General features: G+C 41.0%; 3 protein-coding genes across 3 annotated transcripts; 2 read left to right on the forward strand and 1 right to left on the reverse strand.

Annotated features, from left to right (window-relative positions):
- Positions 1–42,310: 42,310 nt before the first annotated feature.
- On the forward strand, positions 42,311–43,045 carry LOC123749169 (uncharacterized). Its single transcript, XM_045731280.1, has one exon. It carries the CDS (start codon positions 42,311–42,313, stop codon positions 43,043–43,045), a length of 735 nt encoding a protein of 244 aa, XP_045587236.1.
- Positions 43,046–44,364: 1,319 nt separating this feature from the next.
- On the reverse strand, positions 44,365–45,057 carry LOC123749168 (uncharacterized). Its single transcript, XM_045731279.1, has one exon. It carries the CDS (start codon positions 45,055–45,057, stop codon positions 44,365–44,367), a length of 693 nt encoding a protein of 230 aa, XP_045587235.1.
- Positions 45,058–58,602: 13,545 nt separating this feature from the next.
- LOC138353366 (S-antigen protein-like) lies at positions 58,603–59,430 on the forward strand. Its single transcript, XM_069306366.1, has one exon. It carries the CDS (start codon positions 58,603–58,605, stop codon positions 59,428–59,430), a length of 828 nt encoding a protein of 275 aa, XP_069162467.1.
- Positions 59,431–72,089: the final 12,659 nt, after the last annotated feature.

Genomic DNA, 72,089 nt, shown 5'->3' on the forward strand with positions numbered 1-72,089 from the left:
GAACAAAATATTCAACATGTGCTTCTACATTCTCACAGCAACTTCATAAAACCTGGTACACTGGCTGCATATGTTCTCATCTGTGATGGAGTTGTGGGAGCGCCGTAACCTGGCCATGAAGGATGATGTTCTCTGAGCTAGTTAAAGCATCAAGAACCGTGAATAATATGACGTTATTCAGAACACCAAGTCCACTTAAAACCTTGGCAAAATATGCAAGAATTCTATATTATTTCGTCTTGCGTTTCGTGTTTATATTTTCAGTGTGTTTTGTAGTAATTGATTAATGATTAATCGCTGAGTAAACTGGTAGGTAAGTACTGTTGTTACTACTACTACTACTACTAAAACTATTACTACTACTACTACTACTAATAATAATAATAATAATTAATAATAATAAATATAATTCTCACACTCAGATTTTTAACACAATACTTCTTTTTACGGAGCGTTCCCAAAGTTAAAGCAAAACTTAGCAAGTATATAAATTTACAATTTATTTTATGAACAACACACACACACATATAATATATATATATATATATATATACTGTTGGGGTTCGAGTCTCCTGGTGGGAAAGTGTTCTAAAGTTGTATACTTAACTCTCGTGTTTAGGAGAGTTGTGCCTTAAGCAGAGACACTGTGTCTTCCCATATTAACAGGGACTTGATGAAATTAACGTCTAAATGACCCCTCACTTGCTCTGGTGCTCTTGGGAGGTGTTGATCTTTGGGGTATTTAAATACTCCGAAATTACCATCTCTTTTAAGGGTCTGAGCGGTGGTGCAGAGGGTTAAGGCGTACCTGTTATGCCAGTTGCTGGAAGGCTTCTGTGCTGGCTAGGGTTCGAGTCTCCTGGTGGGAAAGTGTTCTAAAGTTATATATATATATATATATATATATATATATATATATATATATATATATATATATATATATATATATATACATATATATATATATAAACACATGTATGTATTATTGAATATGAAGATTCTTTCTAGAATCAGTGATCCTAGCAGCAATCTTTTCTATTTTTCTTATGTTTTTCTTCAATTGAAAAGAAAACGTGAAAAAGTTTATCTACGAAGATAATTGTAAAGGTTTATTGTGGGCTGGCACAAGGGTTTTGTTGACCCTTGTCAACATTATTGAACACAGAGTACCATTGGTGACATTTGATGAAGATTAAGCCACCCAAGTAGTGGCACGGGCATGAATAGCCCGTAAAGTGACAATTGATTGATTGATTGATGAAGATTAAGTCACCCAAAAGGTGACACGGGCATGAGTAGCCCGTAAGTGGTGGCCCTTTCGAGCCATTACCACTATCAAGAGCTGATACTAGAGATCTGTGGAGGTGCAACTGCACCCTGCGTGACGGGAGGTTGATTTTTCTTTTTCAGGTCCACTTGACTTGTAAGTCTTGCAGTAATTGGGAAATTGTCTATGGTTTAAGATTTAAAATTCAAATTTGGAACAGTTGTTAGCCAGAAGAAAGATGAAAACGTTAACACTTAAATTACTACATAATTTTATAATTTTGCCCCGAGAGGCGAGTTTATTGGGCAGCGCCATTCATCCTGTGAGTGGACACACCGCCATGGCAACATTTACAACACCCTCCAATAGGAAGAAAACCCGCTGGGTTGTTCATCCTGTCACTTGTACCCAGACCTACTTACTTTCAATGAATTTTTTGTTGTTGTATTAATTAGTCAATATGTTTTTCAATATTCTCTGATTCATAACTAAGGATTTCGTGTTGATGTCTCTCTCGGCTTCGAGATTATTGCCGTGAAATGATCAATACGACAGCATGGCAACTCCCAGCAACCATCCCCAGCGACCCATACACTCCGTGTTTAGCTTAGGGTCGACGCCCATCTCTCCCCATAGCCGCCACACGCACATACACTCAAATACGCACATCCATACACACACAGATATACATTCAAGTTCGGGGATTCGCCGCACGGGCGAACATATCACCTCGTCCTCATCTACGATTGTCTTTGTATCTCCTAATCGATTATTTATTATTATTTTCCGTTTAGCGAGAACAAGAATGCGATAGCGGATAACTGGCTCCCCAGATGGAACGCTGTAAACTCTGAACTAAGTCGCCAACGCCCAAACCCCTCAATGGAACACTCACATGGAGTCAGTGTTTCTATGGATCCTCTCACGTGGATGGTGTTTCTGTAACCCGTTGGCGATAGAGAAACACCTTCTTGATCTTTACAACACCTGACTAGAGACGCAATAACAAATCATTAGCCAGTATTAGTCAATAAGCCGTCAATGGCTGTCTTTGCTAGACATGTTTGGTGTGTGTGTGTGTGTGTGTGTGTGTGTGTGTGTGTGTGTGTGTGTGTGTGTGTGTGTGTGTGTGTGTGTGTGTGTGTGTGTGTGTGTGTGTGTGTGTGTGTGTGTGTGTGTGTGTGTGTGTGTGTGTGTGTGTGTGTGTGTGTGTGTGTGTGTATGTGTGTGTGTGTGTGTGTGAACGTAGGGATGGGGATGAGGGTAAGAGAACAGACGATGCGGGTTCACCTCTCCTGATTTACATATGGTGCGTATAATTCGAGGTGCATAATGACACACTGCGGTTGAACCCTTACTACCATATTTCAAGTAGTTAGCGCGCAACTCATTACTTGCACAAGTTTGTGTACCTTCCCGTCTCTTAATTCTCAAGCCAAGCGGCCAGATTCACGAAGCAGTTACGCAAGTACTTATGAACGTGTACATTTTTCCTAAATCTTTGACGGCTTTGGTTACATTTATTAAACAGTTTACAAGCATGAAAACTTCCCAATCGACTGTTTTAATTGTTTTAAACAATCTCCTGGTGCTTCAGAGCTCATTAACTGTTTAATAATTGTAAACAAAGCCGCCAAAGATTGAGAAAAAATGTATTGGTTCGTAAGTGCTTGCGTAAATGCTTAGTGAATATGATCCAAGGTTCCGTCAGCTCTAGTAAGAGTCTCACACGTGAAGAGCTCTATAACTCTACATGTCTTCCAGGGGACTCGATAGTTTAACCTCTAATGCGACAACAGAAAATATATATAAAATAAGTTAGGACACTTGAACTAATAACTAATAACCGAAGCATTATATATTTCACTATTTTGTATTTTTATTTGAAGTGCGTAACTGAAATTTTAGTTAGAACTTGTGAGCGACATTCTCAAGGAACGATGCAGGAAGCAGGATAAATCAGGTACGCGGAAGAGCTTCTCTTCACATTGTTTATTTGCTTATCAAGGTCGACAGCCTGCGTGTGACCACAAGACTCGTTACTTGTATTGCACCCGCAACCTAATCTAAGTTGTATCCAACATCTGAAGCATCCAGCTGGAACTTCTCGTAAGAACGCGTGACTTCCATGATTTTAATAGGTGTGGGAATAGGGTTTAGGGTTGGTTAGTCGGGGTTGTAAGATTATTTAGTTTTCTGAGGGCGTAGGGGGACGAGGCGACTGGTTGTAGTTGGCATGTTCATACATTAAAACATTAATTGTAAATGTGAGATATATATATATATATATATATATATATATATATATATATATATATATATATATATATATATATATGTGTGTGTGTGTGTGTGTGTGTGTGTGTGTGTGTGTGTGTGTGTGTGTGTGTGTGTGTGTGTGTGTGTGTGTGTGTGTGTGTGTGTGTGTGTGTGTGTGTGTGTGTGTGTGTGTGTGTGTGTGTGTGTGTGTGTGTGTGTGTGTGTGTGTGTGTGTGTGTGTGTGTTGTGTGTGTGTGTGTGTGTGTGTGTGCGCGCGCGCTTCAGCCTACAGTTTAGACCTATTGTCTTGTGTATGACCCTCTGTCCTGTGTGACAGTGAATACCAGCATTATCCTTACTTTAATAAGACTTAATTGAAATCCTCAGATTAGGCAAAATTGTAACTAATTTTGTCAATAAAGATGTTAATGATACTAATAATAAGCATGTCTCAGATATTTCTGGACTGGCCATTGTAGTGAGTTTTTGAATGGATGGTGATTTCGGGGCTTGAAAGCTGCTGTTTTGGTAATTGGTGGGTTTGAAGGATTTAAAAATAGGAGGGATTTTGGAAAGAGGACATGACCTTGCAATGGAAACTTGTTAGATATGCATAAAAATCGAGAAGAAAAACGAGCACAAGTTGTTAGACAACAAAATTGTTAGAAATAAAACGAGAATAGATATAATAAAGTCGAGCACAAGTTACCTTGCGCTCGCCTTTACTCATCAGGCGCGCAAGCAAAATCATCTCGTGGATTATCTCCATCGTCAGGAGTAGCGCAGCTTTGCGGTCACCAGGCACGTGCTTTGCGGTACCCGCCCGCCGCTGACACGCTAATACCTGCTTTTGGACGAGGAGAGGAATTATGCTACGCTCTCCTGTGTACCGACCGAGAAACACCTGCCTCCCACCTGCCGCTCCCATTATCATGTGCGTCTGAGAGCCATCATGAGGGCGTCTCGAACGTGTTTTTGTATCGTTAGTCTTGCGTCTTCTAGGCCCAGCGTGGCTTGATTCATCCCGTCTTTCTCGTCCCGTTTGTGTTATCGGTCTGTCTCCTTACCCCCGTCTCTTTTTCCTTGCCAACTTGTCGGTTCTAATTTCGTTGCAGTCTTGTTTAATCTTTCCCTTCATATTCCTCGTCTCACTTTGACTGTTTATCAGTTGTTAGTTAGACAGTCTTTCAGTCAGGATATTTTCTCTCTTCTCTCTTTCATGTTATTTACATATGTATCTATCCACTTGCTTGCTTGTTTGTTTTCTTATTTGCCTCTGCTATCCAGCTTGTCTGATTTCCAGACGATGCTGCTGTCGGTTGTGATAGCTGGGTATTTATTTTGCAAGTTAGTATGCCAGTCATTCTATCTCTGCGTCCGTCGCTTGGTGTCTGCATAACTTATATCATTATGTTGCATTATTATATATTTATGTTAGCGTGGTTCATTTTTTATCTCCCGCGTTTTCGGATAGCGAGAGAGAGAGAGAGAGAGAGAGAGAGAAGGGAGAGAGAGAGAGAGAGAGAGAGACAGACAGACAGACAGAGACAGAGAGAAGGGAAGGGAGAGGAGAGAGAGCAGATGCTTCTACGCAGCTGTTCTGCAAGAACATGCTGCAGTATCAGGCCGTAATAACAAGATTTTCTCCGAGCAGCTGTCTGGTGGATATATGTGATATCTCAGGGGTGGAGTGTTGCAAGGACACGGTTGGGTAAGTTAGTAATGAGCAAAGGCCGGTGTATATCTTACAGTACACAGCTAACAGAGACTATGGGCGGTTTCTATTTTTGTTTTAGAGATATTTCTGACCAGTCCCTAGTCGCTCGGTGAGGCCATTTTGGGTTTTTCATGTCAGTGTTATATATAGATCGTGGATGAATGTTTATGCCTCCTTGAATGTTAGTTTGAGTTAGGTTATGTGTTGTTAAATGTGTGTGGTATTCGAATTTGTTGCAATTGCTTTATGGTTATTTTTCTGTAATACTGATATTTCAACGCATCTTGTCGAACCTGCAAACCTGTCATAGATGTATCCATAGGCAGGATTCGATTAACCTGTCGTATTGACAGATTACCCATCTAAGTCTACACCTTGGAAGCATAATAAGTTCAATAATTGTGCTAAGTTTAACTTGGAACAATATTTCCAGCCCATTACTATATTTTCAATGTATCTGGCATATCATAGAATTATTAGTACAAGTTGATCAAACAATAATCATTATAATGGTTAAATGTGTACGTAGGGCAGTTGTGAGGGGTGAGGGATGAGGAGTGAGGGATGAGGAGTGCGGGATGAGGGACGAGGGGTGAGGGGTGAGGGGTGAGGGAGGTGCGGCACAGGAGATATGAGAGCCAAGTGCACTTGTCCTTGGGGGTACAGTGGTTGTTGACAAATGCAACGCATTTCGATGTGGACATTTTTAAACGCAATATTTTCATGTTTTCTTCATACTCTGGGAATACTGTATATATATATATATATATATATATATATATATATATATATATATATATATATATATATATATATATATATATATATATATATATATATATATATATACACATTAATTTAATAAGGCCTAATTTAAAAACGGTTACCCCTGCAAATGCAAGAACAATAACGGCAAGGGAATGTTCTTATTCTTAAATTGTTGATTTTCATTAGTTCCAATTTTCGTATGTACCAAAAACACACCTCATAAAGGTACAAGACAACAAAATGTTCCACTGGCGTTCAGGCCGATTAAACTGCGAGCAGCCTCAAGTTAAATCAGATTTCGCAAGTTATTTATATAAAAATATTAAAGCTGTGGTTGGAGTGATCAGATATACAGGTGTGTGACTGGAGTGAATATGTTTACAGGTGTGGCTGGAGTGAATATGTATACAGGTGTGGCTGGAGTGAATATGTTTACAGGTGTGATTGGAGTGAATATGTTTACAGGTGTGGCTGGAGTGAATATGTATACAGGTGTGGCTGGAGTGAATATGTTTACAGGTGTGGCTGGAGTGAATATGTTTACAGGTGTGGCTGGAGTGAACAGATGCACAGCCGTAAAAAAAACTATAGCTCACCGAGTGATTAGATTTATATTGAAAAATCCTGCAACATATACCTGGAAGGTAAGACTTATATAGACAAATTGTAACATATTAAACATCAGAAGTTTTCTTGTTAATTTTCGTAAGGTGCAACATGGCTAATGATAGTATTTGTGGTGGAAGTTGGTAACAGTGGTAAGGATTTAAATATATTTCATGGTTAGTAAATAGTATATTTGTAAAGTCCTATGAATAATAATAATAATAATAATATTAATACAAAATACTCAAGTTATCCGTTCCCAATTCACGTATATTTCGAAAGAACGTTCTTCCCCCCCCCCCCCCTCTCTCTCTCTCTCTCTCTCTCTCTCTCTCTCTCTCTCTCTCTCTCTCTCTCTCTCTCTCTCTCTCTCTCTCTCTCTCTCTCTCTCTCTCTCTCTCTCTCTCTCTCTCTCTCTCTCTCTCTCTCTCTCTCTCTCTCTCTCTCTCTCTCTCTCTCCCTCTCTCTCTCTCTCTCACTCTCTCCTTCTGTATCTATGCATTTATCTAACCGTCATTTATTTCCTGGGCTCTTTCTCTTGCTCATAATGATAAAGTAAACAAAAAATTAAGTACCTCGAATCGAAATTAATCGCAATCCAAATAATGTTAGTAATAAAACAAGTGACGGGATGCGAGGCGGACGAGGAGAAAAACATCACATCAAGTGTTCTTCCCGGTGTTATCTTCCCAGAGTAGCTGGTCGCTATCTTAATCACCATCTGTGGAGAGGCGGGACGGAGGGAGAGAGAAGGGGTGGGGGAGAGTAAATGGATAGGGCTAGCAAGGGACAGGGGGACTGGGGCAATCAAGGAGAAAGAGGGTGAAAGGAAGGAAGGGTGTCTCCCTGTCTAACCAGAATCCAAGTGGATAACGCATCAATATATCAGGGCTCACTATAGGGGTCACAAATATACCACTAGTACTTAATTCCCTGTCTCACTTTGACCCTAATTTTGTCCTCTCCGGTGGTTTCTGTGCCCATGTTTATCCCTTATCACCCTTCTTCCTCTTCCTCCTCCCAGCCAGAAAGACCAAGCAATTTGAATAAGTAAAGGGAATTAGACTTAACAACTTTGGAGAAGAGATGAAAAGAGGGAATATAATCGGAGGGATTATAATCAATTATAATCAATTAGAGGGGATATAATCAATTATAGATGGATTTAACCATTTGGGCAAAGACAGCCACATTAAAGGGAAGCTAGATACAGAAATGAGTCAAAGAAATGTGAGGAAACACTCTGGCCACTTACAGATGGTCAAGAAACCACCTGGAAGTGGCCATTTCTTCTTCTAATTTAGAAGAATTTCGAAATTAGAAGAAGAAAGGTAGAAGAAAGATAAAAGACCACAGAAAGAAGAAGTTGGGAATGCCATCTCTATCCCCACCCTTCACCATCGCAGCCCTCATCACCACAAACTTCATCACTACAGCATTCATCACCTCAGTCATTACAATTACAGCCTTCATCACCAAATGTTAACCCCTCACTCCCTTTCACCATCACAATCTCATAAGCCACCAATTATGACATCCACTCCCTACTCATCACCATTTTCACAATCAGAGAGCAAATAATATCACTCATAATCTTCACAATCAGAGAGCAATCAATATCACTCATGATGTTCACAATCAGGAAGCACCCAATATCACTCATAATCTTCACAATCAAGGATCAACCAATATCACTCATAATCTTCACAATCAGGAAGCACCCAATATCACTCATGATCTTCACAATCAGGAAGTACCCAATATCACTCATAATCTTCACAATCAGAGAGCAACCAATATCAGTCATAATCTTCACAATCAGAGAGCAACCAATATCACTTATAATCCTGACAATCAAGGATTAACCAATATCACTCATAATCTTCACAATCAAGGATCAACCAATATCACTCATAATCTTCACAATCAAGGATCAACCAATATCACTCATAATCTTCACAATCAGAGAGCAACCAATATCACTTATAATCCTGACAATCAAGGATTAACCAATATCACTCATAATCTTCACAATCAAGGATCAACCAATATCACTCATAATCTTCACAATCAGGAAGCACCCAATATCACTCATAATCTTCACAATCAGAGAGCAACCAATATCACTCATAATCTTCACAATCAGAGAGCAACCAATATCACTTCTAATCCTGACAATCAAGGATTAACCAATATCACTCATAATCTTCACAATCAAGGATCAACCAATATCACTCATAATCTTCACAATCAACTATCAACCAATATCACTCATAATCTTCACAATCAAGGAGCAACCAATATCACTTATAATCCTGACAATCAAGGATTAACCAATATCACTCATAATCTTCACAATCAAGGATCAACCAATATCACTCATAATCTTCACAATCAGGAAGCAACCAATAACCATAATCTTCACAATCCTTCGCCCCTAACTTAACCTCGTCAGCACCATTGTCACACTCCCTCAACGTCAGCACCATCAACAAGGCCATCCTCGCCACAGGCGGCCGGAGTAGCACCACCAGCACCGCCTTCAGAGCACTACCCATTTGCCTGCTTCAATCCGATATGATTCCTCACCTCATTAACTTGGGGAAAACTTTTGGTCATAAAATCCGCCGCCTCCATTTCCTCGGCCATATAACCGTTCCTCTTGAACCCCCCCATCTCCCTCCCTCCCACTCCTTCCTTCCTGGCTCTTCTCTTCCAGTTCTCTCCTTCATGCACCCCTCTTCCTTCAACCCTTTTCGTCTCTGGAATTCACTATTTTAGTTGAAAGCCTCCACAACACTGATTTATTACTTTCAAACGCTAGATCACATCAAGGCTTCTATGGTTTTGTGTTCCATTTGTATTTCATCAGTTTGGTATGGTCGCTTCGACTTCTTCTCTCGTTGATCTCGCTTCTTAAATGTAATTTTCTTTGTCATGAAAGTCGTGCTTGCTTGAGTATTTCAGTCTTTCCTTTTCCCCTTCTTCTGTAATGTCGTTTGAGCTCTCTAGGTTGGTCCTTCTTTAGATCTTCCGCAAAGGAATATGTTTAATGCAATTGAAATAGGTAAAGAGAATCGCCATATGGAATAGGTAAAGGGAATCGCCAATTGGAATAGGTAAAGAGAATCGCCAATTGGAATAGGTAAAGGGAATCGCCAATTGGAATAGGTAAAGGGAATCGCCAATTGGAATAGGTAAAGGGAATCGCTAATTGGAATAGGTAAAGGGAATCGCCAATTGGAATAGGTAAAGGGAATCGCCAATTGGAATAGGTAAAGGGAATCGCCAATTGGAATAGGTAAAGGGAATCGCCAATTGGAATAGGTAAAGGGAATCGCCAACTGGAATAGGTAAAGGGAATCGCCAACTGGAATAGGTTAAGGGTATCGTAAAGTATTTTGCGTGCTTCAGCAGTCAATTGTTCTATCCCTTCTCTGCAAGTCGTGTTATATAATACAGCTTCCCTTTCCCATTTATTAATCCTTTCTGATATATTACGTGTATTATTGTTGGTTTGTAGTTCTATGAGTTTCTGACCTGCGTATGCAGTATCTGAGATTTTAATATCCCTGATTGTTTTTCCATTATGTGTTAAAATCAAATTGAGACTATTTCCGTTCCTATTTGGCTCTGATTGGTACTAGTTGAGCGCAAATTTGCCACAGAATCTGGGTAGATAATGTCTCTGAACAAGATTATATTTGGCCCCTGAGTTTTCTAGACCAAATACTTGGCCCAGAAAAATAAAAAAAATCTACTTTGAAGTAACAAAGTATAAGTTACTGATATGAGTAACATTTGTGCATCAAGCGTAAATGGAAAGCTCGACGTCAAGCCATTCATGCTTGACGCACAAATGTTACTCATGCGGCTCCAGCATGATGAAGTGATTTGATGAAATATCTGTGCCCAAAATGGTCACGAGCGCTGTCGGGTAGTGAAGATAAAAGTCAGACGACTTTCCAGTACGTTTGTACAGTCTGTTGGCAGAGTAGTTTTAGTACTGGACACGCCAAGGGGCATGGAGGCCCTGGCTGACCGGGTTCGAATCTCTTAGGGGTCTAGAGTTCCTGTAGAGAGAGAGAGAGAGAGAGAGAGAGAGAGAGAGAGAGAGAGAGAGAGAGAGAGAGAGAGAGAGGGAGAGAGAGAGAGAGAGAGAGAGAGAGAGAGAGAGAGAGAGAGAGAGAGAGAGAGAGAGAGAGAGAGAGAGAGAGAGAGAGAGAGAGAGAGAGAGAGAGAGAGAGAGAGAGAGAGAGAGAGAGAGAGAGAGAGAGAGAGAGAGAGAGAGAGAGAGAGAGAGAGAGTGTGAGTGTGTGTGTGTGTGTGTGTGTAAATAAGTGTTTACAGCAATATCAACATTAATATTATATATTTATATTTGTATTAATATTTGTTTACAGCAGTCACCGCCTCCCCGTGTGTGTGTTTGGGAACAAGGTGGCTGATGAAACCGTCGTGGCGTCGCTAAACACATACATAACTCCAACACATTGAACAAAGACAGTAGGTAGCCAGGACACTCATGCCACACCCCTTGGACAAAGACAATAACAATGATTCTGGCCAAAGGGGTAATGCCCTGCTCAACAAAGACATGCAATTGACGCTGGACACTATTGTAATATTGCTAAACAAATACAAAAACATTGCATAAGAGGAACAAAAACACACTGTCCTCACACACACAAAAAGAAGATAAATAAAATGTAGATGGCGCCCCACACGTATAATTGTCCTCTGAACTCTTCGTTTTGCAGGTTAAGAATCTTCCAATATAGCAGACTGACTCTCCAAAGTTGAGAATGATTCACTAATTCTGCAGACTGACCTTCCAAGGTCAAATTACATGAAGTTGGAGTCATGTAAAATTGCAAAGACAACTCACCTCATATGTATAGATCCACATAATCTACCTAAAGCTGCAGCCAAATTCCATGGCAGTCAGTGTATGGGTTATCACATTTTAAGGCTGCACATTTCTGATCTCATTTTCATCTTTTCATACTAAAGTTATTCTTCGTAACAACCACTTCTCGTTTCACTTCTCTGTCCCCTTGTTCGTGATATTTGAGTGTGATATTTTCTTCCATAAAAGCTGAACTTTCTAGTCAAATCTAGGTGTGCCATGAACTCCAAAACAAAGTGTCTAAAGGTTTACTGAAGAAGAAATTATTACAATTTGATAACTTGTAGCTTTGACAGCACTGAATAACATACGTCCACTTGAAGCTTTCTTGTTCATTACTCACGCAATCACTCACCCACCCACCCACACACACACACACACACACACACTGTATAGAGCCCAATAGGCTCAGGAACCTGTACACCTGTTGATTGACGGTTGAGAGGCGGGACCAAAAAGCCAGAGCTCAACCCCCGTAAGCACAATTAGGTGAGTACAAATAGGTGAGTACACACACACACACACACACACACACACACACACACACACACACACAAGGGGAGGAGCGGCAGCAGGTGAATATCACGATGACAAGGCTACGATGCACTGGTGAGACAATAAGAGCGGAGAACAAAGAGCAGAACAGCAGGTGGAAGGGAAGTGTCAACATTGCTGGATGTTCACCACACATCCCTCCCTCTCTCCCCCTCCCACACACCACCACCCCTCCCACACTCCACCATCCCTCCCTCTCACACACACCTCCCACGATCACTCCCTCCCTCCGTCCCTCTTTCATCACTTAAAAAACATAACTACCTTCTGTATGACGTTGATGTTTTAGATTCAGCTACTCGGAATCAAAAGCTCCAAGTAGCACGGGCTATGGTGAGCCCGTAGTGAACTTATCTGGCACTGGAGGACATTTAACACTTATTTTCCTCCAGAAGTTATGTGAAAACCTAGTAACTTTCTTTGAACACTACAACCACTCTTTGCTTCAAACATTCTCAGTTCCACAACGACTATTCCTCCGTTACTCATCATTCCCTTCCTCTGTCCTATCTCAAATCCTTATCCTCATTCCTTCCAAATGCTAGGATGATGTTCGTCCTTCGCTGTCGAAGAGGACCACGAATTCAATATATGGGTTAAAGTCATTGACTTGCGCGTGACATTGATTAAAGTGAAGGAGAGTTGCGCAAATCGTCAGCCTCATCGCAAATCCTTCTCGCCCCGGTCAATTTGGGTCCAGCAGCGAGACAAGTCGAGAGGGCAGGAGATATAAATTACGATGCAGTGGGATGGCCAGCAGTGTCTCACTGTCTCCTAGTTGCGCTCCACAAAAGCTTTGCTATGTCCGCCTTCCTGCCCGTTGAGCCATTCCGGTGGTTTTCTCCGAGCAGTCAGCCGGGTCCAGTCTTTTCATGCGTAGGTAGACAAGCCGAAAATCATCCCGAGGGCCTCAAACCTTCGGCTTCCCTCAAATGTTATATAGTCGTAATGGCTAAGCGTTCTCTTCTGATAATTTCGACGCTACTCCCAGGGGGAGCTGGAGGAGTTTGGAGTCTCCCACAGTGATGGAAGCTTCTCTGAGAGAGAGTTGGAGGAGATTGGCTTCTCCCACAGTGATGGAAGCTTCTCTGAGAGAGAGTTGGAGGAGATTGGCTTCTCCCACAGTGATGGAAGCTTCTCTGAGAGAGAGTTGGAGGAGATTGGCTTCTCCCACAGTGATGGAAGCTTCTCTGAGGGAGAGCTGGAGGAGACTGGCGTCTCCTACAGCGATGGAAGTTACTCTGGGGAAGGGCTGGGAGAAGCTGATATTGACGATGCGTTCCTTGGTCAAGAAAGAGTTTGGACCCCAAACAAAGCAACTTAACAATCTGCACAAAAGAAAGATTTAGGAGCTGAGCATTTTCTCTCTCGTTCCCTTTCCCAACGCTTCTCTAATATTTACAACTGCTTCATTTTGCAGCTCTGAACATTTTCCGGCAATTTTTTTTCAGTAGGAAACTGAAAGACGTAGGTTACTATGTTTATATATATATATATATATATATATATATATATATATATATATATATATATATATATATATATATATATATATAAATATATATATATATATATATATATATATATATATATATATATAAATATATATATATATATATATATATATATATATATGTGTGTGTGTGTGTGTGTGTGTGTGTGTGTGTGTGTGTGTGTGTGTGTGTGTGTGTGTGTGTGTGTGTGTGTGTGTGTGTGTGTGTGTGTGTGTGTGTGTGTGTGTGTGTGTGTAATAATGTCAGACTACGAAGCATTGATTACAAATATTGAATAATAATAATAATAATAATAATAATAATAATAATAATAATAAGAATTAAGTACAAAATCCCATAATAAAAGACATAGTCCCAGACATGACTGGAAGATCTAGACGTGAAACAAGATATCTTTATTCAACAAGTTCGGTCAGTGTCCGCCGCCGAGTCCTTGCCAGAAGAAAAACAAAATGTGGAAGGAAACATTTGTCCAAGTAATAAGTGTCCGGTCATTTTTTTCATTGCCGGTGACGCTCCTTGAATGATTAAGTTTTGGCAGCTCCTCGGATGATTAAGAATCAGCTGTGTACTAAGGTTTTTTTTTTTCTCAAATAGTAATTTGTATAATCCAAAAATATTGTTATGAGTTGTGTCTCGAAATCTTCAATACATTGTTTACTATATGTTTTACCAATTTGAACCCCTTCCCCCCCTCTTAAGAACTCAACCTCAGCACTCTAAACCTTTTGTGGGGAACCACAACGACATCTCGTTGACGGTCTTGGAAAAGGTAGTCTACCCTGCATCTATTCTCCTGTCGTATTTTGGTGAATTTGTCATTTATCTTGGAAGTATGTCTGACATAATCCTTAAATCCTGTTGCCATTCCGTTACGAAGATTGTCTTCTCCAAGAGCTCATGGTTTTCTTCAAGGTTACATTATCTAATATTATCTAGTCTTAATAACTGGGACTATATTTTTCCTTCTGCATATATCTCGAGTATTTTATTCACTATCAAAGTATGATAAAATATATATATAATTGCTGTATTTTCCCTTGAATTGATGTAAATGTATGCAAATTGATGTAAATATGATCTTCATATTGTATATTATTTAATAAGGTAAAAAAACTATGAAAGTCTATCTGTTATCATATCAAAAGGCTTTCAGCTGCCATTGTGATGTTTGGTGCGGCCCACCTGCTTCTATTGCGTCTACTTCCTCCAGGTGATTCTCAAATTCCTCTATCATTTGTTGCAATAACAATAATAATTCGTTTTACATCCTACACACACACACAGATATATATATATATATATATATATATATATATATATATATATATATATATATATATATATATATATATATATATAATATATATATATATATTATATATATAATATTATATATCTATATATATATATATATATATATATATATATATATATATATATGTATATGTGTGTGTGTGTGTGTGTGGTTGTACAAGAATGTAAGAACTCTTGTATAAATAAATAAATAAATAAATATATAATAACTACTACTTTTGGCATGTATTGAGATCTGCCAAAGGTTAAACTACTGACCCTCCCAAATATGCAACCGAATAACAGTTGCTTAACTCTCCGGGTACCTATTTACTGCCGGGGTGAACAGATGCTTCAGGCGTAAGGAAATGTTCTCAACCATTTCTATCCCACCCGGGGATCGAACCCCGGGATCTTTAATTGTGACTCGAAAACGTTGCCACTGTACTACCGAGATCATGATGGTGGCGATTGCAACTTTAATGGTACATATTGTTAATGTTGCATTAATAGTTGTATATGTTGCTGATATAAATTGTTGCAGAGATTATTGATGCAGGGTTTTGGTAGGCATAATGCCCAGGACGCTGTTGGGATGCTGTTGACACTCAGTTAGAGACCTTAGTTACTGGCCCAGTAACTAAGAGTAACTTACCGTTACTCTCAAGGGCCACTGTTCAAGTGCTAGTATTTAGGATTATATACAGAAGTATACAGACGAGGAGTCACAATAACGTTGCAGAAATATGTTGACCAAGCCACACAGTAGGAAGTGAAGGGACGACGACGTTTCGGTCCGTCCTGGACCATTCTCAAGTCGATTGTGACCATTCTCAATCGCCTTGAGAATGGTCCAGGACGGACCGAAACGTCGTCGTCCCTTCACTTTCCAGTGTGTGGCTTGGTCAACATCTACAGAGGTATACCTCTCTTCTCGGTGTTTATACACAGAGAATACTGTAGTATACTTGCTGATTATTTAATACGCATGTGTTCCCCCCACCCCTCCCCCCAATCAAAATATACCTCCAGCCGCTGTTGGACGTCAGTGATTAAACAAAACATTTAGGTAAACCAGTGCATGAGTTTCCATTGCTCTAGGCACTCCACGCCTCCCTGTTCAACGTGTGACCACTCGCTGCCTTACACCCTACCTATGCCCTACACATACTTTACACATGCCCTACACATACCTTACACATGCCCTATACATACCTTACTCATGCCATATACATACCTTACACATACCTTACACATGCTCTACACATACTTTACATATTCCTTACACCCAACGTAGTGGGTGTAGCCAATTAATATAGCAAACCACTAATGTCTTCTCTTCAGTAACTCCCAAGGAGTTACTAATGTTGAATGGCTGCTTATTTGAGCTTCCATAACGAGTTCTTTTTTGTTAAACATTGATTACACTCGTGTGATTGAACATTTGCAAGACCAGACACTTTTTGAGCTTACTTTACGAAGGGGTTGACCTTGTATTTACCTTGTAAATACTTTTTATTGAGGTCAGTAGCACAGGTAATTACATAGGAAATGGCCAGGGGTAATCTATCGCGGTTTCACCAGTCATGCGAATTAGTGTGGGCAAAGCAGACAATGCGGGCTATAGGGGGAGTAGCGTGGGATCATGCAGGGTCGGGCAAGCTGCAGGGCAGCACATGCAATGGCAGCTGCATGACCATACTGGGTTTGTTTGTGTGGCCGGATAGCAGCTGTTCCTCGCGACGGGCAGCTGCAAGATGGCGGTTTTCGCTGGTGGTGTTTTGTCATTCAGGTTTGGGTGTTTGTCCTCTGTGGTGGATATTAGTCCTCTGTGTATTGTTAGTTAATGTTAAACGTTTTTATTGTACGACTTTATGTCCTATTATCACACGTGTGTGTGTGTGTGTGTGTGTGTGTGTGTGTGTGTGTGTGTGTGTGTGTGTGTGTGTGTGTGTGTGTGTGTGTGTGTGTGTGTGTGTGTGTGTGTGTGTGTGTGTGTGTGTGTGTGTGTGTGTGTGTGTGTGTGTGTGTGTGTGTGTGTATGTGTGTGTGTGTGTGTGTGTGTGTGTGTGTGTGTGTGTGTGTGTGTGTGTGTGTGTGTTTTGTACTCACCTATTTGTGCCTGTGATCGAACATTGACTCTGGGATCCCACCTTTCGAGCGATCGGTTGTTTACAGCAATGAATCCGGTTCTATTTCCCTATCATATCTAGTTTTAAAATTATGAATAGAGTTTGCTTCTATAACCTGCTCCATAAGTCCATTCCATTTTTTCACTACTCTCACGCTAAAAGAACACTTCCTAACATATCTGTGATTCATCTGAGTTTCCAGCTTCCACCCATGTCCCCCTCGTTCTGTTACTATTCCGTGTGAACATTTCATCTATTTCCACTTTGTCAATTCCCCTGAGTATTTTATACGTTCTTATCATATCCCCCATCTACCTTCTTTTTTCTAGTGTCGTAAGGTTCAGTTCCTTCAGGCGCTCTTCGTATCCCATCCCTCGTAACTCTGGGACGAGCCTCATCGCAATCTTCTTAACCTTTTCCAGTTTCTTTATGTGTTTCTTCTGGTTGGGACTCCATGATGGCGCCGCATACTCCAAGACTGGTCTCAGGTAGGCAGTGTAAAGCGCCCTAAAATCCTTCTCACTTAGGTTTCTGAATGATGATTTAACTTTTGCTAGGGTAGAGTACACTGCTGCCGTTATCAAATTTATATGTGCCTCAGGTGTTAGATTAGGTGTTACATCCACTCCTAAGTCTCATTCTCGAATCGTCACAGAAAGGTAGTTTCCCTTCATTGTTTACTGTCCCTTTGGTCTCCTGTCCCATTTCATCTCCTAATCCCATTTCCATAACTTTACATTTGCTCGTGTTGAACTCCAGTAGCCATTTCTCTGACCATCTCTGCAACCTGTTCAAGTCCTCTTGGAGGATCCTAAAATCCTCATCTGTCACAACTCTTCACAATAATTTTGCGTCAACCGCGATCATCGACATACAGAACTCTACTCCAGTGAACATGAAATTTACGTATATTAGAAATAGAACTGGGCCCAGGCCCGATCCTTGAGGTACTCCATTCGTTACTGTTCGCCAGTCTGACTTCTCACCCCTTACCGTTACTCTATGGTTCCTTCCTGTTAGTTAGTTCCTTACCCATGCTAGGGCCTTTCCGCTTACTCCCGCCTGCCTCTCAAGTTTCAATTGCAGTCTCCTGTCCGGTACTGTATCAAAGACTTTTTTGGCAGTCCGTAAACATGCAGTCTGCCCATCCTTCGCTGTCCTGCATTATTCTTGTTACTTTATCATAAAATTCCAGAAGGTTTGTTAGGCAAGATTTCCCTTCCCTGATCCCATGTTGGTGTTTATTTACAAACCCAATGTTCTCTAGATGTGCAACAGGTCTTAACCTGATTATTCTTTCAAGTATTTTGCAGGAGATGCGTGTCAGTGATACGGGTCTGTAGTTAAGTGCCTCCTCCCTATCTCCTTTCTTGAAAATTGGTACAACATTTACCCTCTTCCAGCAACTGGGCAACTCTCCAGTCATAAGTGACTCATTAAAGATCCTTTCCAGAGGCACGCTGAGGACCTGTGCTGCCTCTTTTAATATCTACGGTAATACTTTGTCTGGCCCAACTGCTTTAGTTGCATCCAGTGTTGTCAGCTGTTTCATTACCTCCTCTGCTTTCACCTATATATCTGATAGCCTTTCATCTAGGGTCATCTCTTCTAAGAATGGGAGCTGCTCAGGCTCGGTTGTGAAGACTCCATGGAAACTGACATTCAGTGTCAGTTTCGTCCATGTAGACTATTCACAAACACAAACTCAATGCTCACGAACCTCAATACAAAATATATTACAAAGATTCCATAGAAGTAATACTTTTATTAGTACAATGCTGCCTGCTGGAAACCGTTTGGGTGAGGTGGTCGACGCAATACCATCCCTAGTTGGCTCAATTCGGGAGTTGGAATATATTTCGCCCGACTCACGAGGCCATTTTGATTGGAAAATAGGTGCCTTTGAAGTCAAGCAGTGATACGAAAATGATAATTACAGTGATATTTTGGGCTGCAATGCAATTAGGGCGAGCATGTGCTGTAAAATCAGATTAGGCGATACACGAGGACAGAGCGGGGAATACTCACTGTGAGAATGTTATTCCACGTTCCCCACAGCCAGACTGACCAGAGAGAGAGAGAGAGAGAGAGAGAGAGAGAGAGAGAGAGAGAGAGAGAGAGAGAGAGAGAGAGAGAGAGAGAGAGAGAGAGAGAGAGAGAGAGAGGGAGAGGGAGAGGGAGGGAGGGCGGGAGAGAGAGAAAGACAAACGACCTTGAATAAACAGAGTATATCACTATTCTATCGTCAGTGCGAAGGCTGATCATAGTTTTCTACAGATTTTTAATAATAATGAAAACATTATTACAAATGAATTAATAAATCACAATTGTTGTTATCAGTATCATTACTTTGTGTTAATATTATGGCTAAATATATTATTATTGTTGTTATTGTCACTAACGCTAATCAGTATAAACTGATTATCTGAATTACAATCTCCATTATCAATAGGCGTCTCTTCACTAGGAAGGGCTTCCTTCAGCGTGCTCTTGAAGATGTGGAATACTTCTGGGTTGAAGACTATTTACTCCCGGAGGAGTAATTCCGCTTCTCGGTGTATATCAACGCTGAGTTGCTGGTTGGTCAGTAAGTTATAGCGACGACCTTAATAACCCTCCCGTGGTTGATAGGTATTAATGACGACAATAAACTAAACACATTGTGTGGAGTTCCTTAACTTTCGTGCACGCCCGGTCGCCCGACAGGGGTTGAGGGGGGCAATAGTCTGGTGGATCACGATCTGCCTGTCTACTGGTCCCCAGCCGTGCGCCTGGGCCTTAAGGGAACTTGGTGAGAGCAGAGGTGGTGAAGGGTTGGATAGGTGGTGAAGGGTTGGATAGGTGGTGAAGGGTAGGGAAGGTGGTGAAGGGTTGGGAAGGTGGTGAAGGGTTGGGAAGGTGGTGAAGGGTAGGGAAGGTGGTGAAGGGTAGGGAAGGTGGTGAAGGGTAGGGAAGGCGGTGAAGGGTAGGGAAGGTGGTGAAGGGTAGGAAAGGTGGTGAAGGGTAGAAAAGGCGGTGAAGGGTAGGAAAGGCGATGAAGGGTAGGAAATGTGGTGAAGGATAAGGAATCGACTTGATAATGGTCCAGGACGGATCGAAACGTCGTCGTCTCTTCATTTTCTAGTGTGTGGTCTGGTCAACAATAGTATGGAAGGTATAGTGAAGGGCAGTGAAAGTGGTGAAGGAGAGGGTTAAAACAACTTGATTTATGCAACAGATCGTAAGTTGTAATCCAAAATATATTATGTCGCCTCCCAACAGTGATGTTGATGAGGTGAACGAGAACATCAACATGGGATAATTTGAAACTTGTTGTTCTGCCTGAAATCTCGCACACCTCATGTGAACACCTCGGCAGGTGGAACACAGACTCACCCACCTCGACAGGGTAAATTGAAACGAAAAAAAAACAGAAAATCTGATCACAAAATTGAATAAAAACTGTGTAGAAACAAAGTGGTGATAATTACAAGGTGAGGGCAAAGATACAAAATATGGAATCAGAATGAAACGAGAAAAAAGATGAAGTTGAGAACTAAACTTAACGAAAAGGTTGTAAGATATAAGGATAAAAGATGATATATATATATATATATATATATATATATATATATATATATATATATATATATATATATATATATGTGTGTGTGTGTGTGTGTGTGTGTGTGTGTACTCACCTAATTGTACTCACCTAATTGTGCTTGCGGGGGTTGAGCTCTGGCTCTTTGGTCCCGCCTCTCAACCGTCAATCAACTGGTGTACAGATTCCTGAGCCTATTGGGCTCTATCATATCTACATTTGAAACTGTGAATGGAGTCAGCCTCCACCACATCACTTCCTAATGCATTCCATTTGCTAACTACTCTGACACTGAAAAAGTTCTTTCTAACGTCTCTGTGGCTCATTTGGGTACTCAGCTTCCACCTGTGTCCCCTTGTTCGCGTCCCACCAGTGTTGAAAAGTTCGGCCTTGTTTACCCGGTCGATTCCCCTGAGGATTTTGTAGGTTGTGATCATGTCCCCCCTTACTCTTCTGTCTTCCAGTGTCGTGAGGTGCATTTCCCGCAGCCTTTCCTCATAACTCATGCCTCTTAGTTCTGGGACTAGTCTAGTAGCATACCTTTGGACTTTTTCCAGCTTCGTCTTGTGCTTGACAAGGTACGTGTGTGTGTGTGTGTGTGTGTGTGTGTGTGTGTGTGTGTGTGTGTGTGTGTGTGTGTGTGTGTGTGTGTGTGTGTGTGTGTGTGTGTGTGTGTGTGTGTGTGTGTGCGTGTGTGTGTGTGTGTGTGTGTGTGTGTGTGTGTGTGTGTGTGTGTGTGTGTGTGTGTGTGTGTGTGTGTGTGTGTGTGTGTGTGTGTGTGTGTGTGTGTGTGTAAAAACAAACATACGAAACCAAAGCCGGAGAAAACGAGATGAAAAAAATGGAAAAATATAACAGGGAAAGGAGAAGGTGAACTTGAGAGGAGGCGCTGGGTAGATATTCTGGCTGCTCCGTGAGACCGAGTAAGCCATTAAACTTAATTGTTGATGGAATCTGCACTCAGTTTTGCATATTCTCGTGACTCGTCATCCTTTCTCCCCCATTCTCCCTTCTTTCTTCCTCATTCATTCATTCGCTCGCCTTTCTTCCCCATCCCTTCCCATTCCTGAGCAAAACGTTTCTGCCTCTTAGAACCTGAGGCACGAAAGGAGAGTATCCCTCACGTCCTCACTATACAGTTTACTTGGGTGGTATACTATGAAGTTTACCGGCAGGTAGCATATGCCAAGGGATAAGCTACAGGAACTAAAATGACAACCACTCGAGGAGAAGCGCTAGAGGAGTTATGATCACGACATAAAATACACAAAGATGTAACCACAATATTGGACAAAGTATTGCACTGGTCCGGATAAATATAATTGGAACAAGACGCCGCTGTAGGTGGAAACTGAAAGTAAAGACGAGTCTTAGGAACATTCTCAATCAACGGGCAATAAAATTGCACGTTGACGTTGCTATTGTGTCTTAACCGAATATGCGGCCGGTTAAGACGCAATTGCACAAGGTACTTGAACATGAAAAGGAGGACGCACGAGCAATTCAACCCAATCAGTAACAATAATAAACACACACACACACACACACACACACACACACACACACACACACACACACACACACACACACACACACACACACACACACACACACACATGTGTGGGAGAGACATGATCACCACGTACAAAATCCTCTGGAGAATTGACAGGGGTAGACAAGAATGGATTATTTCACACGGGTGGTACACGCACAAAGAGACACAGGTGGAAACTGAGTACCCAAATGAACCACAGAGACATTAGAAAGAACTTTTTCAGTGTCAGAATAGTTAGTAAATGGAATGCACTAGGAAGTGATGTGGTGGAGGCTGACTCCATACACAGTTTCAAATGTAGATATGATATACATAGAGCTCGAGAAGCTCAGGAATGTGCACATCAATAGCTGGATTGACGGTTGAGAGGCGGGACCAAAGAGCCGAAGCTCAACCGCCGCAAGCACAACTAGGTGAGTACAACTAGCTGAGTCCACATACACACCCACACACAGTGTGGTTGAGAGGCGGGACCAAAGAGCTAAAGCTCAACCCCGCAAGCACAACTAGGTGAGTACAACTAGGTGAGTACACACACGCAGGGGCCTCGCAGGTGAGTGGACAGCGCTCGGGGTGGGGGAGGGTAGATTCTTTCACGCTGATGCACCTGTTCACCTAGCAGTAAACAGGTACCTGGGAGTTAGACAGCTGCTACGGGCTGCTTCTTGGGGATGTGTGTGTGTGCGTGTGTGTATGTGCGCGCGCGTTTTAAAAATATATGTAGTAGATAAACAGAGAGGAAAAATAGGATGGTTAGAAAAGTGGGGTCTAAGAGCTAATAGCTCGATTCTGCAGACACAAATAGTAAATACATATTTCCTTTATCCCCCCCCATACATACCCACACCCACTAACTCCACCTACACACACACACACACACACACACACACACACACACACACACACACACACACACACACACACACACACAGACTCAGACACACACACACACGCACACCATCAACATCTCACCTACGAACACACGCAAACCTCCTCACAAAATATCCTCGCACTCGCACCAGGCCACACAACGCCTATCAAGTTTCCTCAGTGAGAGTCACCCTCATAGCAACAATCGCAGACCTGACACGAATACCAGGGTTCTCACACCGAGAATGCTCCTCTGTGCATACAGCGGCAACTTCTTCTATAAGCTTCCAAACTGTTCACATTGAAAGCCTCTCATTCCAGATATGTATCCAAGGTGTGTGGTATTACCTTACAGGAAGCTGACGGAAATAGAGTGAAAATATCGTCTTTAATTATCAGTGAGAGAGAGAGAGAGTGTGAGAGAGAGAGAGAGAGAGAGAGAGAGAGAGAGAGAGAGAGAGAGAGAGAGAGAGAGGGAGAGAGAGAGAGAGAGAGAGAGAGAGAGAGAGGGAGAGAGAGAGAGAGAGAGAGAGAGGGAGAGAGAGAGAGAGAGAGAGAGAGAGAGAGAGAGAGAGAGAGAGAGAGAGAGAGAGAGGGAGAGAGAGAGAGAGAGAGAGAGAGAGAGAGAGAGAGAGAGAGAGAGAGAGAGAGAGAGAGAGAGAGAGAGAGAGAGAGAGGAGAGAGAGAGAGAGAGAGAGAGAGAGAGAGAGAGAGAGAGAGAGAGAGAGAGAGAGAGAGAGAGAGAGAGAGAGAGAGAGAGAGAGAGAGAGAGAGAGAGAGAGAGAGAGAGAGAGGGAGAGAGAGAGAGAGAGAGAGAGAGAGAGAGAGAGAGAGAGGGAGAGAGAGAGAGAGAGAGAGAGAGAGAGAGAGAGAGAGAGAGAGAGAGAGAGAGAGAGAGAGAGAGAGAGAGAGAGAGAGAGAGAGAGAGAGAGAGAGAGAGAGAGAGAGTAGGAGCGAGCAAAACATTTTCATTGTGTGGGCTTGTGACAGATGAAAGCGCTCTGGAACTTGTCAAACAACACGCAATCTAAAATCTTTATATGTTGGCCTTTGATACAAGCATCCCTGAAATATTTTTAGGCTTTCAGTCTACTTTTTATAAAAAATAGTTGGTCAATATTTTTATCGAAGCAAAATAAAAAGAGAGGAGAGACAGACAGACGCAGGAACAGGGAAAAAAACCGCTGAGACCCTCCACCCAATACTCTCGTTATAAACAATATACACAAGTAATAAAACAAAAACGAAGGTGCGATGCATGATGGTTTATTCCTCACGGCAGAAGTAAAACAGAGAGGAATTAGGACCCTTTTATGTAAAGGAAAATTAGGTAAACTCTTGGAAGACATAGAAGGAAGGATTGACAAGAATACGGTTAATAATGGTAATAATCAACAGGGTGCTTATTGCACGAGATAATGAGTTCTGCTTGGATAAGGTTAATTAGGTAGATTCTGGTTTAGATATGTGACTGCAAAAAAGAGCAACAATAACGTAACATATCACATCACATAACCATACAAAGTCACTATTCTTATCATTTCACTATTACGTGTAAACATTCTGTCCTCCCACTTAACTTACTGCATATTTTACGCTAACAACTTAATAAAAATACAGTGGTTTGGTGAAATTAAAAGTACCACAATGTTGACGTGTTCACTGACTAACGAACATTGACCCCCCCCTCCCCGATAGGGAAGGAGGGTTGCGTGAAAATTGCACTGCATTAACTGTGAGGACAGAGTGGACAACCCTCAGTACTACTATCACAAGGGCGAGAGTGCTATATTTAGCATCGTCATCTTGCAAGACACATATTTATGTCATTTGCTTGGAAATGTCGCTTTCATACGAGTAGTAATTCGGTGGTTACATGAACTAATGTTTTGTAAAGTTGGGGTGGGTGAGGATGAGTCGAATATATATATAAATAAATATATAAATAAATATATATATATATATATATATATATATATATATATATATATATATATATATATATATATATACTATATATATATAACTATATATATATAACTATATTATATAATATATATAATATATAATATATATATAATATATAATATATATAATATATATAATATATATATATAATATATATAATATATATATATAATATTAATATATATATAAATATTATATAATAAATATATAAATAAATATTTATATATATAAATATATATATATATATTTATATAATATATATATATATATAAATATAAATATATATGTCGGACTATATATATATAAATATATATATATATATATATATATATATATACATATATATATATATATATATATATATATATATATATATATATATATATATATATATATATATATATATATATATATATATATATATATATGTCGGACTATATATATATAAATATATATATATATATATATATATATATATATATATATATATATATATATATATATATATATATATATATATATATATATATATATATATATATATATATATATATATATATATATATTCAACAGGGAGAAATTATAAGTTTTATCTGAATGTTCCTTATTTGCTTCTCCGAGGCTATGGGTCTGTGGGGACCCACAGTGCTTGTGAGGACTCAAGAGCATGTAGGAGTCCGACAATACTCCCCCGGGTGCTGCATATTCTCTTCTTCTAGGATGAAGGACCTTACAAAGACAACCAGAGATGGTACCCCCTTTATATATGTTATACAAACATTTAAAAATATAATTATTTCACCAAATGAGCATTTCATCTAGTTATATTCTTCTAAAAAAATGATGAAGGTTTCGGTGAGTCTGGGCATCATTTTCACTGAGATTACAACGGTTCACTAGGAACATGTCAGGTTTTGTTTTCATGCTCATCTATATATAGTGAGATTTGTAAAATACAATTATCTGTTTTAGCCCGCCATGGTCTAGGCGGTAGTAGGTGTCTGAGGTGTTCAGGGATTTGATTGTTGCCTCCAGGAGTCGGCTAATTTATTGTACACCCCATGCTCCGCCTGTGAGCGGTAGCGTAAAAAAGGATTACAGAGGTCGCAAAAGGTCTTTACCAGACCTCAACGGAGGTCAGGGAGGAGGGGTTTCAACCCGCTTCACATCTTTAATATTTCCACAATAAAACTCTCTTTTCGCTGCCCGGTTACCAAAGAACCAACCTGCCACACTTGACGGTCACCTTCTCTAGATATCCTTTACAACCGAGTTCACCAAATCTCTCAAAGGAGGTTAACTTTTCCAAGTTATTATTAATTTTTTTATGTCGGTAGCTCATAACCCAAGCCAAGTAGGGCCCTCTAAATTACTTTCCTCCTCATGTAACTAATTATCCGAGACATTTATGATCGTTTCTGTTAGAGCTTCAGCTCTCATTTACGATAGCATCTCCGCCCATCTGAGGTACACCTGTATTGTCCCCTTAATTATGGCTCATATACCTGGGTTGCGTCCGAACACGGCGCTGAGTGCTGGCAGCTCATATACCTGTGATGTGTCTGAACACAGCGAAACGTGTTGTCTTGTTTTTTGAAGTTAAAAGATGCTTTTATCATCTCCTGTTAATCGTCTGGTCTTTTTTGTATGTATCTGCTTGAGATATGCTTAAATATGCTCAGGAGATATGCCCTTAACTATACTCATGAGATATACCTTGAATATACTCATGAAATATGCCTTAAATATGCTATTGATTTATAGCAAATTCTCAGGAGAACACAAATATTCTGTTCAAAGCACAAATAGACGAATGAAAACCACAATGGGAACAATTTAATAATGAAAGTCACAATATAATAATTAAAATACAAATCTTATATGAGAATGCCAATAAAATAATGAGAACAACAATCTACTAACGAGAACAACAATATAATAGTGAGAAGAACAATTCAGTAACAAGAACAAGAATCTAATTATATGAACAAGAATCTGACCCGTTAGAACACGTGTTATGACAACACTTCAGCACGTGTTATGACAACACATCAGTACGTGATGTGTCATAACACTTCAGCACGTGACATGACAACACTTCAGCACGTGTTATGACAACACATCAGTACGTGATGTGTCATAACACTTCAGCACGTGACATGACAACACTTCAGCTCGTGTTATGACAACACATCAGCACGTGTTATGACAACACTTCAGCACGTGTTGTCATAACACGTGCTGAAGTGTTATCATAACACGTGCTGAAGTGTTGTCATAACACGTGTTCTAACGGGTCAGATTCTTGTTCATATAATTAGATTCTTGTTCTTGTTACTGAATTGTTCTTCTCACTATTATATTGTTGTTCTCGTTAGTAGATTGTTGTTCTCATTATTTTATTGGCATTCTCATATAAGATTTGTATTTTAATTATTATATTGTGACTTTCATTATTAAATTGTTCTCATTGTGGTTTTCATTCGTCTATTTGTGCTTTGAACAGAATATTTGTGTTCTCGTGAGAATTTGCTATAAATCAATAGCATATTATTTGCTATAAATCAATAGCAGCACGTGTGTAGTAGGCTCTGTTGACTGAGAATTAGTACCTTTTAGACTTTAACAATTAGTACCTGTTCTCCCTCGTCTCTCTACTGTTATTCTGGTTTCTGTTATTACCTTTGTTCTTATTTAACTGCTACTGTTGTCATAACTGAGCCTTGTACCGTTATTGTTACTGCTGCAGTTTTCATTGCCACTAACGCTGTCATTAGTAAGTCTACTATTGTTATCACCTCTACTATTCGTTGTTGTAACTAAGCTTACTAATGTTATTATTATTGCTAACGTTGCCATTACTAAGCCCACTTCGGTTACAATTATTATTACTCTTGTCAATACAACTACTGAATAGCATTACCAATATATATCACCACACTTTACCATATTTTATTAGTGTAAAAATGCTAAATATTTTAACATTTCGGTCCAGAAATAAGGAAAGCTTGATATACGCTTCTGTTCTACTGTACAGTTCAGCCAGAGCTTGCCCAACCACTTGGGCTGGACGGTAGAGAGACGGTCTCGCTTCATGCAGGTCGGCGTTCAATCCCCGACCGTCCAGATGGTTGGGCACCATTCCTCCTCCCCGTCACATCCCAAATCTTTATCCTGATCCCTTCCTAGTGCTATATAGTCGTAATGGCTTGGATTTTCTCCTGATAGTTCCCTTCCCTTCAGTCAGAGCTTTAACGACATGTGTAAGCTGTTGTGAATATAGTCTCTATCTCCTCGACAGCACCGCTCCTGTGCCAGGTAAGTTCACTACGGGATCACCATAGCCCATGCTACTTGCCACGCTCCTATGCCAGGTAAGTTACGGGCTCACCATAGCCCGTGCTACTTGGAACTTGTTCCTAGTAGCTGAATCTATAACAACAACACTAGTCTCTGTGAACAAATCCACAAGGGCCATGACGAGGATTCGAACCTGCGTCCGGGAGCATCCCAGACACAGCCTTAATCGACTGAGCTACGACAGGGTAAAACACATTAGTGTGATCTCTGTGTGTGACTAGTCTCTGTGTATCTGTGAGTGTTGCAGGAGATGCATACAACAGTGGAGATAGACCTTCTCCCCCACACCCCCCTCTTGAGACTGGGGCCAGGGGGACGAGACGATGAATATGTATGAACGTTTCCATCCTGGCCAAACAGTCCGGATGATGTGTGTTTTCAGGGTAGTGAACCTTATAGTGCCAGTGAGTGCAGTGATTGTTTACGAAGGGGAACTGTGAAAGTATGTGGCGCATATTCTTAATTATCCAGCTTGGGGGAATTGAGGGTATTTGTGTGTTCTGATATGTACTCAGATGTACTCACTTGTATGTACTCATCAAGATGGGATTTGTAAGACTGTGAGACTGATTTTGCTTTCTGTCTAGCAGCTTTTGTTTAATTACAAATTCAGCCTCATGACTTATATATCAAGGCTAAAAACAAAAAAAAAATATTGATGAGAAATGCTACAGAAAACCTGGTTATTCCAATAAAATTGACTCATCAGCACCACCACCACCACCACCAGCACCACTACCATCACCACCTCTACCACCACCACCACCAGCACCACTACCATCACCACCTCTACCACCAGCTCCAGCACCACCACCCACGCCAAGACCACTACCATCATAGCCTGAATCCTCCCAACCACGACCATCACCCCCAGCAACTCAGTACACCATAACATCAGACATTAACATAACATCTGTCAAAGAACAAAAGATGAACACATAACTCCCTAAATAACACCGTCACATACATACCAGAGTGGCTGTAGATGGCTCGGAATGAAATGAGAAAAACTAAATATTCTTAAATATCTCTGAATTCGGTGTATTAAAAAAAATCCCTGATTGGCAGTAATTTGCGAAATGAACTGCCTTTTATACGAAAAGGTATACTAGTTAAAATGGAAATGAATCCATTACAGTGGTACTGAACGGGGCTGTGGAGTTTATGGAGAGGGGAAGGTATGGTCGAAACTCCAGTGTGAGTGAGTGAGAGAGTGAGGCCTGTGGGCAGGTGGTGACAGGGGCGGACCCATCTCTCTCTCTCTCTCTGCTCATTGTTGCCATACTACATCACAACACAACTTTAAGCTCGGTTTTGTTGCAGCGAATCAATTTCATGAAACTGAAATTAATTTCGCCCGCGATGTCAGTGCAGTCATGTATGCATGTTTGGGAGTACTGTGTTTGTATATAAACACTCATTTATATATATATATATATATATATATATATATATATATATATATATATAAATCAACAAAGCACTAGTACTCTGACCACTACGCCAGTGATGGTGTGCAGTGGTAATACATAGCCCTCATTACCAAGGCTCGACCCTAACCTGGGACTCTCTAATGAATTCATAAGTGATTCACTAATTTGTTTCCCCCGGGATCCCAGACAAACACTAGAGTGTCGAGTCTTGGGTTTATTAGGCCAGCCCTGAGTGTTGTCAGTCGTCTACGAGAGATGAAAAACATATAATTGTTGGTTCGGGAGAGATTCGTAGAGACGTTGAAGCGGCCGTGATAGAAGTAGAGGTGTTGGCTGCTACTCCGACTGTCAGAAATTGGGGAAATTATTTGTTTCCTTTCCGGCGTAGGAGAAGATATCGAACTTGAAACGGCTTCTTGTGATATCTTACTGTCGAAGCATAATATTTGCTTGCATGTTCTGAAGTTTTGAAGAAGGCTTGCAAGCGTCCTAATATCTGCTGATAAGTAGAAACAATGTTACCTCATAAAGCTTTGCTGCGCCTTTCTCATAAACCTTTGTTGCGTTTTATACAGTAATCTATTTTTACATTTTTTAAGTCGGAAGTTGTAGTGCTTGATTTATATCAATAAGTTAAGGATAATTGTTATTTTCGCTAAAACTATCATGAGATAATTGTAGCGGGGCCTAAAAGCAGCTTGACCACAAACTTAATAGTTTTGCTTGATGTTCAAGGTAGAATATCACGCCTTTAACATTTGTTTTGCTCTTATGATGGGATCTCTGAGATCACAGACGCGTGTTTCTTGCGTGCATTTGAGTGATGTAATTTTATTTTTCCACTGGTGATAGGAGACAATATTCCCTTATTTCTTCACCTATCAGTGATACGTCACCTTACCTCCCACACAACTTCACCTCTTTCATATGTGTATTTAAGAAAGTTATATAAAATGTAGCCTCTAATTGACAGATAATGTAATTCAAGAACTCAATGCAGTTCAATGTTTTTTTTCATATTCATGCTATACATCTTACAGGACACATCAAGTACTTAATTGTGCATTTCGCCTCCCTCTTTCTCACACAAAAAAGGGCAGTTAAAAGGGCACAATTAGTTTTTTGTCTGAATATCATCGTGGCAGTCTAATTTACAGAGCATCATAAGATGTTCGACACCTCTTTAGGTAATCTTCAGACCAGGGCTGTTCAAAGAGTCTATTCGTGTAATTATATGTGTTGAGGATTTGTGCTCCATCGTTCAGTTTATATGGCTGGAAATTGGTATTAGAAGCACATTTTGGTAGGTCAGGCTGGAGCGTCAGTGGGTCATTCTCTACCTTCAATAAAGGTCAAGTTGAGCTGTCAAGATTAAATACCTTCTTCGTCAAGCTTTCCTTTGATTTTCATAAAACCTATCATTTTTTAACGAAATTTAATTATTTTGGTCAATCTCCTCTTTGTGTCTCTACATGAAAAAAACTGCTTCTGGCTCAGATCCATCTTTCTATTGACATCCTTTGGGATCTTTTCTCTTCCTCGTCTTCGACTTAAACTTTCTCAACTGATCCTCACAACGACTTCCATCCCGCTTCGAAATGGACTCTCAAAATATTTCGTGGCCTGCTTCACATACTTCCTCTTTTTGACTACCTTTTGGCCAACTTCTGGCAGATTACGTATTTCAAGTCAATCCTCACGTCCCTCAAATCCTCTCCAAAGATGTTAATTTTTTTGTTATATCCCTTCTACGGATGTCTTAAATAACGTCAACATGTATATACAATTCACAAAGGTTTAGCCAAGGCTAAAAGAGAGAAAAAAATACGCCTAAACAAAACAAAAAATCCAGCATTCTCATGTAACATTTTATCAACTTTTAATATATAATTTTCTCTCGCAAACAGCCCCTTCCATCACCACACTCCGGCAGCTCCAACACTTCGCCGATACCTGCCCAACGCCTCTTCACATTTCTAACACTAATATTAACACTGAAATTGGCATGCATTTGTGCGATGGTATCGGTGTCCAGGGCGGCAGGAGGCGCCCGTCCATCTCCTCCTGCTCGCTATACCAACTTAATGACGAACAGCGTCACCAAGTTGAAGCTCGTTAGAAAGGGAGGGAGAGGAAGGGAGAAGACAGACCTCGTGGTACCTTCTCCTGTTAATGGGAGGTCTCAGGTACATCGTCAACAATGTACCTTTCAGTGGGGATATTTAGATGGTCATTCTCTCTCCCTCTCTCTCTCTCTCTCTCTCTCTCTCTCTCTCTCTCTCTCTCTCTCTCTCTCTCTCTCTCTCTCTCTCTCTCTCTCTCTCTCTCTCTCTCTCTCTCTCTCTCTCTCTCTCTCTCTCTCTCTCTCTCGCTCTCCACTTCATTATTATATATTATTATATTTAGATACGTTTTTAACATTAAATATTATTCACCCGGAGGGATTTTCTATTTATTTTTGCAAGACATTTAGAACGATTAAAGCAATTTCTTCTTTAATCTGAGCATCTCTTATTAGAATTTATAATACAATTATTATCAGATTTATATCCTTGTTTATATTATTTATGTTATTAATATTATTATTATTATTATTTATATTTTTATGGTTGATATCACTACTACTGTGCTCGTTATTACCCTCGATATTACCGCCTTTTTCACACTTCACAGTGACTCCAAAGTCTCCACCATGATCATAGAGTCTCCTCCGTCATCCTATAGCCTGTACCGTCATCCCAGAGTCTACACTGTTATCCCTGATACTCTACGCACATCCCATATACTATTTCGTCATCCCAGAGCCTCTTAACGTCATCCCAGAGCCTCCACCGTCATCTCAGCGCCTCCACCTTTATCCCTGATTCTCCACCGTCATCCATGGCCTCCATCGTCACATCAGAGCCTTCACTATTATGTCAGAGCCTACGCAGTCATCCCAGAGACTACACTATCATTTCAAACCTACCATCGCCTTCCTAGAGCCTTTAATGTCATCTCAGAGCTTTGGTCTTTATCTAACAACTTTCTTCCATCCTCCCAGACCATTAACAACTCAATGCCCCCTCCATCATCCCAAGACCTTCACCATCATCCCAGGATCTCCACTGTCATCCCAGACGTAGACAGTCCTGCCTATTCGTAAGTACATTATCCCTTCCCCTCTATTCCTTGAAGGAGATGTCTATGTGCGTAAGAAGCTTATGTCAAGCACGAGGGGAAATGGGAGAGGAACGTCTGAGAAGGACGTGGCGAAGCTTACAACGTGGCCAGAGGGATGTACTTTGTGAACCAGGTAGTGTGAGGCTGAACTCATAGACTCAGGGAGCGACCCACCATACTAAGGTGATGGAAAGACATGCGTATTTGGACGAGGCAGTGTCCCCTTGAGGAGGGACCACAGCCCCGTTCCTGTGGTAGGTAAGTCCACTACGGGTTCACCATAGCCCGTGCTACTTGGAACTTTTTGTTCCCAGGAGCTGAATCTTAAACAACAACAACACAAGAGGCAGACTAGGGAGTATGGCGGATAATGATATGGGACGGGACGGGGGAAGGTCACACTTTATTTAGTCACACTATCACCCTTTCCAACCCAACACATACACACATACACTCAAATAGGACCTGACAGCTGAGTAGACAGCGCTCGGGATTCGTCGTTCTAGGGTCCGGGGATCGATCCCCGATCCCCGATTGAGGCGGAAATAATTGGGCAGAGTTTCTTTCACCCGGATGCTCCTGTTCACCTAGCAGTAAATAGGCACCTGGCAGTTAGACAGCTGCTACGGGCTGCTTCCTGGGTGTGTCAGTTTGGGGGGTGGGGAGGGGTAAATCTGTTGATTGACAGTTGAAAGAGCCAGAGCTCAACCCCCGCAAGCACACCTAGGTGAACACAGACACACACACGCAGACACACTGCCTCACCCAGCTTCCATACTCACACACTAAGCACGTGTTCTCAAATGAGAAAAGGCCTCAAAACATTAACAGCACAGCAATATATGTTAAAAAGTAATCTAGATGTAACCACACAGTTACATTGGGTCCTGAACACTTCAGTCGACGCTAACTCCAGCATTACAGGGGTAATTACCTTGTTAACTACATCATAACAATATAATTAACCAAAATAACCATCATATATTTGTTTTAATATCAAGGCTTTGTTGCCTAAGTTTGTAATTATCGCAACAAGAAGTAAACCAAAATAAAGATTGCCCAATAAAAGAATAGAATAAAGAATACTCAGTTCTGTCCCTTTTTAAATGCAAATAATCCTAGTTCTCGTACACCCCTCAAAGTCAGTTCTTTTCACAGCTGGGGAAAATAATATGAAAACTCTTCTCTCCTCACTTCTAATTTCATGCAAGCAAATAAAAGCAGCCCCCAATTTTTTTTTCTCTCTCTTCTTCTTGTAATTTCACGGGTGCAGCACCCGGCCAAGATGAACTGGTCTCTCATGGAAGGAAAACACCTCTCAGAACTGTTTAAGAAAAGTCGGGGGATTTGTTTTTCTTCAAATTCTGGCATTTCAGATCTCATGTGTTTTTTTTTCCTTCTAACATTCGGTGTTTTTCTGTGTCTGGCGCGGTGAATATATGCATGTATATCGGTCTGCGTGAGTGTTTATCTGTTTATGTTTGGTATATCTGTATCTGGATGTTTGTATTGTTTGTCTGCATGCTTTGTCAAGCTCTCCAAGACAGAAGTGAGGCTCTCTATATTTCATGTGTATGTGTATATACATTCTCGTCATGAATACGTCTCTCGTATACAGGTCTCTCGTCTCTCGTATACATGTCATACATGATAACATAATATGACAACTGGGACCAAATCTAATGATATTAGAATCATAGACACGTAAATGACTATTGAGTTCGGGGAATTGTTAGTAGAATTTAAAATTAAGCACTGTAATTTGTTTCAATTGATTGAATAATTTAAGAAATGGGCAGCTGTATGTGCATTAAGTGGGATATTTAGTCAGAGACACACCCTGAAAATATTTGGATTGTGCAAATTGAATCCAATTAAAGTCGAATAATAGGGATTTGATAGAGGCAACCAAACATACACCAGGAGAAATATAAGACTAAAAGAACAGCTGCAAAACGACTTATATTAACCAATGCAAGGGCACTACAATTGATGCCCAACATCAACCCCTAATATATTTCCATGAACTGCACTTGGAACAATCCCCCTCCTGTATTATTACCTGGAAACCTTTTCCATTAATCTTCAAGGCTATGTATTAACCAGGACTTTACACATTCTTTTCCCATTTTCAACCCATTCGGTTAATATCCATTATGTTATATTTACAAAGTCTGTAAACAGAAGAACTGAAGTCAAGATAACAAGTAGCGAGGAAGTTAAGTAAAAAATAAAATGAAATCAAACAAACCCCAAGGCACTAAGTAATTTCTAGGATATGAAAAGATTGAAGGAGGAGCTTGATAATCAAATACAATTATATTTTAGGTCATCATAACTGTGCAATAAACTATAAGTCTGTAAAAACGCAATTTTATTCCCAATTGTGAGACAATTACTGGAAGCGATAATCACCAGTGCCATTAATACCCACTTATAAAATAGATTACCTGAATTTACCTGAGGGCCACCATTCTCCTTTAACCTTGACAGGGACAGGGAGCCGGAGGCTTTTCGAAAATCCACCCATTGTTCCTGAGGATTAATGGAAGATTCTCAATTCTCTTTCTCTCTCTCTCTCAAAGACAAAAAAAAGGGGGATACGGTAGAAAGAACCAGGACAAAAAAAAGGTGTATAATGTTCAGCTGGTGGACGGAATGTAACATTAAATCATTATCTAATAGCTATATTTAGCAGGCGGGTTCGAAAAAAAGCGAACATAAAACCCGCTTTGTGTGTACGATCTATTGGACAGCAGCTCGATATTAAAAAAATCTTTTCCCATATCCTACATTTAATAATGAATAATTTATACATGTCATAATAGCATTTTGGGGTTAGAAGAAGAGAATTTGGAATGAGTTTTACAGAGACTGATGAATAGGATAAGGTTTAGTTGTACTGAAGATAATTGATAAGAACAAATCTACAACGGGCCGTGATAAGGTTTCGAGCCTACGCACGGGATTTTTCCAGCTGCGCCATAGTCAACTGTGCCACGACATGGCAAGGCGCAGCTGGGAACATCCCGTACGTAGGTTCGAACCCTCATCACGGTCCTTGTGTATTTCTTCATATGATATATCACGCTATTGTGATTTCTGTGTGTGTAATTGATAAGGCTTGGGAGGTGGTAATGGGAGTTGTGATCGTGGGTGATGATTGTGGTAATTGTGATGGTAATAGTGATAGTTGTAGGTATTGGTGGTTGATGGTAGTTGCGATAGTAGTGATGGTTGTAGTGATTGTATTGGAAGCAGTGGTGCTTGCGACACTGGAGATGATGGTGATGATGATGAAGGTGGTGTTATAAATAGGGATGGTGACGGTAGTAGCGGACATTGTAAACGGATAGTGATGTACTCAATTTAAACTTTCCCTGGTTGAGTTATCCTGATGCAAGTAAGAAGTGTATTGCAGTTTAATAAGACAATTAATGAGATCTGTTGAGCGTGTGACCTTGAACATTCAAAGTGATATTTTATAATGAAATACAAAGTAACTCCCGTCATTCATTATTCATCATTGACATCTTAACGTGAAAAATCAAAGACGCGAATCACGTATTTTAATAAAAAAACATCCCATAGTATTCTCTCGCAGGCTAATATACAATAATAATAATAATTGCTTAATTGTATAAAAACCTATAATTGGTATTATAAATATATTGTAATACGGTGAAAACTTTGAGTTGCCTTGTCTCTGGAATTACTTTTGATAACGTTTACTATAATTCAATAACTCGTAACTTTAAAAAATTATATTTCTTTTCATCAATTTGTACTGTTATTAGCAGTTATAAATGCTAATGTTGGTGTAGTCATGAATGTTGCAAATGCTGTGTTTACAATTGTTATTATTGTTTAGGGGGCGCTTATTGGTCCCCTTTTGTTATGTTATTACGTGATGATTGTTTACGTTGAAGAAGGATTTTAATTTTGTTCTCATACTTTTTATATTGAAAAAGAGAGATAGGCATAACTAGAGAGAGAGAGAGAGAGAGAGAGAGAGAGAGAGAGAGAGAGAGAGAGAGAGAGAGAGAGAGAGAGAGAGAGAGAGAGAGAGAGAGAGAGAGAGAGAGAGAGAGAGAGAGAGAGAGAGAGAGGGACAGGCGCTAGGCGTACCTGACCTCCAGTAATCAAGGGTGCTCGGAGGGGCTTCAAATTACAGAGGAAAAATTATTCATCGCTGCTCAATTATAGTCTTAATCGCTAATTTCGAGGGATAAAAATGTGAATTGTTACATGGCACGACGGAGGAGGAGGAGGAGGAAGAGGAGGAGGAGGAGGAGGAGGAGGAGGAGGAGGAGGAGGAGGAGGAGGAGGAGGAGGAGGAGGAGGAGGAAGACGACGAGGAGGAAGACGACGAGGAGGAGGAGGATAAGGCGAAGGAAGAGGGACAGGGCATTTAACTGAAATAAGGAAGAATGAGAACTAAAGTAATGGGGATTAATCATTTCTTTCGATTGGTATCTACATTTGAGTCAGCTAGTGGGTAGATTAGACCTAAATAGACTGTCAAATAGATTTGATGGGTTGATTCTTACGTCATCGAATTGATGTTGAGCGCAGTCTCAGGAGGAGTGGGGGGAGGGGGGGAAGTCTCTTAGGTACATCATGGTAGGGAGGAGATGGGGACAGGAGTTTCTTATGAGGTATATCACGGTTGACAAATGAGGGAGAGTACAGCCTCCGCTCCTGTGCCAGGTAAGTCCACTACGGGCTCACTAAAGCCCGTGCTACTTGGAACTATTGTTCTGAGTAGCTGACTCTAAAACTACTATAGGGAGGGAGAGAGATATCAGTCATACAATAGCTCAGCGATGTACAGAATAACACACAGCTCAGCAATATACAGGACACATCAACTCAGCGAGAACTATTCTCCTTAATATACGCTGGTGTTCAATTTCTCATTTGCTTTCATGGTGAGTATAGAGCACCTGGAAGCTGTGAGAGAGGATGTGGTACTACTGTCTGCATATATACATATATTTGTCATATATACCTATATTGTCTGCATATATGCATATATTTTTCATGTACACCTATATGGTTTGCATATGCACATTTATATCTCATATATATATATACCTAGATTGTTTGCATATATATATGCATATCTTCTCTGCAAATATGCATATCAATTCATATGGGCGAGAGCCAGGAGGTTTGACGACTATGTGTTGATAGAACAGAAACACAGCCCAGAGGCAGAGCTCTCTGGCGAAATTGCTCCGTCAGAATCTGTTAAATATTCATGAGAAATGCTCGATTAATCTTGCACTTGTGCCTCATACTGCCATGAGGATCCAGGGTTCCCCCAACCCTCACAGCCAGACCTCGCAGCTCCAAGTAATCATCAGCCTCCTGCTCAGATTATTTCAACCTCATTCTCAGGACATCTCAGCAATATTTTTTGTTAGTTGGTCATCTCAACCACCAATTCTCTGGATATCTTAGCTACATTCTCAGGTCATATGAGCGTCATCTCAACCCTCATTCTCTGGACATGTTTAGACATATTATTAGGCAATCTCATCTTTATTCTCATATACTTCCAGCCACGTTCTCTAGTCGCAGCAGTCAACATCTCTGGTCATCTCAGGAGATTTTAACACGTTTTCACTCATGAAGATATATATATATATATATATATATATATATATATATATATATATATATATATATATATATATATATATATATATATATATATATATATATATATATATATATATATATATATATATATATATAGTTTTCAGTTGCATATGTCCTGGGGACCATTCAGGCTTGTTCGCATATACATATATATATATACACACCTTCGCATTTCTAATACCTTATCCACTACACCACACTGTTCAGTCTCCAAGAATCTTTTCGCTTCAGAACATCTCTAAGCCCAAACCATTCATTTAAAACTCCTACGCTTAAAAAATAAATCCGAACATCATGACTCATTTAAATTTCTAATTTATATTGATAATCCATCTATTCCACTATTACTAATTTTTTAAATTTTTGTATGAAGGTCGCTGTGTGTCATATTACACTGACATCCAAATGAAGAATAACTAACAAATTTTACTCTTTTTATATATAAGTTGAATGCTCAGAAAACTTGTTATCTTCGGCGTGCATTACCGTACGTATTGTATTTCCCCCAAAAATGACCTCGGCATGTATTTGGATCCACAAAATTTGCTTTGTAGAAAAAAAATTCACGGTGCTTGCTTTTTTGTTTGTTTTGGCAGTGGCTAATGCAGTATGAGAAACTTTTTACCAAAAGTCTCCCTTCACTCTTTTCGTTGGAATGCCAAGAGACGTTATGTGTAATATTCGGTAATGCTCATATGAATACGAATATTATCTCGACCTCAGCAACTCCCCAACGCAGCCCATTAGTGGTAACTAGTGAGAATAAGGTTTGTATTAATACAGTTCTTACGGAGACCAGAGCGCCTAATGGGAAGAGGAATTTCTGTCTCTGATAATGGGTAGTTTGTTGTATTCATTGATATTGCGTTCCCGTTTGTGTATGTTTCAATGTTTTAGTCATAATGGTTTATTGAAAATTTACTTTTTTCTTTCATATGGTTCATTGTGGAGAAATAATGAATTATGTAATTACTGTTATAATATTTGAGAAAATCCGTTGGAGCAGGTGAGTGTTCGAACTTGTGCGGTGGATGTTCCCTTGCACACTCCCTAGTCATTGATGCAATTACGTTAATGTGATTACTCTTTGTGTATTATAATAAATAGATATTAGAAATAATAATACAGACTGTATTATAATACTCTCTGTATTATTATTTCATCTTCACTAGCCTTCACCACTATCCATCACCATCATCACCATTCCTCTCCTTCACTACCTCTCACCGAATCACCTTCTGTGGTTGATTGTTCAATAAATCCCTGAACTATATGTTTAACACTTCTCTAACTCCGTCCATGGAGGACAGAAGAAAATATATATATTCTGATTAGCATTGTAAATGTATGGCCACGTCTGTGGTAGAAAATAATAATAATAATATTAAAAAAATACCTCTCACCTCTCACCAGCCCGTCCTCCAAAAGTTTCCCAACGTCAAGAAAATGATCAATTTAAAGTGTCCTTTAAATTCACCTTTAAATTTGATCAATTTAAAGTGTCCTTTAAATTGAATCCTTATCACATGCATAAGCTGAATAGATCGTTCTGTACATAGATTGGTTATATTATTAATTTATTAAACAAGAGACAGGTGTTGCAGCTTAATACACTAAGAAATCATCTTCACCAAGATTCATCAAACATATTCGTTTTTACATAATTCAATGTTAGTTTATCTTATGTAGTTTATTGATAATGACAGTATGTAATAAAATGGTTACGGTGATACAGTGAAAATGATGAAGAATAGGGAAAGTGGTGAAAAGTGGGGAAGATGGTAATGGATAGGAGTGTTGGTGAAGGGTGCGGAAAATGGTGAAAAAATAGGGAAAGTAACAAGTTGTGAAACTGGTGATGGGAAGGTGGTAAAGGGTTAGGGGCGCTGGTAAAGGATAGTGAAGGTTGTGGGAGTGGATATTCATCGTTAAATCTTTTTTTGGTTCAAGTGGAACAGTAACTTGCTCGCATTGTATATCAAGCAAGATGGTTTTATGGAATTTATTAATGTGATTTAATGCTTTTATTTCATAACCTAGAAGTTCAGTGTATAATCATCATTTGCATGGTTAAGGCTAATGAATTTAAAAAAAAAAATACACGACGAAAAAGAGTTTAATTTGTCGTGTAACATTGCAACAATCATATTTAATAATAATCCATTCACAGAAGAATTCTATAATGTCTTTTCATTAAACATGGAAACCACTTCAGTTATTCAAATGCAGGCTCTTCACTTTCTTCAATTATGAATAGTAAAATTTAACTGGATACTTGAATAATTGTGCAAATTATTATTGCAAATAAAATTAGTTAGAAATTTAAACCTTTAATTCTCAATGAGCAATGTCCTGACTCTTCAACACAGTATTATATTACAGGTCCTGCTACCCACCCGCTGCTAGGTCCTGCCTTGCCATGCACCTTTAAGTGATTGCGGATAACACTATTTAAGTAATCTGTGCCTTTATCGTTAACAGTGAGTTACTTTATTATTACCTGTCTTATTAAGGGGGGTAAACACCACCATGGTGCTTTTATTAGTGTAATTGTTGTTGACATGAATGCAATTATGCACCTTTGTGTCATGTGGTTGTAAATTATTGTAAGGTCTCCATTAAAGTTGTGAGAGTATGGGCGGTGATTTTCACAACAAAGCGGAATGAAACATGTTCTAAAGACACAGTTACATAGTTATATTATCTAACTGTAGAACTTATATCCAGCTATCTCAACCAGTTCAACACTTTCTCCAGCAGACCCAACCACTTGGGCTAGACGGTAGAGCGACGGTCTCGCTTCATGCAGGTCGGCGTTCAGTTCCCGACCGTCCAAGTGGTTGGACACCATTCCTTTCCCCTCGTCCCATCCCAAATCTTTATCCTGACCCCTTCCAAGTGTAATATAGTCGTAATGGTTTGACCCTTTCCCTTGATAATTACCTCACTCTTTCTCCAGCAGTGCTACAGGAAGACAAGTGGATAATTAAGGGGAAGAAGTATACTCAGAGAAAGCAACTTCGATCACAGTAATTCATCTCACAAGCAAAGTAAGTCGCAAGAAGCAAGCTTATTCCTACTCAACCGCTCTCGTGGTTCATTTAATATTTACTACCAACCTCTGCTTCCCACCCGGGATCCTGAGAGTTGTTTTCTCATGTTTTCTTCCCACCTCGCTCTTCTCTGCTTGTGCTCGTCTCAGGCTTTACTTGAATTATCATAGATTTTTGTTTACTTGTAATTCACTTACGTGATTCCAATGTTCTTTCCGGTTTTGACCAAGGCGTTTGTTATGGGTGGAAAAGTGGGCTGGAAAGACACCCAGAATGCGAAACATTGAAAGATCGGGTTTGGATGTAAGAGTTTAGCATTCTATATATATTTTGATGACCAAACTACACATCATAAAATGGAGAAGCGACGACGTTTCGGCCCATCCTGGACCATTATCAAGTCGTATGGGAGTTTTTCAATTACACTGGATTACAGAATTATATATTTTGTAATCCTGTGTCCGCTTGATGGGATGTAGTGTAACACCACAGGTGGTGTTACAGAGGAAAGTTCAGTACACAACATCCCCATGTACAGCCAGCAACCAAGAGGACTTGATTTGATTTGAAATAAGTTTGTTTTGATTCTAAATTTTCTCTTACACCTATCATACAGAACAAGTTCATACAACGGCAATGGAGATTACGGCCATGTTCTCCGTCACCCTAATGATGATGACGAGTGATAGTGAAGCAGAAAGAACAAATGGAAATGAAAGTTGCCGAACCGCAACATACAGTGAGACTTGCCACGAGCAAATATATAATTCAAGTTCAGCGGTGATGATGAAGGTGGAGGGTAAGGCAACACCTGTAGGAGAGTCACTGGCAGCTCATCAACACCTGCAGGAGAGTCACTGGCAGCCCAGCAACACCTGCAGGAGAGTCACTGGCAGCCCAGCAACACCTGCAGGAGAGTCACTGGCAGCCCAGCAACACCTGCAGGAGAGTCACTGGCAGCTCATCAACACCTGCAGGAGAGTCACTGGCAGCTCATCAACACCTGCAGAAGAGTCACTGGCAGCCCAGCAACACCTGCAGGAGAGTCACTGGCAGCCCAGCAACACCTGCAGGAGAGTCACTGGCAGCCCAGCAACACCTGCAGCCCAGCAACACCTGCAGGAGAGTCATTGGCAGCCCAGCTACACCTGCAGCCCAGCAACACCTGCAGGAGAGTCACTGGCAGCCCAGCAACACCTGCAGCCCAGCAACACCTGCAGGAGAGTCACTGGCAGCCCAGCAACACCTGCAGAAGAGTCACTGGCAGCCCAGCAACACCTGCAGCCCAGCAACACCTGCAGGAGAGTCACTGGCAGCTCATTAACACCTGCAGAAGCAAAAACTCTGCTGCTGAAATATTTCGATCGTTAGTTCCGCTGGTTTGGACCCACCTAGCCGTCCCTCCTAGCCCTCCCGCCTAGCCGTTCCACCTAGCCGTTCCTTCTGGCCCTCCCTCCCAGCCCTCCCTGATAGCCGTCCCTCCTAGCCGTCACTCCCAGGTAATGACCACCTCAACCTATACATCACCACCACTATCATTACCACCACCACCATCTCCACTAAAACGATTGCCACCACCTCAAATGTCACCCCCACCACTACCACTGGCAACACCACCACTGCCACTACCACCACCACCACCATCACTACCACCAACGCAACCGTTACCACCAACACTAGACCAACCTGCGTCCACCACAATTGCTACCGAAAACACTGCCTTAACCACTATCCCGACCACCACGGCTACCACAACAAGCCTAACCACCCTATCCTTGTTGTGATATATATATATATATATATATATATATATATATATATATATATATATATATATATATATATATATATATATATATATATATATATGTCGTACCTAGTAGCCAGAACGCACTTCTCAGCCTATTATGCAAGGCCCGATTTGCCTAATAAGCCAAGTTTTCCTGAATTAATATATTTTCTCTAATTTTTTTCTTATGAAAATATAACGCTACCCATTTCATTATGTTTGAGGTCAATTTTTTTTTATTGGAGTTAAAATTAACGTAGATATATGAACGAACCTAGCCAACCCTACCTAACCTAACCTAACCTATCTTTATAGGTTAGGTTAGGTTAGGTAGCCTAAAAAGCTAGGTTAGGTTAGGTTAGGTAGGTTAGGTAGTCGAAAAACAATTATTTCATGAAAACTTGGCTTAATAGGCAAATCGGGCCTTGCATAGTAGGCTGAGAAGTGCGTTCTGGCTACTAGGTACGACATATATATATATATATATATATATATATATATATATATATATATATATATATATATATATATATATATATATATATATATATATGTATATGTATATATATATATATATATATATATATATATATATATATATATATATATATATATATATATATAACATATATATATATATATGTATATATATATATATATATATATATATATATATATATATGTTTACTTAGCAATTATACACTATTTACATCCAGACATTCTTGATGATGACATATTAACCGCCACTAATATTCTCGGTCCGTGTTCTAATGCAGGAATATTTGTTATGAATACATGAATATCTGAATTGCATATTCCGGTGCTTTGCTGCTACGTCCTGAAGATCCTGCAACGTGTTTGTAAAGTCTTATAATTATATTCATCTTTAAAACTGTTTTTTCTATCGTGTCTTGCTTCCAGCTTGACGTCTCTCTGCTCCACTCTCCCATCTTCTCATTTCCCATTGGGGGCCGGCTGGGGATGTGGGGACCTTGGGGCCGGCTGCATGAGGATGTGGGGACCTTGGGGCCGGCTGCATGAGGATGTGGGGACCTTGGAGGCCGGCTGGGGATGTGGGGACCTTGGGGCCGGCTGCATGAGGATGTGGGGACCTTGGAGGCCGGCTGGGAATGTGGGGACCTTGGAGGCCGGCTGGGGATGTGGGGACCTTGGAGGCCGGCTGGGGATGTGGGGACCTTGGGGCCGGCTGCATGAGGATGTGGGGACCTTGGAGGCCGGCTGGGGATGTGGGGACCTTGGGGCCGGCTGCATGAGGATGTGGGGACCTTGGAGGCCGGCTGGGGATGTGGGGACCTTGGGGGCCGGCTGCATGAGGATGTGGGGACCTTGGAGGCCGGCTTGGGATGTGGGGACTTTGGGGGCCGGCTTGGGATGTGGGGACCTTGGGAGCCGGCTGGAGATGTGGGGACTTTGGGGCCGGCTGCATGAGGATGTGGGGACCTTGGAGGCCGGCTGGGGATGTGGGGACCTTGGGAGCCGGCTGGGGATGTGGGGACCTTGGGGCCGGCTGCATGAGGATGTGGGGACCTTGGAGGCCGGCTGGGGATGTGGGGAACTTGGAGGCCGGCTGCATGAGGATGTGAAGACCTTGGAGACCGGCTGAGGACGTGGAGACCTTGACAGGAACCCGGTGCAGTTATCCTCAGTTACCTCCAACACATGATTTAGTTAAACATGTAATAACTTTGATTATAAACGAAGTATGATACAAAAATATCTTTCATTCGCCTTCAAACTTTTACACCTTGGTTTCTCTCCATCACTCCTAACATCATCTACATATTCTTTTCCCTAAGTCCCTCTTCCCTTCCTCCTCCCCCCTCCCTCCCCCCTTTTCCACTTCCCTCCCTTTAAGGTGTCTTAAGTTTAACAAGTTTTTGCCTTGTCTTTCTTGCTGTACTGCCCAAGTTTTTTTTTTTTGGTTATCAAGAGCGTTCTTCATGGTCAATACTCCTCCGGTTGTCTGGTGTTCTGTATAAAGAATGATTTCACGTTCAGTTATTGCCGGTTGCACTTGCAAGAGAATATAATAAGGATGACACGAGCATCAGTTGGATGGAGTGCATGTGGTTGAGTGAGTGTGATTGGGTGCGTGGGTTGTCGTGTGTGTGTGTATGGCTGAGTGCGTTCATCTTAGTCCCTGGTGTTATTACCTGTCTTCAAGGTCGGGACTTGGGCTAGACTGACTGACTGACCAGCTAGTTCACCTTCGTTTCCCCACGTCATATTCTCTCAACATTCTCCGTTTTCCCACACCCTTTCTTCGCCTCCTCCATTCCACCGTTTCTCTACCCCCCCCCCTCTCTCTCTCTCCTTCTGTCTCTACTGACTTTTATATTTTCTTCTTCCCTCCCTTTCCATATTCTCTCTCTCTCTCTCTCTCTCTCTCTCTCTCTCTCTCTCTCTCTCTCTCTCTCTCTCTCTCTCTCTCTCTCTCTCTCTCTCTCTCTCTCTCTCTCTCTCTCTCTCTCTCTACCTGCTGATCTTCCTTCCGATCATGTCCCTCTCACCTTCCTTACCTGGGTAATTTGTGTCCTGCGCAGGCGCAAGTATCTTGTTTATCCGCTAATATGACAACGATGACAGTGGAAGTGTTGTTTGAATCATAATACTGCCCAAGTCACGCCAGCACAAGTTTTTACAAATAATAATGGTAAGGGCGGGCGAGCTGTACACTGTCTTTTGGATTGACGTCGACCACTTGGCTGCTGCACCTTAGTCGAGACTGGTCGGTCATTCACCAGCTGTGTAGGGCTGACCTTGGTCGCCAGCTGCGGTAAACTGAGCTTGGTCTCCAGCTGGGTGAAGCTGAGCTTGGTCATTATTTGAGTGAAGGTGACCTGGGGTTACTAGCTGGGTGAAAGTGAGCTTGCTCGACAGTCGGGTGAAAGCTAACCTTATTCACCAGCTGGGTAAAGATGACCTTGGTCACCAGTTGGGTGAGGCTGGTCTTGAGCGACAGCTAATGAAGGTTGATGAAAACATGTTCAATTCGATTTCCAGGAGAGAAGAGAAACGTTTGTGCAGGAGAATCAACAACTAGCGAGAAGACGATGAACGCAGCTCCTCCGCAGTTATCAAAGTGAAGAAACCAAAGTAGGAACCACATATAAGTGTCAAACTATATAATAAAGAAATACAAAACAAATTAAGTAAAATAAATGTGAGTAATTGTCGGACAACCTCACAGTTAAGGAGCACAATAAAGTACTTATCACGACTAAAAAAAAAGACCTGCTGAATAACAAGAAGCTTTAAGAATAATGTAGGTGGAATACGGTTGTACACATCCAATTAAAAATAATATTTTATGGTGAATACTTCTTTGTATAATTCACCATAATATTTTATGGTGAATTATATATATATATATATATATATATATATATATATATATATATATATATATATATATATATATATATATATATATATATATATATATATATATATATATATATATGGACTTCCTATATGATTAATTTGCACTATGCATCGATTATAATCAGCCCATCGCACCTGTCCTTCACAAAGTGAAGTGATGCATGCATGTGTGTGTACGTATCGGACATTCCTCCTCCCTTGTTCCTTGCGTGTTACATGTTAATAATTAATGCAGCAGAACCGAGACAGAAGAACACGAGACGGAGATGCACAAGCGAATGTAGCGATTCAGCCAACACACACACATGGTCAATTGAATACAATTATTCGCTATAAATGTTTGTGTGAAGATCTGATTGTCTGATTGTAATGGTTGTGGAGTGATGGTGGGGGGGGGGGTGGTTGTAGTGGGGTTGGTAGGGGAGGTTGTTGTGGTTGTTGTGTAGGAGATGGTGTTCATGGAGATGATTTCTTCTCGGGGGGGGGGGGGGGGGGAGGTGAGGTGGGGTTGATAATAGTCCTTACCTTGCACAGTGCCTCTATATTAATGACTGCGGGGGAAGATGGTTCTACCTCCTTACACTACTGTTTATTGCACATGCTCAATATTATGTTAATTATGCTGACATTATAATGCTTTGTAGCATTTGGCCCTTGAAGCAGTGGATTGAGGTGGCTTCCACTGCTTAAAGTACTGATCAATTTCTCTTCCTGAACACATTTGCAGGGTATGAGTATTTTCATATATTCTTCGACTGTCTTACGTTTCCATCTTCCTCCTTTGTCCTTTTTGTCCAACTTTATTAAAAATAAAAAAGCTGTCTTTGTGCACCTTACTTATTCACCCTCAGGATTTTGTATGTCATGATCATACCCCCTTCTTGTTTCTCCCTATCATCTAGGGAGGAGAGATCTACTTCTCTTTACTTATCCGGGTACCTAACCCCTCTCTTAATTCTGGCAATAGTCTTTCAATAGTTTTTTTTGCAAACAAAAAAAAAAAGAAAAATTCAGTTTTAAAAGATTCCTTTTGTGCTTTTCAAACTGTGGATTGTATACTGGGTGTTGTGTAATGCAACATTAGTGGGGTATAGTGAAGATAGTGAAGGTAATACGAGAGTTAGGAGTTTAGCACTACTTTAAGGTCAGATTCGAGAAAAAAATCATACCAGAATAGTTACACTACAACGTAACCGGTGCAAGAAGACTACAGTAGCCGGGGTAAATACAGAGGTAGACCTGACTGTAGTCACTGCAGACAGGTCAGTAAGAGAGGTGAGGGGCTGCGGGCGGGCTGCAGCTGGCTCCTTCCTGGGTCCCTTCCTGTTTGTGCTGCGGGTGGGTGACCTTCCCCTTGACCTTACTCATTACGTTTCGTCACGCTGCTGTTGCTGCTGTTGCCAATAGTGTTGCTGTTGTTGCTGGTCTTGCTGTTGATGCTGGTCTTGCTGTTGATGCTAGTCTTGCTGTTGTTGCTAGTCTTGCCGTTGCAATAATATTGCTGTTGTTGCTAGTCGTCCTGTTGTTGCTAGTCTTGCTGTTGTTACAAGTCTTCCTGTTGTTGCTAGTCTTGCTGTTGTTGCTAGTCTTGCCGTTGCTATAATATTGCTGTTGTTGCTAGCGTAGGTGGTGCTGCTAGTGTTACTTTAGTGGAAATGACGTTTCTTTCTTTTCTGGTCAGAAAAGACGCCACTCTGATTGCATGCAGGATTTATTTTCATACAAGTTATTGCGAATGATTCTCCGCAAGCTATGCATTGCAAATTCCTGCATAAGCAGAGAACTCAGTACAAAGATTATACTGATACTGTGGGAATAAATCCACACTGAAGAACACGAATATTTTGCTTACATTTTTAAGTAATATTCGAGTTTATCTTTAAATGTGCATGTATATACTCCCTTTTCGGAGCTGTTAGGAAGTAAGATTGGCGCCGAGACGGCGTCAAGAACAGTTAAGGTGTTGTGTGGGCGGGTTGGGCGTGGTGGGTGTGGCTGGAGGGTGGGCGTGACCTGTGGGAGAGAGCTGCGTGGAAGAGTGTGGTGTAGTAGGAGAGGGCTGAGTGATGGGAGAGTGCAGCCGTGGATGACAAAGTGACCTGCTCCTCCACCAATCTGTACAGCATGAGGCAACAGGTTGAACACGAGTACATTTCAATAACATCCCTCCTCCCCTTCCCCACCTCCTCTCCCTTCCCCACCTCCTCCCACTCCTCCCCACCCTATCCCTCCTTCCTCCCCACCCCAGCACCTAAAACAAAAAAGGTTCAACCCACGAAAAAAAGGCAAACAAACATTCACTCGAGCTATTTCCGCCAGGAAAGAGGACATAAAACAAACTATCAAATAATTTATGGACAATAGGTCGCACGTCCAGCATATACACTTCTCATCAACAAAAAACGGGAGACAGAAACGCATCAGTCATTTGGACAAAATATCATCCTATTTACTTACCATTTTATGGTTCCGCTGCAAGAATGTGACAGGAAGTTGCTTCTTAAACAAAAAAAAAAAGCAAAAAAAGGCGAGTCGGGGGTTTTTGTGTAGGCATATAAAATTCAGACTCTACTGTTGAAGCCAAAATCTTCATCGTAGGGTACAAATGGAGGTAAACAGGAGAATGAGTGAGTACAGAATTTATGATCCTCGTCTCTCGTAAAGCCCAAGCAGCTCTGCAGGGTGGTAAAAGTCCGCCGGTTTTTGTCTCTTATTGAAAGCGTTTTAACAGACGGAAACATCACCCCCACGCTCATTGTCTCTTTGTCTCCAGTTCCCTTTCTCTCTGTTTCCACTGTGTCTTGTATTCTCTTTATTAATATATGTCTATAGCTGCAGGCTCTGGCAACTCTCCATGAGGCATGTTTCGAACATCTTTATACTTCCTGAGACATTTTGCATTTGATCATATGAGTCAACATTCCTGAGTGTAAGTCGTGAGGCAACTCATCTTCTGAGAGTTCTTAATCCTACCCCTCTCCCCCCCTTCCCCTCCCCCACGAGTACAAGTAGTTGGACGTCTTAGCCACGGTGACTCATAAACCTCTATGAGTGCAAGTCACGTAGCAACTTATCCTCTGTGAGTTCCTAACTCACAGGTTATGAGACTACTCAAGATAGTGAGTTGTCCAACTAAAATCTGTGTACACTGTACGATTGTAATCCAACTAAATATCAGAAGTCTTAATTTATTCAAACGTTAATTCAGACATAAGACGAACAATAACAATATTTTTAATCCAATAATGTTTTAAATATTTTTGTTTAGTTTAGTATGATAAAGACCGGATACCCATCCTGTGGGCTGACGTAGATATATGACGTCATATGATACTTTGAAAGTTTTAGTATTAGTAGCATCAATTATAAGTCATGCAATGATCTATAGATATTGAGCTAGTGTGGTAATTTAAGCATCGGAAATTTCTTCAAGACATCTAATATATGACACATACCAGAGGATCTAATCTTCTAGATTACCTTGCCAAGAAAGAATCTAAGCAGACTTTTTCATATTAAAATTAAAATTATAATTTTTATTCAGTTAAAAGTACATACATAGAAGATGAGTTACAAACACAAAGTTGGATTTATAGATAGAGCTAATATATACAATACTTAAAGCCACTAATACCCATAACGTTTCGGTAAGCTTTTCTCCTAAGCTTTTCCACAATAAGCTGATCGAAATAACAATAAAAAGAATAACATCTTTTTCTAAGTAAAATAGTAGTAATAAATAAGCTCTTCTCTTCCCAAGTGATACCCAAATTATACTACACGCTACTCACCAGAGCCCCAATCGCAGCCAAGACAATGATTCTCACGTAACATCTGTTGAAACACCTGAGGCAGAGAGGAGAGGGACTTAATCCCATCCCAGGGAGCAAGAGAGTGAGATCAATCACAAAACCCGTGGAAGAGGGGAAATGGGAACCTTCATATCTCAAGGACGACCATCATTACCGAAAGGAATGGGGGAGGAGGGTCCCTTCAAATCCCGAAGGAGAATCCTTCGCAACCCATTAAAAAGCTTCTTCATAAGCCTGAGCCTTCCGGTCTTGGACGAGGGCCCTGTAGTGTAGACGGTTACCGACACATTAATGCTGGTTACTTCTGGCCAACAAGTGTTCATTCAAACACACGTAAATTAAACTCAACATCAAATAATACAAATAAGGTCAGTAGAACTTCTGGTTGCAATTCTTTTTACCATGTCGTAGCACAGTCGATTAAGGTAGCGTCTGGGATCCTCTCGGACGTAGGTTCGAACCCTCGACACGGCCCTTGTGGATTTGTTTATATGATGCATCACGCTATTGTGATTTCTGTGTGTAATGAAGTAAGGGGGAAGAGGTAGAACGGCTTGTTGACAGAGCTCAGGTGCATGGGGGAAGTGTAAAATCCTGGTTTGTGTCTCGGAGAGGCTGCAGGATCCAAGTAAGGTCAGTAGAACTTCTGGTTGCAATCTTTTTACTCTGTCGTAGCTCAGTCGATTAAAGCAGCGTCTGGGATCCTCTCGGACGTGGTTCGAACCCTAGTCACGGCCCTTGTGAATTTGTACAAATGAATTGTTAAGCGAATTCAAATTTGCATGATTCTATTAAATTTTTTTAAGATATATTTGCAACGAGGGAGGGAATTATCAGGAGAAAGCGCCAAGCCATTACAACTATATAGCACTTGGAAGGGGTCAGGATAAGGATTTGGGATGGGACGGGGGGAAGGAATGGTGACGAACTACTTGGACGGCCGGGGATTGAACACAGACCTGCATGATATTTGCAGCGAGTCTTTTTTTTTTTAACTGGCCATAACGCCGAGGTAGTTAAGGTTTAGTTTTTTTAGTGTAAAACATATAAATAAACCACTTTTGTTTCTGGTGTCTTTCTTCCCTGGCAAGTAGAACACAAAGACTTTCTTAAGAGGTAACGCTTTGCAGGCCTCGCCAACCAGCTCTTTTCATATGCAAATCACTTTGTGTTTTCTTTTGGTACGCAACTGTGAAATTTACTTTAAGCCCTTAAGTACATGACGACCCAAGCCCTCCAGGAAGGAGACCCTGACCCCTTTGAACACTAGGCGGCTTATCATCTACGCCGAGAGCATTTGGTTTTTTAAGTACGTCGTAAGTCATAATTTTGCCAGTGATGATATAACACTTTGGCATGTCTTCCGGGCAGTGAGGAGAACACCATGGCTTGTCCTCCTGCTAGTGATGATAACAGCACTGCTTGTCCTCCTGCTAGTGATGATAACAGCACTGCTTGTGCTCCTGCTAGTGATAAGAACATGGCTTGTCCTCCTGCTAGTGATGATAACAGCATTGCTTGTCCTCCTGCTAGTGAAGATAACAACATGGCTTGTCCTCCTGCTAGTGAGAGTAGCACGATGACTTATCCTTCTGCGTGTAATAACACCATGGCTTGTCTTTCTGTCAGCGATGATAACACTATGGATTATAATCCTGCCTGCATTCCAGTTCATCTGACAGCAGCAGGAATCCCCCTGTCCTCCTGCGTACATTTTGAAGCCCAGTTCTCCCGACAGGAGCATGTAGTCCTCTTCTGACAAGCATAAATGGGTTAGTGCCCCATACTACAAAGGGCTCCAAGGGGGGTTTGGAGCACATCGTGAAGAGGTTGGCAGGAAGCATAGCATTAAGGGACATTGCATGGGGTATATATATATCGTTAAGGGCATCGCAATTGGCATATCGTGAAGAGAGCGACCTTGGGCAGCCCCAAGCAGGTATGAGGGAAGGCACTGAGCAGACAGTGAAGAAGTGGCATACAGTTTAAAATGTGGGAAGCGATGTGAGGTAGATTCTTCACGGGGTGGAGTGGGGGGGAGTGCGAGGGAGATGGGGAGTATCACAAAGGACCAGAAGGGTACGAGGGTACAGAGGAGGCAATGTGATTGCCTTAACATTGTTCCGGTAAACAGGGTAACTCCTAATCAAGAAAAGTCTGCTGGGAAAACAGCAGATTAAGAAACGTCTGCTGTGATAAAAGCAAATTATGCCAAGTCTGCGGTGATAACACCAATTTAAGCCAAGTCTGCTCTGATAACACCAAATTAGGCAAAGTCTGTTTGGATGACTCCAAATTAGGCGAAGTCTGTTGTTTTAGGCAAAGACTATACTGGAATAACCCCTAATCCGACATTACCTACTAAGATAGTACCTAATTAACCGACCGTAACTAATTCCCTGATTACAAGAAAAGGTCGGTGTCATTAGAGAGAGTGAAGAAAAAAGGCAATACAACCACACTACAACTGGGAGGTAAGGCCCCATGCTGGCGAAGCAGCGCCTGGCATACCAAACACACACGACCAGCACGCGGTCGCTGCGCCAGCCTCACGACACTACTGGAGAGAACACTACTTATTGCTTGACCTGTTTCTTTAGTACTAATTGTCGAGAAAAGAGATTGGAAGGCCTTAAAGTTGAACTTAGAAAGAGTTTAACGAGATTGAAAACGGCAAGGTTGAATTTAGGAAGAGTTTAACGAGAGATAGCAAAACACGTTAAGTTTAAATTACATAGAGTTTAACGAGAGAGTAAGATATAAATCGTTAATGTTGAGCTTTGGAAGAATTTAACAAGACAAAAAACGTTCAACCTGAGAAGTATTTAACTAGACAAGGAAGAAAAACAAAAGCATAGAACGATGCCATTTTCAACCTTAAATTCGCCATCGGAGGAGAGTCTAGAGGGAGAATTAATGACCAGAGGAATATTTCTGCGCCTGGCCCCATGTTTTTCTCCCGGCTGATATGGTTGGTTGGGCACGGGTATGGCCTGCCGCCGGCTCTGGGTACCCTGATGACCCTGAGAGGGGGGCAAGGTGGCCGCCAGGTGGCTGATGATGGTGGTGGTAGTGGTAGTGGTGGTGGTGGTGGTGGTAGTGGTGGTGGTGGTGGTGGTGGTGGACGAGGGGGAGGTAGATTTGGTGGCGGTGTTTACCTATCAGTACTTCCTTAACAGTGACCTCGGAGAAGTGTTTAGCCTTTTTTTAAGGCAGGTAATACCGCATCCTTTTCATCTTAATTGCTTGGCGTTTCTCCTGATGTTCGAATCCTTCACCTTATCTAGCCTTAAAGTTGTGGAAAGAGATGACGTACACTTCCATCAGTACATTCCATTTGATGGTTACGCCTTAAGGAGGACTCACCAAGGGGAAGGTATAGTGTGAGGTGGGTACAGTGAGTGATGGTGATGACAGCCGTCGGGAATGTATATTAGCCCTGCCTTCCCCAGCCACCTGTCAGCATGTGCTATATGCTGTTTAACTATCATGTTTTTCTAAATTTATTGTTTGTTATGTTATCTTCTAGATTGTAGGCGATTTTCTACAATCTGCACCCAATGGGAATCTTACGCCGAAGAAGAATATCCAGATATGTTGACCAGACCACACACTAGAAATTGAAGGGACGACGACATTTCGGCCCGTCCTGGACCATTCTCAAGTCGATTGTGTGTGTTCTAGTGTGTGGTATGGTCAACATACTTCAGCCACGTTATTGTGACTCATCGCCTGAATATCCAGATATAATTCAGGGAATGGAATTATCCAGGCGATGAGTCACAATAGCGTGGCTAAAGTATGTTGACCAGATCACACACTAGAAGGTGAAGGGACGACGACGTTTCGGTCCGGCTTGGACCATTCTCAAGTCGATTGAGAATGGTCCAGGACGGACCGAAACGTCGTCGTCCCTTCACCTTCTAGTGTGTAATGGAATTATCCTTAGGGTAGACCCCCTTGAACCAGGACATCCTATTGCTAAGAACCATTAATAACTTATGGTTAATAATATTAACTTTTTTGGATGAAGATCCAAAATTAATGAAGTGAATTAGAAGCTGCATGAAGACTTAGATAATTAAGACATGATCTGAGAAACAGTTAATGGACTCCAACCGAGTTTATGATCATGAAGATGCAGACACGGGTAACGAAGCCATAAGAACAATATTTACAAAAGTAGACAAAACTTATTGGGATCGATGAGTAAAATAAGGATCTAGGAGTATGCAAAACAAGCAAATCTATCTTTGTAGTCCCACGTAAATAGAATCAGTCAGTAAATGAAACATATGGCTGGGTACAAGTGTCAGATAAGCAAGTTTTCTTCTTCCTCCTATTGATTTCTACGAGGGATTCAATTCCTGAACCGATTATATGCCTCTGTAACCCTCTCCACCTCCGCCCACGGGATGGGTATGGGGTGCATAATAAAGAAATGATTTTTTTGTATTAATACATGACGTACATCTGCATCAGTGCAGCTGCCCTAGACTATATGAAGTGGAGTACAGTGTGTCAAAAAAGCTAACTAGGTGATGCTAAAAAATTGGTTTGTTTTGTACTTGAAAAGTCTAGGGAAATTTTCCAACCGCTGGTCGTCTGATTCTATTTTCCACATCTACTACAAATATTTATTTCTCACTCTCACATCACCAAGATGCAACCAATAGCAGCTGTTTATTCCTGGGGTACTAATTTACTGCTAGGTGAACAGGTCTATCAGGTGAAAGAGAAGCTGCCCATTTGTTTCTGCTTCGGCAAGGAATCGAACCCGGAGCCTTAGGACTAACACCCCCGAGCAGTGTCCACTCGACCACGAAGCCTTTGTGTGTGTTTGTGTACTTACCTAGTTGTGCTTGCGGGGGTTGAGCTCTGGCTCTTTGGTCAGGTGTGAGTGTCTGTGTGTGTGGTGTGTGTGTGTGTGTGTGTGTGTGTGTGTGTGTGTGTGTGTGTGTGTGTGTGTGTGTGTGTGTGTGTGTGTGTGTGTGTGTGTGTGTGTGTGTTTGTGTGTGTGTGTGTGTGTGTGTGTGTGTGTGTGTGTGTGTGTGTGTGTGTGTGTGTGTGTACTCACCTATTTGTGATTGCGGGGGTTGAGCTTTGGCTCTTTGGTCCCGCCTCTCAACTGTCAATCAACTAAACACTAAACACAAACAACCAAACAACACACAACTGTGTGTGTGTGTGTGTGTGTGTGTGTGTGTGTGTGTGTGTGTGTGTGTGTGTGTGTGTGTGTGTGTGTGTGTGTGTGTGTGTGTGTGTGTGTGTATGTGTGTGTGTGAGTGTGTACTCACCTACCTGCGCCTACAGTGTAGAGCATTACCTCATTCATACCTTCATATTCTTTTAGTTCGGTGCAATTAAACGCCCAAGAGTCCAGTGAACTTCAAGGATCCAGTGAGCGACAGCAGCAGCTAATTAAGAGAAAAATAATGTAACCTCACATGAAGGGATCTCCGTATGGCCCCACACACAAGCAGAAGAGTATTGAACCTTCGCTATCAAAGGGAAAACAAAAGGTTTAAAGAAAGGTAAAGAACAACTCAGCAAAGAGTAATGACCAGGCGCTTTGACAACGCAGATGGGAGCTCATATCACCACGATCAATACATAATTAATACGGCATGTAAACATATCATCAATTCATCGCCCCCGCGCCCTGACTAAGCGTTTGAAGGTAATTTGCTCACCCGTTCGCTGAAAGAAAAGTTCCGAAAGCTCCCACGCAACGTATTGCCATGCAGGATTTGCAACTGGCTCTGCAAGATTACTTAAATAACCAACGACGGGTGAGGCTATACAACTGGTTCTGGAAGATTACTGCAATAAAATACTCTAGTTAAGAGTATGCAAATGGCCATGCAATAGTGTTCATCCCAGTACGACTGTGGCCGGGTTTTCAAGTGCTCTGCAACATTGCTTCAATAACACACAACGGCTCAGATTATGCCACTTGTTCTGCAAGACTACTCCAGGATCCTACGGCGGTCAACGTTCCGAATCAATCCCCAGGTCAAGGGTTGTGTACAATTATCTTAAAGACGTTGTATTCAACACATCTTGCTTCCGACCATCGTTGGCATTCAACATGGATATGGAAGAATGTAAACAAAAAATCATCATTAAGTTCAAGATATCTTAAAAACAACTCGAAAACTTAAGAGGATAAATAAGTAATCACATCGAAGTCGCCGACGTCGTCAACTTATTGTCCCATGATTGAAAGAGTGGATGCGTGACATCACTGGGTTAGAAGATGAGAGTTGTCATGTCACTCGGGCACAAAAAGGTGTTTAAGAGTCGCTGGTTTGAGTGAAGGTGCCACAACAACACTCAAGGTTGGTAGCAAGGAGGTGAGGCGTTACAAGCTACACATAGGGGGTAAAAGCCTTGTTACCATCGATCAATAACACTGTCGTCGAATGTGGGGAGGCGGTGCTGGGGAGCGGAGAAGCAGCAGGAGAAATATATATATATATGAACATCCATATACATTTACCACAATTATCACCCTGCTAAACCGACATACACGGATTATTGCGACTTTTAACCCTATGGAACACGACCACACGGGTACATGAAATTGAACCATACGACATAAGTCTCTTTTACTCTAGAAAGCAGAAGAAATCCAAGTTCCAATTGGGGTGAAAGTCCCGAAGCTACATAATGTACGAAGCAGCTGTCTGGGAGAATAAACATCCTAGGTGCAGGATGTGCCAGGTGATTTGTATATACATTAAAGTGTCACGGGTAATTGTGGGGAAAATTTATATAATAATTATAGGGGTAATCAGTGGTAAGTGCCGACGTAACTTCTTAGAAATGAGATATGAGCGAGGTAACAGAATCTCACCGGGAGACCTTAACTAAAATTACTTAAAAAGGTGAACTATTTTTTTTTCAGCTGGCTACCGAATGGTAAGTGTATATGAGTGTATGTGTATGTGAGTGTATGTGTATTTGAGTGTATGTGTATTTGAGTGTATGTAAATGTATGTGCATCTTATCTGAAAAAAACACATCTCTGGAAGCCATATTGCAGTTATTTAAGAACGATCTTATTTAAGAATGAACACATTGCTAATCTCCACTCTGGTCCGAATTACCTACAGGCCAGAGTGTAGCCTACACACCCTTACGGTCCCCCTCCCTCTTCAGATCATAAATAAATCCCATTGGCGTGATATATCAACGAGAAAACAATTTTGGAGCAATGGGGGTGACTTGAACCGTCGTTCTAGTTGGGGGCCTCCACAACCTCCCAGTGACTTCAGTACAGTTCCTGGTTGGTTGTCTTTTGTCCTGTCGGGACACACACACGTGTGTGTGTGTGTGTGTGTGTGTGTGTGTGTGTGTGTGTGTGTGTGTGTGTGTGTGTGTGTGTGTGTGTGTGTGTGTGTGTGTGTGTGTGTGTGTGTGTGTGTGTGTGTGTAAATCACACACTGACGGTGCAAAAACAATAGAATTAAAATTTAGAGAGTAAAAATATTCATATGCTAATTAAAGGAATGCGAAGTTAAGGCTAGTGACCAGATGTCATTCATTTTACATTTTTTTTTTAACGTGACATCTTTTTTTTCTATTCCTTACATTAACTCGCCAGTCTTATTCACCTTCAGCACTCAGAGCCTCGAACATCCGACCTCTGACTTGGGAGACAGTCACTCTATCATCTGCACTTCTGGACTTTCCTTAAAAAGGGAAGGATCCCAAGGCAACTAACTGCTACCCAATGGAACTTGCCATCCCCTTGGCTACCACTCGAGCACAGGACGATTAGGTCATCCACATAAAATATATGTCATAAAATATATGAGTCATAAAATATATGAGTCATATAGCATATTAATATATAATATAAAATATATACAATATACGATTCAATTACAATATACGATTCAATATACAATTACGTGATGCGTGGGTCACGTAATTCCTTCTGTTCTCGAGTGGTAGTCATGGGAGGACACGAGGATAAGAAGGAAGGATGGAAGAGGGAGAAGGGAGGATCAGTATGCTGGGAGAAGGGAGGATCAGTATGCTGGGAGAAGGGAGGATCAGTATGCTGGGAGAAGGGAGGATCAGTATGCTGGGAGAAGGGAGGATCAGTATGCTGGGAGAAAGAAGGACAGTATGCTGGGAGAAGGGAGGATCAGTATGCTGGGAGAAGGGAGGATCAGTATGCTGGGAGAAAGAAGGACAGTATGCTGGGAGAAGGGAAGATCAGTATGCTGGGAGAAGGGAGGATCAGTATGCTGGGAGAAGGGAGGATCAGTATGCTGGGAGAAGGGAGGATCAGTATGCTGGGAGAAGGGAGGATCAGTATGCTGGGAGAAAGAAGGACAGTATGCTGGGAGAAGGGAGGATCAGTATGCTGGGAGAAGGGAGGATCAGTATGCTGGGAGAAAGAAGGACAGTATGCTGGGAGAAGGGAAGATCAGTATGCTGGGAGAAGGGAGGATCAGTATGCTGGGAGAAGGGAGGATCAGTATGCTGGGAGAAGGGAGGATCAGTATGCTGGGAGAAGGGAAGATCAGTATGCTGGGAGAAGGGAGGATCAGTATGCTGAGAGAAGGGAGGATCAGTATGCTGAGAGAAGGGAGGATCAGTATGCTGGGAGAACAGGTTGCCTGCGCAGCTCCCACCGCCACCCTGGGATACGACACATAATGCCAGTCATTAATAAGCCCTTAAACCTGCCACCCTCCACAATAGACCTCCTGACATCAACAAATCCCACGTGATCGGGCCAGTTGTGCAACTTCTCAAGGTCTCTCACTCCTACTCACTTTATCACTCTGCATCACTCCCATTCACTCTCTCTCTCTAACCCTCTCTAAAGCCTCTGGTTCTGACTCGCTCTTATTCAGTCTCTCACTGACTAACTTCCTTCAATCAAACACACTCTTGCGCTCTTACTAACTTTAAAATTCTCATTCACACACACACACACACACACACACACACACACACACACACACACACACACACACACACACACACACACACACACACAGACACACACATGAGTGCCCAAATGAGCCACAGAGATATTAGAAAGAACTTTTTTAGTGTCACAGTCGTTGACAAATGGAATGCATTAGGAAGTGATGTGGTGGAGGCTGACTCCATATACAGTTTCAAGTGTAGATATGATACAGCCCAATAGGCTCAGGAACCTGTACACCTGTTGATTGACGGTTGAGAGGCGGGACCAAAGAGCCAGAGCTCAACCCCCGCAAGCACAACTAGGTGAGTACAACTAGGTGAGTACACACTCTTATCTATCTACTTGCCCTCTGCCTATCTGTCTGCCTTACATATTTTCAGGTCTCCCTTACATATTTGCCTGCCTCTCTTCCTAATGTCTCGTACCTGTTTATCTGCAAATAAAAGATTTAATGCATGCATATACGATATTGTTCCATTGTTTGATCAGGGATGGTAATTGTGAATCGCATGACAGGAATGATTGTGTTTAGAGAGAGGCGCGGGTCATGCGAAAGAGGTGTAGGTTTTGAGTGAAAGATGTCAATGCTGTTGAGGAGTTGAGGGCCTGGTGGAAAGGCTGTACATATTGCGTGAACTGCGACTTGTATTTTGACAAAGGTGGAGTGTGTCCGGGAAGCTCTAGTGAGCAAGAGGACATGTAAGAAGCTCTTGTGAGCAAGAGAACTAGTAGGAAAGGCGAAGAAGTCATAAGGAGAAGTCTTCGTTAGAATGACGAATGGGTTGCGAGGACAGAGGAGGAATCTTCTATCAAAAGAACAGAGGCACACCGTGTATAAAGAAGCTGTGTGAGAAATGTGCATTGAAAAACAATGAAAAATATTACAATAAAATAATTATGCTGGAAAACTAGTCTGGTTCAGGTGTCACCGGACTATTTAATACATTAGGGAAAGCCATTATAGTCATGTTAAATAACATCAAAATATTACACCAGATCAGAACTCACCCTAAAACACCAGGAAACAGAATGAATGCAGATTATAGCTGTTTTAATTGCTGCTTTCTGTCTGATGGTGAAATTAGTTATAATGGTATTATTTTATGCCTGTATATGCCGCTGCAACAAATTTTGGTGAGTAGTTGGACCGATAAATGTGGTATGCCTCGGGTTGAGTGTTGCCTGTGGCCGCTCGCGGAATTAAGCGCAAAAAAGTTAATTTTTTATCTGGGTAAAATAGTGAGTTTTAGGGTTAAACACGCAAATCATGACAACAGTAATGGGATGTACTGATGGATGACAGGTAATTAAAAACTAGATTTACAGTGTACTACCTTAGTGAACCGCCTCGTTATGCTAAGTAAATAAACATAAGTAAACCTCCTTAGCGAACTACTTCAACACTAGCTCAGTGAACCACCCCAGTAAAGCACATCAGTGAGCCACTTTGATAAAGCACTCCTGCACTACCTCACTGAAACACCTCAGGTTCAACGAAGCACCTCAGTGTACGTGTGTGTATGTGTGTGTGTGTGTGTGTGTGTGTGTGTGTGTGTGTGTGTGTGTGTGTGTGTGTGTGTGTGTGTGTGTGTGTGTGTGTGTGTGTGTGTGTGTGTGTGTGTGTATACACACCCCACCCCAGGCACCAAGCTCTCAGGAGCGTGCACTGTTACCCAGCCAAGTCTCCTGTCACAAGTTTGAGATAATTCATTAAGTTTTCTTTGCGTCCAAACTTGAGCACCAAAACTCTCGTTGAAGGACGAGGCAATCTTCCTAGGCAAACACCATGCATCGCCTCAACTTGGGGAACACTCTAAGGATCTCTATTATTCTCGCCTCGTTCACCCAAAACCTCAACCACTCTCGCATCTCTGGTTTCGTTATTCGCCGTCCGCTTGCCTAAACCTTCACCCTCCGTTACATGGTAACTCGTGGTCTCATCTGTCTTACAACCACAAAACGCCCTGGGCCCCATGACAGACTTCGTCGATGTGATTTTCATTCAATTTAAAATATATATATCTTATACTCAGTATATGTTACATATTGCAACCCATCGTCCGAATTGACAGTACGATTTAATACTAAGTGTAATAAGTACATTTTCTTACTGTCATAAACAGTGCATAATTACACTTATGGGGCTGTTACATTTACCCAACCCCCTTCCCCGATTTAATTCTTCTCTTTTTCTGTTAAAACACTCAGAATTTTAGGATGAAATTTTCAATTTCAATTTGCTATACACTAGTTTTAAATATCAGGAATTTCTTTTTCAGGTATTTTAAACAATTTAGATTTTATACAAAATTTTAAAATATCCTGAGTTTCTTTACAATTTATTGATATATTTTTGTTTTGTTTATTAGTTTTATAAAACTGTAATATCAATATACCTATAGGTTAAGTATTAATTGTAATTAAGAAGCAATAAGATTATTGTCTTCAAAAACTAAGACGGTTAGGTGAGGTTTTGGTTTTCTATTCAGTTTTTCAGGTAAACTCAAATATTCACAATATATTTGACAGTACGATTTAATACTAAGTGAAAATAAGTACAATTCCTAACTGCTATGATAATTGCACGTATTGGTCTCCTTACATTTACCACCCCATTTTTGGAGGACGGGCTGATATATATATATCTATATATCTATATATATATATATATATAAATATATATATATATATATATATATATATATATATATATATATATATATATATATATATATATATATATATATTATATGTGTGTGTGTGTGTGTGTGTGTGTGTGTGTGTGTGTGTGTGTGTGTGTGTGTGTGTGTGTGTGTGTGTGTTTATTAGCTGCTTGGGCCTGCAAGATCGAGGTGTTAGCTCTTGGACCTCGTTTTTCTAACCGTCAGTTGTCTTAAGTATTGACTCCCGACCTATTTTTTGCCTCATTCAAATCTACTACATGTATTTCTCTCTCACATTCACACACACTTAAAGGGTGCAGGTCGTAGTAGCTGTCTAACTGACAGGTACTTAATTACTGCTAGGTGAACAGGTGCAAGAAGTGAAAAAACTGCCCATTTGTTACTGACTCGGACGAGAATCGAATCCGGGTCCATGGAGATATGATTACACTTATTACGCTTGTATGATATGGTCACACTGATGAATTTGTGATCATATGATTACACGTGTGTTTTGTGATCGCCCGGGAGTGAAAAATACTTTTAATCTTTCCTCTCGGCTCGCAACTTGCTTTCATAGATCGCCTCGTGTCGAGGCCTTAAGAGTAAATGTCTGCTGAAGAACTGTTGGCCAAATAGAGGCAGCTTCTGTTGATATCCAACCACTCCTACTAATCTATGTATGTATGTATCCAACTACCGCCACTCACGTACTCATCCAACCACTCCCACTTACGTACTCATCCAACGTACACTGGTACTTTTCAGAGGGCTTGTCTATGACGTTCCTTAATAACTTGATCCACCAACGACAAATCACCATTTGTAATCTTTCCTGGTCGTGTGTCGTTGTTCGCGACGCCTGCTCACCCACACTGCGTCAATCACGTAGTTATTTCCCTCTTCACTGACCTGTCTCTATGATGCTTCTTTCGCAATAATTAATATGCTTAATTCGCGCTATTTTTTTTTTTACCACCATTGCCCTGTATGTGACGCAGTGCAATAAATCGATCTATTTGCTTGCTCTTCCCTGCACGTCATATGTCAGCTGCTCATGGGAAAGGATTACAAATGAATAACAGGAACTACGGCACGATCTCCCGCACTACATTACCGAATGCCCAGTTATTAGACCTTTCAGACCAGTTGGCATGAGGTACCTGGAGCTTTGCAATTACTTTATTCATTCTCGTATTCTTCAAGATATCCTCACAGTGTACCCCAAATTTGTCAGCGCAGGCTATTAATCATATGGCCCTGTATGACTAACCATCCTGCGAGATGGGGACTTTTATTACCACTGCTACCTTATTCAATTTTGTGTTGATGATATCCTCAAAATGCTTCTGGAGTCTGCCAGTGCAGACTGCCCATCACATGCCTCTGTATGACTAACCATCCTGTGTGATGGGGATTTTCTAGCATCACCTAGTTAGCTTCTTTGACACACTGTACTCCACTTCATATAGTCTAGGGTAGCTGCACTAATGCAGATGTACCTCATGTATTAATAAAAAAAAGAAATACAAATGAATAGAGGAAAATGCTGAAGGTCTATAGGTCAATATGAGGCAGCTTTTATTTATGTTTACACCCAAACTCATTCTATCTGATTTGTAACCTACAATCGAAACAATCAAGCGATCCCACGTCTATTATGTTACCTAGTAATTTCCTCCATACAGAAACCTGTATCCAAACAAGTGTCAACTTGTTTTTCTTAAATCTTAAATTCAACCATTTATCCCTACTTGAGATACCCTTTTATCATATAATATGCTTAATTCACATAAAATTCCATCAAAAGTACTCGATTAACATTCCTTGCTTAAAATAAGTTTGCTTAACACCAGTTTTTCGAAAACATATCCAGTGCTGTTATTATGCAGTTTGCGCTAATTAAACAGAAAAGCTGAAGCGAAATCAACCTGTTGATTCCCACGGAAGCTGCTGGAGCGAGGATCCAGCCCGGACGTTTATGGAAGCTGATGGAGGTATTGATCCTGCGGCGACTCCGATGAATTCAACCGTGGAAGTGCGTATACTTCCCCGTCATGCCAGCTGCCTCCCTTCCAGGACGGAGAAATAGCAGCCCGAGGAGAATTTCTCACCGGTGAGACAAGAACGTCAACGTCTTGAGAATACGTCAAGTAAGGAGGCGAGTTACCGACATTATGACAATTTTACTCGGTGGTGCAACCCGTCCTCCTAATACAAAGTCACATTTTGACATATACTTTACCTATGGCCGAACATCGTCATACTAGAGAATGGTAGCGTTTTGTGAAATTGACATACTGTCCCGTTTTCTTTTTTGGGTCCTCTGGTAGGGTTAGGAGAGGGCATTTTAGTACGACAGTTTCTTGACTTTGGGAAACCTTAGGAAGACGTGCTGGAATGACACATTTATAAAGGTTTACACGAGAGAGTTAAAACTACAGCGTTCTTAAGAATGTGCAAGGAAGGAAAATAAACTCCCAATGGCATTCTTAAATTTCATTCAAAGTAAATCTGAGAGAGAGAGAGAGAGAGAGAGAGAGAGAGAGAGAGAGAGAGAGAGAGAGAGAGAGAGAGAGAGAGAGAGAGAGAGAGAGAGAGAGAGAGAGAGAGAGAGAGAGAGAGAGAGAGAGAGAGGAGGGGGGGGCTCTGTTCATCGCCAGACATCTAATCACACGGATGACTGACAAAGCAAATAAGGAATAATTACCCAACAGCAATTGTGCAGCCTCTCATCATGAGTTGATTTCAGAGCAATGTGTCACTAAGTCTGTGAACGAGACTTAGTGACAGACACACACACACCACTGCTAGGTTGATTGACAGTTGTGAGGCGGGACCAAAGACCCGAAGCTCAACCCGCGCAAGCACAACTAGGTTAGTACACATGACACCGCACATTTAATATACTCGCCCCGTGAAAAAACCCAAAGAGGATTGACTAGGAACTAATCCATAGCTGTTCGTCCCGGCTCACCCAGCAGGAATTTGGGACCTGGAAATTAAGTCTATTGCCAGGTTGTGTTCCAGGGGAAACTAAAGTGTGTATTCCTTCCCATATGAGTTATGGGAAGGAAATGCCCTCTGCCTGCTAACAGGAGTCAGAATGCATCGCCGCCTGCACGCACACGTGTAAACAAAATACAAACGCACAAACATACATGCACACATTCACATGCCGTACATAAAAAATGACTGTATACAAGCATTTACTTCAAAACTAAACCCATTTTTAATTACTTGCGAAGCATATTATCAGCAGGCATCATTAACACTATTTGTAACACGGCTGATAGCAATAGACTGCGCAATAAAAACTTTTCTCTTTACAGCATCTTCAAAAGGACGATCTCAAATACTTCCCAATAGTCCAATGCTTCTGTTGTTGAATATTGCTCGGACGCGTTCGAGAGAGCCACTCGACTATGCTACAACAGCATCATTGATCCCCGGAGTGTGATGACACATGCAACGGTGCTCAGGGGATCAGGATTAATCGCATCACTGTAGGTAAGAAAAAATCATCGCACACTAGGGGTTACGTTATCGTTCACAATTGCGTTGAACGTCGCGTCGCGTCTGTACATTGCGTATGGTAACAGTCGTGTGGGATTGGGCAGGGGCCCCTGGAATCGACGACGTGCGCTGTTAAGAGGAATAACTGACTAAAGTGAGTATGATTCACTTGTGTACCTAACAGTCACGCAGGGGACATTAGCCTCAATGCCACCTGTGAATTGTGACCAGTTCATGTGAGGGAGGCCACTTTGTTGTACTTGTTTGAGAGAGAGAGAGAGAGAGAGAGAGAGAGAGAGAGAGAGAGAGAGAGAGAGAGAGAGAGAGAGAGAGAGAGAGAGAGAGAGAGAGAGAGAGAGAGATGAAGATAGAGACAGCTTTTATTATACATACTATTACTTGACACCATCACCATGCTCACCACCACCACCACCATCAGCCCCTACCACCACCACTACGATCACAACCACGTCAATGAGCCTTGACCACCACCACATTAACCACTAACCCCCATCAGGCACTACACTCACCATCATCCCATTCAACAACCACTTCCACTTTAACAAGGGGATTGAGGGTGTTCTATTTATTTTTTACTCTTTAAATCAACTGCAACCACTATCAGAGACAGCACAAGCATAGGAGAAACTCATGACTTTACTCTTGACATGACACATGACATGACATGACATGCCAGTCACTTCAAAGTTACTCCTGGTAAGTCTCAAATAATCTGACACTAAAATAATAAGATTATTTAATCAAATAATCGGACACACTTTAATAAAAAATAACAAATTCTGAATACTTCGAACATTATAATTACTAACAGCCGGTGATAATTATTTCAAAGGAATTGAAATTAAATTAAATAAAAAATATATTTATTTATCACAGTTTTCAAATCATTTTATCCGAACATTATACACAATTTCATGGATAAGTTTTTACAAACTATGACCTGATAGAGTTTATACAACAAAATTAGCCTTTGCCAGCTTGATTAATTACAATAGGTTTATTGTCTACCGTAGTCTTGACAAACACTAGATCACTTAATCTTTCCAGTTGTTGTTGTTGTTATTTTACATTCAGCTACTCAGAACAAGAAGTTCCAGTAGCATGGGCTATGGTGAGCCCGTAAGTGGAGGCTCTTTGGAGCCTTTAAAAAAAAAACTCCAGTTTTATTGTTAGACATTTACAAGTGTGGGTACACCTCACTCTACGATTAACCTAACTTCCTTAATCGTAGGGAGCGGCGAAGAGTAGGGTGAGGTGATTGTTATCTGACGACTACTTCTAGCTGTCCTCCAGGTCTTACATCTTCCCTCTGGATCAATGGAGGAACATCGAACAGTTGTATGCTCCAAGTCGAACTCATTTGGATGTTGATTACTGGTGTCAGCTTCCGATTGAACACAACCTCAAGTATACGAAGCCTCCTACGATCGTCGGTGTGTGTGATTACTGTCGGATCTTTCACATGTCTTAGCGATTCATGGTGGTGTTCATCAGACAGACAGACGCGGTGAGCGCAGGGGGTACCTCTCAGATATGTGGGAGATAACCCCTGCATAATTATATATGTAAATATATATTTTCAAGTCAGTTCAAATGGTAAATAATTTCTCATCGAGAATGGCTTATGGATATCTTCGTGTAGGTGTTACTTGAAGGATTACTAGTTAAATGAGTGTGCTATCATTACACAAATATTAATAAATATTCCACTTGATATTAGAATTGATTTTAAATGTATAATTTCCAACGAGAAATTGAAAGTGACGAATGTCTTTTGTTAATATTTAATTGTATTACCCAGCTGTTGACTAATTGTTTTTTCGTGTCATTGGTTCGTGAACTCTATAAAGGAAGGTGAATGAAAGTGTGATGTTTAATTGAGACTCCTGATAAATTTATTGTAATTATAAAGTTATATATATATATATATATATATAGATTCTTTAATTTCATATACATATATATTTCAATTTATGCATTAACAACCTGCTGGGACGTTCATAGAACATGTTCACGCTGGCTCGAACCAATACGATTTTACACAGCACCGATCCATAAAGTTGAAAAATAAGGAAATATTGCACGAGGCCCATACAACTTTGTATACGACTATAATGACTAGACGGCGCGGGAAGAACACGCCGAGACAGGCTTCCCTGTGGGTATAGTGGCTGCTGACACAATGGATGACAAAGTGAAGAGAGTCCTACAAATGACCACTTAACGGGTAATTTGCTGGCGACAAGACGAAGGAGCACCATCTGTCAGATCCTCGGGTCCCCTCTTAGGGCCAAGACACCGTGCCGTGCCTGTTGGCACTCAGCCCTGGCCCTCAGTACTGGCTCTGCCTCTTGGACCTTCATTCTGGCCTTTTCTGGCAGCGGATGACGTATTCGCTAAAGATGTGTGTATATATATTTAGGTACTTTCAGAAGACTGTTGCTTGCTTAAATAATTGAACTGTGAGGTTAATTTTTTTAACAAATTAAATATGATTCTGGAACCCTTACCACCACTGCCCACGGAATTGGTATCGAGTGCAAAATAAATGACTAGACTGACTCTGAGTTCATTGGTGAACATCAAGTATAAACTTTGTTTCTGTGTTTGTAGGGTAAAGAAAATGTATAAATAACAAATGTAAGCAAGTAATTGGAGGGTGAGAGAGCGTTAGAGGTTGAGTACAGTTTAGATAAAAAGCAGAACACAGTTACAATCATGACTGTTATCACACTAACTGGTTAATTGCCACAGGTTTGGAAAAATCACTAAATTTTATCAAAATAAACGAGTGAAAAAAAGGCATTGCATAAAGCTTCTGAAAAGCTGAAGCTCGACACTACAAGCACCCGGGTGAGTATATACGGTCTCGTAGCATAGTTGGTTTCGTTCACAACTCACAATCGGGAATCCAGGGTTCGATTCCGGGGAGGACAGAAATGGTTTAGCACATTTCTTTTCACCTAATGCCACTATTGTAGGGGTTTGCATTCTAGGGAGGGTCAGTAGGTCGACCTTGGGAGGACCTCGATACAAGTATGAAGTATACACACGTACACACACACACACAGGTCTCCTCCCGGACAAAACAAATGATATCTATTAAAGAACATTCGAACACCTGGGTCAGTGTCAACAGATGGCAGCACCACCGTCACAACGACTCAAACAAAATTGCTAATTTTCTTTGGCTGGGCACTTTTCCCAAACTGAAAATCCACAGAAACCGGCCAACAGAAACAGACACTCCGCCAGTGTAAAAGACGCGTTAGATCAACCATTAAACAATGGTTGATCTAACGCGTCTTTTAACAGCATCGATTTATTCAGGATAATAGATTTATCATGAAGTAAAGTAATGATTATTTCATTAGGAACAAAATGACTGACAACATATTAACAAAATAGTAAGTACTCCTGAAAATCGAGAAAATTCAAATCTAGACAATGATTCTCTCTCTCTCTCTCTCTCTCTCTCTCTCTCTCTCTCTCTCTCTCTCTCTCTCTCTCTCTCTCTCTCTCTCTCTCTCTCTCTCTCTCTCTCTCTCTCTCTCTCTCTCTCTCTCTCTCTCTCTCTCTCTCTCTTTCTCCATTTGAATTCATAGACATATGCCAGCATAGCAGAAGACTGTGATGTGATTTGATATAAGTAATCCGCTGTAACATTAACACAGGATTACGAAATCGCCGCTAGTTCGAGTGCAGGAAAAATACAAAACAAGTTTACACAATTTCAGTTCATAACTAATAAACCTAGACTAGAACAAGGTTATTATTTTAATACGCTTTATGATTAAAATATTACTCAGCTTCAGAGAAATCATTTAAAAGGGATCCTAGATATTTGACAGATTGATCATTCATCTGAAAATAAGGGATGTGACGACGTTTCGGTCAGTACCATTATCAGGTACTGACCGAATGGTACCAGTACCATTCGGTCCTGTACCATTATCAGAGCTGAAATAATGGTCCACGACAGACCAAAACGTCGTCGCTTCCATTTTTTTTAGAAGCTTAAGTTGGGTGAATAAATTATCAGAAACGATATTGTGACTTACTCTCTGGACACTAGCGATGAGTGACATCCTTGTTTGATTAAATTAACATTCTGTATGCCTGTTTTATCCACACTAATACGTGATGTTGGTGTATATAAGCTATATATATTTTAACGTTGCAGTATTCATAGAGAGGAAATGATTGCTATTCATAGCAATCATTTCCTCTCTGGATCGCGACACTGAGGCGCTGGAACAAGAAACTGGCCGCCCTTGAGTCTCTACTTTGCTTAACGAGTTCCTCACGCATCTCCTTTAGGAACGTAAGTGTACATTTATCCAAAGCATCAGTAGTAAGCATACTACTGATGCTTAATATCGAATATTACAAGTTATTGGGAATGCAAATTAGCGTTCTCTTGACATAATTTCTTAATTGGATAAATAACCAATTTTCGGCTCTTTAATTAACGTAGTTCTACACTTTCTTTTAGCAACATAAAAGCATGTGTTTGTGTCTTAAATGTTCTTTTAAGAACAACAAAATTAATATGAAACAAAGTTAATGGTCTTTAAAATGTTGTCTGATCTTTTTACTAGAGAAAATTCCAATTTCATTTTAATATGTACATGAGCTTTCATATTTAAAAAGCCCGAACTCCTTCAAAATCTCAATCTGCTTTTTGATTACGAAAAGGTTAAGCAATTTAATTTATAATCCACCGAAGGAAGGATGAAACCAAACCAGAGATATTTAATATTAATATGAAAATAACAAAGAATTATGCCTATTATATATAAGCAATGTATATTTTGTATTAATAAAAAAGCATTATGCATCATTTACACTATAATAAAATAAAATAATATAGGAAAATAAGTCAAAGTGGAATTACTCTTTCCTCTCTCTCTACTCTCTACTCTATTCCCTCTTCCCGCTCTCTATTCTCTACTCTCTCCCCTCTTCCCTCTCTCCTCTTCCCTCTCCCCTCTTCCCGGCCTTCTGCGAGAGCTTGCTGTGGCCGCCAACAGATGGCACACTGTTGATGGCATCTGGCATCAACTGGTGAGTACACATTTGATCAGTTGTTTGGTGGGGAGCTTTCCTGCCTTCCTTCTTGGGTCTGTTGTGGGAGGAACAAGGTCATGTTTTCCCTCGAACACGACCCGTCAGTTGGTTTACAACCAGATCCGAAATTACTACCGATCGATGTATATAGGGACGTGGGAAAGCCATGTTTTATGTGATAATTGTCTTTAAAACTATACATTGTGGTGTTTTTTACTATTGCTTATTCCTGCTCGTTTCAGTCCCCCCACGACCCTTATTCTTGACACGTGTTTCTTCACCCATACTTGGAACATGAGCTCTCCTTAAGGTCCTGCTCAACCTAAGCCTCCTGCCTATTTCACTGATACCCCCTGAGAATGTTGCATGTCTCAATGATGTCCCCTCTATTTCACTGCTTCTCCTGCAATATTGTATTGCTCGTTTAAGTCACTATCTTATTTGTTCCTGAGTGTATTGTATGTCTCGCTAAGGTCCTTTCTATTTTCTGTGGAAGTGTCTGTCAAGAACTCTCTCGCTCTCATGGGAATATGAATTGCAGAAGTCCTATTGCAATTAATATCAACTAAATAAATTACTGTGTGTACTTTAATTTTAGGTGGATGGGGCTCTCTTGGTGACCCTTGCAAGGCAGCTACGATTTATTTAGGCCCAACCACTGTCCCTAATGTATTTGTGTTACGGGCGCTGGAACAATCAGGCGGCCCAGCGTCTGGTATATTACACGTCAACATATATGTTAGGAGTCAACATAAATCTACAATCCTATTATCAAACCGGTGTTTATCCAATTATTTTCTGAATCTAAACGTATCCAATTTGTATCCATTGTATCGGATTCTATTTTGTTTTGATATATTTATTACCGGAATAATTTGCCCCTTGTTATTCTTTTTCACCAATTTAAATTTCCCTTTACTCTTTGCCTTTTTAGAGAATATAAATAAAGCTTTCTTCACCTCTTTTGTTAAGTGAAGTGTCTAATTGCCAGCACTTGCTTAGTCATCCCTCTTTAAAATAGTTCAACTGCATTTATGACCATTCTATAGCTCGAAGACTAAAGCTGAATTGTATTATCCAAACTGGGGCTAACAGGAGTAACATTAAATATATGAACACTAACCTTTCTAGATATAAACCCAAATATCCTATTGGCCTCTATATCTCGTTCTCCCTGTCTCTC

Source organism: Procambarus clarkii, chromosome 57, assembly GCF_040958095.1.
Source record: "Procambarus clarkii isolate CNS0578487 chromosome 57, FALCON_Pclarkii_2.0, whole genome shotgun sequence".
Taxonomy (NCBI): domain Eukaryota; kingdom Metazoa; phylum Arthropoda; class Malacostraca; order Decapoda; family Cambaridae; genus Procambarus; species Procambarus clarkii.

Coding starts and splice junctions, on each gene's coding strand:
- LOC123749169 (XM_045731280.1), top strand. CDS start 42,311: ATGGAGATTACGGCCATGTTCTCCGTCACCCTAATGATGATGACGAGT.
- LOC123749168 (XM_045731279.1), bottom strand. CDS start 45,057: ATGCAGCCGGCCTCCAAGTTCCCCACATCCCCAGCCGGCCTCCAAGGT.
- LOC138353366 (XM_069306366.1), top strand. CDS start 58,603: ATGCGTGGGTCACGTAATTCCTTCTGTTCTCGAGTGGTAGTCATGGGA.